Here is a 72,089-nt window from a genome sequence, read left to right as displayed (position 1 = left end):
GATGGGATCTGTCCATCAGGGAGGGAGCTGTGAAGGAGGAAAAGTTTCTATGCACTAGGAAGCCCCTTCACTGGTGGAGAGGGGGGGGGGGGGGGGGGCAGTGGGGAAGCTTCAGAGCCATGGAGGATAGCTCAGCAACAAGGGTGAAGAAGGCAAAACAGAGAGATTCCTGCACAGAGGATTGGTGCCTACCAGCACTCACTACACTGAGAGGCTTGTCTGTTCACCCACCAGGGTGGGTGGGGGCTGGGAGCTGAGGCTCAGGTATTGGAGGTCAGATCCCAAGGAGAGGACTGGAGATGGCTGTGTGAACACAGCCTGAATGGGGCTAGTATGCCACAACTAATGAGGAGGGAATCTGGGAGAAGTCTGGAACTGCCTAAGAGTCAAGAGACCATTGTTTTGGGGTGTGTGAGGAGAGGGGATTCAGAGCACCACTTAAATGAGATTCAGAGAAGGACGTGAGCTGTGGCTATCAGTGCAGACACCAGAGATGGGCATGAAATGCTAAAGCTGTTGCTACAGCCACCAAGAATCCTATGTGCAAACACAGGTCACTATCCACACCTCCCCTCCTGGAGCCTGTGCAGCCCGCCACTGCCAGGGTCCTGTGATCCAAGAACAATTTCCCCAGGAGAACACGTGTTGTGCCTCAGACTGTTGTAATATGATGCTGGTCTCTGCTGCTGCAGGCTCACCCCGCATTCCATAGCCTTTCCTCTCTCCAGCCTGAGTGAGCCAGAGTCCCCTAATCAACCACTCCTTTAACACCCTCCAGTCTGGGTGAAAAACAGACACCAGAGAATGACCTACAAGCAGAGGCAGGGCCAGATCCAATGCTTGACCAGAGAAGCTGTGGGAAAAAAGAAGAGAAAGGGAAATTATTCCATGCAGACTCAGAAGCCGTGGATTAAATCTCTGCAATCAACTTGATGTATCCTGCATCTCTGGAATACCTGAATAGACAACAAAACATCCCAAAATTGAGGCAGTGGACTTTGGGAGTAACTATCGACTTGGAGTTTGCTGTATGCGACTGAGTAGTTTCTGATTTATATGTTTATCTTAGTTTAGTTTTTAGTGCTTGTTATTATTGGTGGATTTGTTTGTTGGTTTTGTTGCTCTCTTCTTTTTTTATTTTTACTTTTTAATTTTGATAATTTTTTTATTTTAATAACTTTATTTATTATTTTCTTTCTTTTTTTCTCCCTTTTCTTCTGAGCTGGATAGCTGACAGAGTCTTGGTGCTCTGGCTGGGTGTCAGGACTGAGCCTCTGAGGTGGAAGAGCCGAGTTCAGGACAGTGGTCCACCAGAGACCTCCCAGCCCCATGTAACATCAATAGGCAATAGCTCTCTCAGAGATCTCTGTCTCAACGCCAGGACCCAGGTCCACTCAATGACCAGCAAACTACAGTGCTGGACACACCATGCCAAACAACTAACAAGAGAGGAACACAATCCCACCCATTAGCTGAGAGGCTGCCTAAAATTATAATAAGTTCACAGGCACCCCAAAACACACCACTGGATGTGGTCTTGCCAACCAGAAAGAAGGATCCAGCCTCATCCACCAGAACAGAGACACCAGTCCCCTCCACCAGGAAGCCCACACAACCCACTGAACCAACCTTAGCCACTGTGGGCAGACACCAAAAACCATGGGAACTACAAACCAGCAGCCCATGAAAAGGAGACGCAAAACACAGTGAGTTAAGCAAAATGAGAAGACAAACACACAGTAAATGAAGGAGCAAGTTAAAACCCACCAGACCTAACAAATGAAGAGGAAATAGGCAGTCTACCTGAAAAAGGATTCAGAGTAATGGTAATAAAGATGATCTAATATCTTGGAAATTGAATGGAGAAAAGACAAGAAACATTTAACAAAGACCTGCAATAACTAAAGAGCAAATAAACAATGATGAACAACACAATAAATGAAATTAAAAATTCTCTAGAAGGAGTCAATAGTAGATAACTGAGGCAGAAGAAAGGATAAGTGACCTGGAAGATAAAATAGTGGAAATAACTACTGCAGGGCAGAATAAAGAAAAAAGAATGACAAGAATTGAGGACAGTCTCAGAGACTTCTGGGACAACATTAAACACACCAACATTCAAATTATAGGGGTAAGAGAAGAAGAAAAGGAAAAGAAAGAGACCAAGAAAATATTTGAAGAGATTTTAGTTGAAAACTTCCCTAATATGGTAAAGGAAATTGTCAATCAAGTCCAGGAATTGCAGAGAGTCCCATACAGGATAAATCCAAGGAGAAACACACTAAGACACATTAATCAAACTATCAAAAATTAATACAGAGCTTCCCTGGTGGCACAATGGTTGAGAGTCAGCCTGCCGATGCAGGGGACACGGGTTCATGCCCCAGTCTGGGAAGATGCCACAGAGCGGTTAGGCCTGTGAGCCATGGCTGTTGAGCCTGCACGTCCGGAGCCTGTGCTCCACAGTGGGAGAGGCCACAAAAGTGAGAGGCCCACGCAACGCAAAAAAAAAAAAAAAAAATTAATACAAAGAAAAAATATTAAAAGCAGCAAGGGAAATACAACAAATGACATAAAAGGGAATCCCCATAAGGTTAACAGCTGACCTTTCAGCAGAATCTCTGCAAACCAGAAGGAAGTGGCAGGACATATTTAAATTGATGAAAGGGAAAAACCTACAACCAAGATTACTCTACACCACAAGAATCTCATTCAGATTTGATGGAGAAATTAAAACCTTTACAGACAAGCAAACGCTAAGAGAATTCAGCAGCACCAAATCAGCATTGCAACAAATGCTAAAGGAACTCCTCTAAGCAGGAAACACAAGAGAAGGAAAAGACCTACAAAAACAAACCCAATACAATTAAGAAAATGGTAATAGGAACACACATATCAATAACTACCTTAAATGTAAATGATTTAAATGCTCCAACCAAAAGACATAGACTGGCTGAATGCATACAAAAACAAGACTCACATATATGCTGTCTGTAAGAGACCCATTTCAGACCTAGGGACACATACAGACTGAAAGTGAAGGAATGGGAAAAAATATTCCATGCAAATGGAAATCAAAAGAAAGCTGGAGTAGCAATTCTCATATCAGACAAAATAGATTTTAAAATAAAAATTATTATAAGAGACAAAGACGGACACTATATAATGATCAAGGGATCAATCGAAGAAGAAGATATAACAACTGAAAATATTTATGCACCCAACATAGGAGCACCTCAATACATAAGGCAAATGCTAACAGCCATAAAAGGAGAAATCAACAGTAACACAATGATAGTAGGGGATTTTAACACCCCACTTTCACCAATGGACAGTTCAACCAAACTAAAAATAAATAAGGAAACACAAGCTTTAAATGATACATTAAACAAGATAGACTTAATTGATATTTATAGGACATTCCATCCAAAAACAACAGAATACAATTTCTTCTCAAGTGCCCATGGATCATTCTTCAGGATAGATCATATCTTGGGTCACAAATCAAGCCTTTCTAAATTTAAGATAATTGAAATCGTATCATGTATCTCTTCCAACCACAATGCTATGAGACTAAAGGTCAATTACAGGAAAAAAAATCATCAAAAATACAAACACATGGAGGCTAAACAATACACTACTAAATAACCAAGAGCTCTGTGAAGAAATCAAAGAGGAAACTTAAAAAATACATAGAAACAAATAACAATAAATACACAACAGCCCAAAACCTATGGGATGTAGCAAAAGCAGTTCTAAGAGGAAAGTTTAGAGCAATGCAGTCCTACCTCAGGAAACAAGAAACATCTCAAATAAACAACCTAACCTTAAACCTAAAGCAATTTGAGAAAGAAGAACCAAAAAACCCAAAAGTTAGCAGAAGGAAAGAAATCATAAAGATCATCAGAAATAAATGAAAGAGAAATGAAGGAAATGATAGCAAACATCAATAAAACTAAAAGCTGGTTCTTTGAAAAGATAAACAAACTTGATAAACCATTAACCAGGCCCATTAAGAAAAAAAGGGATTAGACTCAAATCAACAAAATTAAAAATGAAAAAGGAGATGTAACAAGTGACACTACAGAAACACAGAGGTTCATGAGAAATTACTACAAGCAACTATATGCCAATAAAATGGACAACCAGGAAGAAATGGACAAATTCTTAGAAAAGCACACATTCTGAGACTGAACCAGGAAGAAATAGAAAATATGAACAGACCAATCACAAGCATTGAAATTGAAACTGTGATAAGAAATCTTCCAACAAACAAAAGCTCAGGACCAAATGGTTTCACAGGCAAATTCTACCAAACATTTAGAGAATGGCTAACACCTATCCTTCTCAAACTCGTTCAGAACATAGCAGAGGGAGGAACACTCCAAAACTCATTCGATGAGGCCACCATCACCCTGATACCAAAAGCAGACAAAGATACTACAAAGAAAGAAAATTACAGACCAATATCACTGATAAACATGGACACAAAAATTGTCGACAAAATACTAGCAAACAGAATCCAGCAACATATTAAAAGAATCAAACACCATGATCAAGTGGGGTTAATCCAAGTAATGCAAGGATTATTCAATATAGGCAAATCAATAATGTGATACACCATATTAACAAACTGAAGGATAAAATTCATATGATAATCTCAATAGATGCAGAAAAAACTTTTGACAAAATTCAACCCCCAATTATGATAAAAACTTTCCAGAAAGTACACATAGAGAGAACCTACGTCAACATAGTAAAGGTCATATATGACAAACCCACAGCCAACATCATTCTCTATGGTGAAAAACTGAAACCATTTTCTCTAAAATCAGGAACAAGAGAAGGTTGCTAACTGTCATGACTATTATTCAACATAATTTTGGAAGTTTTAGCCACAGCAGAGATGAAAAAGAAATAAAAGGAATTCAAATAGGAAGAAAAGTAAAACTGTCACTGTTTGCAGATGACATGAAACTATACACAGAGAATCCTAAAGATGCTACCAGGAAACGACTAGAGCTAATCAATGAATTTGGTAAAGTAGCAGGATACAAAATTAATGCACAGAAATTTCTTGCATTCTTATACACCAATGATGAAAAATCTGAAAGAGAAATTAAGGAAACACTCCCATTTACCACTGCAAAAAAAAAGAATAATATACCTAGGAATAAACCTACCTAAGAAGTCAAAAGACCTGTATGCAGAAAACTATAAGAAACTGATGAAAGAAATTAAAGATGATGTAAACAGATGGAGAGATATACCATGCTCTTGGATTGGAAGAATCAGCATTGTGAAAATGACTTTACTACCCAAAGCAATCTACAGATTCAATGTAATCCCTATCAAACTACCAATGGCATTTTTCATAGAACTAGAAAAATTTTTTTACAATTTCTATGGAAACACAAAAGACCCTTAATAGCCAAAGCAATCTTGAGAAAGAAAAACGGAGCTGGAGGAATCAGCCTCCCTGACTACAAACTATGCTACAAAACTACAATAATCAAGACAGTATGGTACTGGCATAAAAACAAAAATATAGATTGATAGAATAGGAGAGAAAGCCCAGACATAAACCCACTCACATATGGTCAACTTACCTTTGATAAAGGAGTCAAGAATACACAATGGAGAAAAGACTGCCTCTTCAATAAGTAGTGCTGGGAAAACTGGACAGCTACATGTAAAAGAATAAAATTAGAACACTCCCTAACACCGTACACAAAAAAGAAACTCTAAAAGGATTAAAGACTTAAATGTAAGCCCAGACACTATCAAACTCTTAGAGGAAAACATAGGCAGAACACTCTATGACATAAATCACAGCAAGATCCTTTTGACCCACCTCCTAGAGAAATGGAAATAAAAACAAAAATAAACAACTGGGACCTAAAGAAATTTAAAAGTTTTGCACAGCAAAGGAAATCATAAACAAGGAGAATGGACAACCCTCAGAATGGGAGAAAATATTTGCAAATGAATCAGCTGACAAAGGCTTAATCTCCAAAATTTACAAGCAGCTCATTCAGCTCAATATCAACAAAACAAACAACCCAATCCAAAAATAGGGCAGAAGTCCTAAATAGACATTTCTCCACAGAAGATACACAGATTGCCAACAAACACCTGAGAGGATGCTCAACATCACTAATCATTAAAAAAATGCAAACTTGGGCTTCCTTGGTGGCGCAGTGGTTGGGAGCCCACCTGCCGATGCAGGGGATGCAGGTTTGTGCTCCAGTCCGGGAGGATCCCACATGCCATGGAGCGGCTGGGCCCGTGAGCCATGACTGATGAGCCTGCACGTCCGGAGCCTGTGCTCCGCAATGGGAGAGTCCACAACAGTGAGAGACCCATATACTGCAAAAAAAAAAAAAAAAAAAAAATGCAAACAAAAACTGCAATGAGGAATCACCTCACACATGTCAGAATGGCCATCATCAAAATATCTACAAGCAATAAATGCTGGAGAGGCTGTGGAGAAAAGGGAACCCATTTGCACTGTTTGTGGGAATGTAAATCAATACAGCCACTATGAAGAACACTCTGGAGGTTCCTTAAAAAACTAAAAATAGAACTACCATATGACCCAGCAATCCTACTACTGGACATATACCCTAAGAAGACCATAATTCAAAAAAAGTCATGTACCACAATATTCATTGCAGCACTATTTACAATAGACAGGACATGGAAGCAACATAAGTGTCCATTGACAGATGAATGGATAGAGAATATGTGGCACATATCTACAATGGAATATTACTCAGCCATAAAAAGAAACAAAATTGAGTTATTTGTAGTGAGGTGGATGAACCCAGAGTCTGTCATACAGAGTGAAGTAAGTCAGAAAGAGAAAATTGAATACTGTATGCTAACACATATATATGGAATCTAAAAAAAAAAAAAAAGTGGTTCTGAAGAACCTAGTTGCAGGACAGGAATAAAGACATGGACGTAGAGAATGGACCTGGGAACACAGGGAAGGGGAACAGTAAGCTGGGATGAAGTGAGAGAATGGCATTGACATATATACACTACCAAATGTAAAATAGCTAGCTAGTGGGAAGCAGCTGCATAGCACAGAGAGATCAGCTCCGTGCTTTGTGACCACCTAGAGATGTGGGCTAAGGAGGGTGGGAGGGAGACAGAAGAGGGAGGAGATATGGGGATATATGTATACATATAGCTGTTTCACTTTGTTATACAGCAGCAAGTAACACAACAATGTACAGTAATTATACCCCAATGAAGAGGTTACAAAAAAAATGTTGGACATATTTGTTTTCATAAAATGAAGGGCTTTTAGCAAAGTATTTCTAAGGCCTATCTATAAGGTATGAGCAGGTTTCTTTTTTTGCGGTACGTGGGCCTCTCACCACTGTGGCCCCTCCCGCTGCAGAGCACAAGCTCTGGACGCGCAGGCCCAGTGGCCACGGCTCACAGGCCCAGGCACTCTGCGGCACACGGTACCCTCCTGGACCGGAGCACGAACCCACGTCCCCTGCATCAGCAGGTGGGCACTCAATCACTGTGCCACTAGGGAAGCCTGAGCAGGTTTTTAAATTTATAAATGTAAAGATTTATGAATAAAGACCTCAAATCCTTGAAAAAAGAAACAATGGAGAAATTGTTTGGGTTTTTTGTTTTGTTTTGTAGAATTGTTTCCTTTTGGTAATGACATTAATCAGAGTAAATGATATTCAGCTAGGCAGTGGGTTTTATCTGCCTTATTTATCACACATATTTATTATGTATCTTTCTACGTATTCTTCTTGCATGGCAGATAGGTTCAAGCTTAGTATGCGATGACCATACAAAATGATTCCATGGAAATAAGAGGTTTTAACTAGGCATGGCATCCTGATGAAAATTTTTGCAAAGCTAAGAAAATCTGGATGGAAGAGTTCAGTTCCAGTTTTTTTCCTTCAGTCTCTTCTCTCTTCCTTCTTTTTTTTTTTTTTTTTTTTTTTCCTGGCCTTCAACTTCAATTCCTAACTCTATTCTCAAATCCTCTCACACATGTATGCTACCTCACATTGGTTATTTTAAAATATAACAACCCTAACATTCAACAACAACCAAGTTATTCTCCAACTAAAGCCTCATATTTATATTTTTGTTTAGGCTTCTTAAGCACATTTTTGTTCTTTCTTTTACTTTTTGCTGTTCTTGTTGTTTCCTAAATGTTTTCTTGAGAATTTGGCTTTCATTTAAACTTCCTGATAAACTCATACTGCTGATTAAGAATAATCTCTTTCCAATATTTTCTCATGTAAACACAGAGTAACAGTTCTATTTTCCAATTTGTTTTGTATTTAGTGAAATCTTATTGTTAAGATAAACTCCATTTTCTTATTTATTATTATGTGACTGAATTAGTTAACTCTTCAAACAGAAGTTTCAACTTATTTCACTTTTGTTGAAGCTGTCTAACAAGGTGACTCACACAACCACTTCTTGTAGATGAGTGAATTATTTTATTATTTTTTAATAGATCTTTATTGGAGTACAATTGCTTCACAATACTGTTAGTTTCTGTTGTACAACAAAGTGAATCAGCCATATGCATACATATATCCCCATAGCCCCTCCCTCTTGAGGCTCCGTGCCACCCTCCCTATCCCATGTCCCTAGCTCATCGCAGAGCACTGAGCTGATCTCCCTGTGCTATGCTGCTGCTTCTCACTAGCTATTTTACATTTGGTAGTGTATATATGTTGATGGTACTCTCACTTTGCCCAGCTTCCCCCTCCCTGCCCCATGTCCTCAAGTCCATTCTCTATGTCTACATCTTTATTCCTGCCCTGCCACTAGGTTCATCAGTACCTCTTTTTTTTTTTTTTAAGGTTCTAAATATACGTGTTAGCATATGGAAGGGGAAACATAGGAAAAACACTCTTTGACAAAAAGCACAGCAAGATCTTTTTTGACCCACCTCCTAGGGTAATGAAAATAAAAACAAAAAGTGGCATGGACATATATACACTACCAAACGTAAAATAGATAGCTAGTGGGAAGCAGCTGCATAGCACAGGGAGATCAGCTCAGTGCTTTGTTACCACCTAGAGGGGTGAGATAGGGAGGGTGGGAAGGAGGGAGATGCAAGAGGGAAGACATGTGGGAACATATGTATATGTATAACTGATTCACTTTGTTATAAAGCAGAAATTAACACACCATTGTAAGGCAATTATACTCCAATAAAGATGTTAAATAAATGAATAAATAAATAAATAAACAAACAAATGGGACCTAATTAAACTTCAGAGCTTTTGCACAGCAAAGGAAATCATAAACAAGACGAAAAGGCAACCCTCAGAATGGGAGAAAATATTTGCAAATGAAACAATGGGCAAAGGATCAATCTCCAGAATTATTTTTAATTTTTGTTTAGTGTACCACTTTTGTACAATTTTCTCAGGGAAAACAACAATAAAAGCAAAAGAAAAGTAAACAAAAAATTATAACTTTTTCATGAAAATATTTTCAAGTCCCACATTTTTGTCTATGGAGTAAGTCATACAAATTCAGTTTTAAAAAAGAAAAAAATCAATGGATTTAATGTCAAAAAAATAAAAATTATGTCACATAATTGCACATTGATTAACTGGGGCTATACAACTTCTTTGTCATATTTACCTTGGCAAAGCCTGCTAGATATTGATTGAAAGTGAGTATAGATTTCTTAATGGCACATGGCTAAACAGTGTTACCTATCCATCTTTGCTTTTAGGTGCAGAACTAGCTACACGATTTGCAGGGCCCAGTAAAGAATGTATGTGCAGGGCCCCTTGCCAAAAAAAATTATTAAGAATTTCAAGATTGCAAGGGCAGAATATTAAAACAAACATGGCCCCTTGTAAGCATGGGGCCCTAAGCAACTGCATAGGTCATATGATTGTGAAACAAGTTTTGGTTAAGTGTGGCTATCTGTGCCTAAATCATTAAGGGAATATAAGCCAAAGTGGTGTGTGCATTGTTTGGTTCTGGGCTTCAAAACCTCAGCACCCTAACCCTAGCCCTAACAATAAACATAACCCTAACCCACGTGCTTCATCTGACATTACAATCAAATAGTCTATCAGTTTTTTAGAAAAGAGCATTCTATTTTCTCTTTGTGCTACTTTTTCATGTAATTCCTTTTGCACTGAATGTCGGCTCCCCTTTCTTCTCATGCTGAACTTCTATTCTTACTTCAAGACCTTTTTTAAATGTCATGTCCTCTGAAAACCTCAGCTCATCAGGCAGTCTCTCACAGCTCTCTTTCTCCACAGCATGATGTACATGCCTCTAGTGTAATATTGCTCCCTTGAAATTAGAATTATACTTGTCTTCTGGACTATGAGTTCTCAATAGACTAAGTATCATTCTTATTAACCTTTGTATCCCCTTGACCTATCACATAGGTATGAAATGTTTAATGACTTTACCTTTGCTAAATTATTAAAAGTCTGTATTAATATTTAGTAAGTATAAAGTTCTTTGATATTATCTTCTGTTCTCTTAAATACTTCAAATGTAAAACATTAGAGATGAGAGATTTCCCTGGTGGTGCTGTGGTTAAGAACCCACCTGCAAATGCAAGGAACATGGGTTTGAGCCCTGGTCTGGGAAGATCCCACATGCTGTGGAGTAACTAAGCCTGTGTGCCACAACTACTGAGCCTGTGCTCTAGAGCTGCAAGCCACAACTACAGAGTCTGCTTGCCATGAATACTGAAGCCTGCACACCTAGATCCTGTGATCTGCAACAAGAGAAGCCACCGCGGTGAGAAGCCTGCACACTGCAAAGAAGAGTAGCCTTCACTCACCGCAACTAGAGAAAGCCTGCACTAGGCAACAAAAACTCAACACAGCCAAAAATAAATAAATAAATAAAATAAATTAAAAAAAAAAATCTAGACATGGGTTCTCTCTCCTCTCTCCGAAAATGTCCATTTGTTGCATTCTAGGATAATTTGCAGAAATTTAATTCTCTGAATAAGTTTAATTTATAGTGCTTTATTAAGTAGAATGCTGAGAAGACAATTATATTCTTTATGGTAAAGTTAAGGAAGAAAAATAATAACTCATTAAATAACTTTCAAGCTCAACAAATCCTGGCATAAGCTAAGTATAACAGGCAATTGTAATAGAGGAAATTAATTTAATGCACTGACATTTCATTCCACAAACAATGAGCATGAATGATTATAAAATGTTGAATTTGTGCATTCAGCATGTAAGAGTATTCAATTATACTCTGTGTAATAGGCCATACCTGTTATACTCAGTTTCTGGAAGGAATACTTTCAAATAAGTGATTAAAAGTAACTGATAAAAACATATTTATGTTGGAAAATAACTTAAATTTAACACTCGTGGGTCTTTTACATTTTATGTGCTACAGTAAATATGTTCAACTTGCTGTGTCATTTTGGCATTAACTATGGTTCAGAACAAGATAACATTCATATCATGGGATAATGTGAAGCAGTGGAAAGAACAAGACTAAGCAAGAACTCAGTAGTTGTGGCTCTCAGGCTCTAGAGTGCAGGCTCATTAGTTGTGGTGCATGGGCTTAGTTATTCTGCGGCATGTGGGATCTTCTGGGCCAGGGCTCAGACCTGTGTCCCTTGCTTTGGCAGGTGGATTCTTAACCACTGTGACCCCAGGGAAGTGGGTTATAGATACTGTGTTTGCTTTTCTCTCGCCAATGTGTAGTTGGTTTTTCATTTAAACTTCAGCCTTCTGACATATAACATAAGTAGGTTGCATCACACAATTTCTAGGAGAGAAATTTTAAACTCATATACCATCAAAATGGGAATAAATTTCAGGATAAATCTATGTATCTATTTATAAAGCCTTTTTTTTTCTTTAGGAAGAGCTTCCATAAATTTCAGAATTTCTAAAATAGAAAATTCAGTCATACAAAAAGAATCTAGTCTCTTTAACATTCTTTAGAGAGTAGATTTTTCTATAATTTCATTACTAGTTTTATTACCAAAATGGATTTGATTCTTTAAATGTGATTCAGAGAGAAAACTTCCTCCTTTTAATGTAAATTTAAATACAGTAAATCCCCTACATATGAAGGAGTCATTCTGAGAGCACGTTCATAAGTCCAATTTGTTCATAAGTCCAACAAAGTTAGCCTAGGTATCCAACTAACACAATCGGCTATATAGTACTGTAGTGTAATCGATTTATAATACTTTTCACACAAATAATACATAAAAATAAACAAAAAAAATAAAGGAAACATTTTAAATCTTACAGTACAGTACCTTGAAAAGTACAGTAGTACCAGTTACATCACCACTGCTTTTACGCTTGCTTCCAGACATCCTGGGCTTGAAATAGAAATACTTTATAACTGTACTCTATATAGTAAAGTACACAAAACACACCACTTGTAGAGGATGCACGCATGTGAAAATGTATGCTAAACACATGAACTAACTTACGTGATTGGACATGTGAACGCACGTTTGCATCTTTGAAAGTTTGCAACTTGAAGCTTTGTTTGTAGGGGACTTACTGTACTCACAAAGCCTTAGAGCCAAATTATTAACATCCATTAAAGTCATACTTATTCAAATATAACAGAAACCAGTTATCTGTTGACAAAATTCAGATCACTTTCCTTCTGAACTCAGAGCTAGGTTCCATTTCTCAATGTGCCTTGAACTTAAAGGTGGAAATGTGACAGAGACATAGCCAATGGCTGTAGGCAAAATTCATCCACCAATTTCAGGAATGACAACTAAAAGCTTCTTTTTCTCCAGTTGCTGGAGACTTGTTAATCACAAGGGAGATGTGGGCAGCACTAGATTGAAGATGACAGAATCTCTGTTAGACTAAACCCACCACTCTCACACCACCACCATTTGTATTCTACCTAAGGGATAAATAAATATTTGTTAAATTAATGAGATACCAAGTTTTATTAGGTACAGCAACCCCTTAACTAACTCAATGATGCACTTGAAAGAACAAATTGTAGATCCATGCATTTATGATGCAAAACTGTACCCTCTTTTATATTTTGCAGAAGCAGAATTATTAATATTTTTTCACTTTTATTCTTTTTGAAATTACATTATATTTTACCATCTTTTTAGGTAGATTACCATATCTGTTATTGACTAGAAAGTCATGATAATAAGCATATAATATATGATATGTACTATGTCACATGGCTTATTCATATATATATTACATATTTTACATTAACTAAAATACCATCGTTCACAAAATTTCACTGTATGTGAATTGAGCTTTAGAAAAGAAGACATTTTATTTCATTTTTATATTATTTTATATTTTCAGTTTGCTACAAATATGTTACTATGTTGTTTTAACCTTCTGATTTTATTATTGTACCTTTTTTTTTTGCAGTTTTAAAACTTATTTGTAATATATTCTTGCTTAAATATTTAGGTATAAATTTATGGTCAGAGAGCATTGCCAAACTTATATAACATAATTTACATATGTATAGAACATAAAATAAATGTTCTCTAATCACTTTTTTTACTTTTTATTGAAAGAATATGTCTTTGACAATTTGAAAAAAATTCCATATTTTTATAATAACAATACCTTGGGATGCTTATTAAACAGTCACCTTCCCAGATGAAAACTCTGATTATGTGATTCTTTGCCTGGAGCCTAGGAATTTACAAGTTAAAAGAGAAACTCCAGAGTTTTCATTATCAAAAATATTTGAGTAACTATGCTAAATCTATTTCTTTATTTTTAAAAATTGATCGTTATTACATTTAAAAAATTAAAAATCACTTAAAATAAAATGCTGCCAATTCAATGGAGGAAGGATAATATTTTCAGCAAACGGTGCTATGATTATTGGACATCAACAGGAAAAATAAAAAAGTGATACACTGGGAAACCATATACCTGACAAATGACTAGTATCTGGAAAAATGTGAAAAAAAAATCTCAAAACTTAATAGTAAAAACAATTCAACAATCTATTGAATAAAAAAGGAAAATATATGAAAATACTTTTCACCAAAGTGGATATATAGGTGACAAACAACTATATGGAAAGATGTTCAACATCATTAACCACTAGGGAAATATAAATTAAAATCACAGTGAGCTATCACTATACACCTGTAACAATGGTTAAAATAAAAATAGTGGCAACAACATATGCTGGTAAGGATGTGAAGAAGCTGGATTTCTCACACTTTCCTGGTAGGACTTTAAAATGGTACAAAGACAACCCACAGAATGGGAGAAAATATTAGCAAATGATGTGACTGACAAGGGATTAGTCTCCAAATTTACAAACATCTCACATGGCTCAATATTCAAAAAACAAACAACCCAATCAAAAAATGGGCAGAAGACCTAAATAGACATTTCTCCAAAGAAGACATATAGATGGCCAAGAGGCACATCAAAAGATACTCAACATGGCTAATTATTAGAGAAATGCAAATCAAAACTACAATGAGTTATCACCTCACACCAGTCAGAATAGCCATCATCAAAAAATCTACAGACAGTAAACACTGGAGAAGGTGTGGAGAAGAGGGAACCCTCCTACACTGTTGGTGGGAATGTAAATTGGTACAGCCACTGTGGAGAACAGTATGGAGTTTCCTGAAGAAACTAAAATAGAGCTAACATATGATCCAGCACTACTACTCCTGGGCATATATCCAGAGAAAATCATGGTTCGAAAGGATACATGCACCCAATGTTTATTGCAGCACTGTTTACAATAACCAAGACATGAGAGAAGCCTAAATGTCCATCGACAGAAAAATGGATAAAGAAGATGTGGTACATATGTGCAATGGGATATTACTCAGCCATTGAAAAGAATGAAATAATGTTATTTACAGCAACATGGATGGAAATATTTACAAAACAGACTCACAAACTCACAAACTTAGAGAATGAACTTAGAGTTACCAGGGGAAAATGGTGCAGGGGAGGATAGATTGGGAGTTTGGGATTGACATGTACTCACTGCTATATTTAAAATAGATAACCAAAAGCGACCTACTGTAAAAAAATAAATAAATAAATAACAGGTGTTTCTCAGAATATGAATACAAAAATAAAATTGTACACTGTGGAAAACAGTTTGAGAATTTGTTATAAAACTAAACATACAACAACTATAAAACCTAGAAATTGCACTCTTGGGCATTTATCTTAGAAAAATGAAAACATTTTCACATAAAAAGTCTGTACAGAAATGTTCATAACAATAACAATCTAGATGTCCTTCAATAAATAAAGATACAACTATACCACGGTATATATATCCAGGAATAACTCCTCATCAATAAAAATGAATACATTTTTGATACACAAAATGCCTTGTGAAAATTCAATTGGTGTAATCCATCACATCAACAGGTTAAAAAGGAGAAATCACAGGATCATATCAGTAGATGCAGAAAAAACATTTGATAAAATCCAAAACCCAATCATGATACAAAACTCTCAGTAAACTAGAAATAGAAGAGAACATCCTCAACTTTACAAAGAGTATCTGCATAAAATATACAGAGAACATAATACTTAATGATGAGAAACTCAGACCTTTCACACTAAGAACAGGTACAATGCCAGCCTGTCCCCTCACACTCCTTTTCAACATCATAGTGGAATTTCTAACTAATATAATAAGTCGAGAAAAGAAATTAAAGCTGCACAGATTTGGAAAGAAGAAATAAAACTGTCTTTATTTCCATTTGATATAATCATCTATGTAGAAAATCTGAAAGAATTGACAAAAAAAAAAAACCTCTTAACAATTATAGCAAGGTTTTAAGATACAAGGTTAATATACAAAAGTCTATTTCTTTCCTATCTGTCAGCAATAAACAAATGAAATCTGAAATTAAAAATAATACTATTTACATTAGCACTCCCCAAAATTAAATACTTAGGCATAAATCTAACAAAATATGTATAAGATCTATAGGAGGAAAACTAAAAATTCTTATGAATGAAATCAAAGAACTGAAGAGATAGAGATATTTCATGTTCATTGGTAAGAATGCTCAATATTGTCAAGATGTCAGTTCTTCCCAGCTTGTTCTATAGATTCAATGAATCTCAAACAAAATCTCAGGAAATTATTTTATGGATATCAAAAAACTAATTCTAAAGTTTACATGAAGAGGTAAAAGACCCAGAATAGCCAACACAATACTGGAGGAGAAGAACAAAGTTGGAAGACTGACACTACCTGACCTCAAGACATGCTATAAATCTACAGTAATCAAGACAGTGTGATATTGGTAGAGAAATGGACAAATAGCTCAGTGGAACAGAATAGAGAACCCATAACTAGACTCTCATAAATATAGTCAACGTATCTTTAACAAAAGAGCAAGGTCAGAATAATGGAGCAAAGAACCTCTTCAACAAATGGTGCAGGAACAACTGGACATACAAATGCAAAAAAGTGAATCTAGACACAGACTTTTTACTCCTCATAAAAATTAACTCAAAATAGCTAATAGGCCAAAACATAAAGTGCAAAACTATAAAAACACTTATAAGATAGCATAGGAGAAAATATAGTGGACCTTGGGTGTGGTGATGCCAATTAGGTATAATACCAAAGACATAATCCATGAATGCAAAAATTGATAAGCTAGACTTCACTAAAATTAAAAACTTCTGTGAATGACAGTATCAAGAGAATTAGAAAACAAGCCATAGACTGGGAGAAAATGTTTGCAAAAGACATATCTGATAAAGGACTCTTGTCCAAAATATACAAACAACTTTTAAAACTCAACAATAAGAAAACAAAAGAGCCATTTAAAAAATGAGCCAAAGACTTTAACAGACACTTCACCGAAGATGATATAAAGACTGTAAGTAAGCATATGAAAAGATGTTCCATATCATATGTCATCAGGGAAATTCAAATTAAAGTGACAATGAGATACCATTGTGCAACCATTAGAATGGCCAAAATCTGGAACACTGATAATACATAATTTTAGAGATAATGTGGCACAATAAGACTTCTCATTCATTGCTGGTGATATGCAGAATGGTATAGCAACTTTAGGGGACAATTTGTTAGTTTCTTACAAAACTAAACATACTCTTTTTCATAAAATCTAGCAATTGTTCTCCTTGATATTTGCACAAAGAAGCTGAAAACATATGTCCACACAAAAATCTGCACCCAGATGATTATAGCACCTTTTTTCATCATTGCAAATCTTGGAAGCAATCAAAATGTCTTTCAGTAAGTGAGTGGAGATATAAAGTGTGGTACATCCAAACAAAGGCATGCTATTCAGCTCTTAAAAAAAAGGGAAAAGAATCTAAAAAAGAGTGTATATATATGTGTATATATATATATATATATATATATATATATATATATATATATATATACACACACACACACACATATATATATGTACAAACACACACCCCATTGTAAATCAACTACACTCTCATAAAACAAATTTTTTAATTTAAAAAATTTAAAAAGCTAAGAAAAAAAAGAAATGAGCCATCAAGCCATAGAAAAACCTGGAAGAACCTTAAATGCATGTTATTAAGTGAAAGAAGCCAAGCGGAATGGCTACATACTGTATTATTCCAACTATATGACATTATGGAAAAGGCAAAACTATGAAAACAAACAAACAAACAAAAAAATGGTGTTTCCCCGAGGAGCAAGAGTGGTAGAACAAATAGGCAGAGTACAGAGGATTTTTAGAGCAGTGAAATACTCTGTATGATACCATAACGATGGATATATATCATTATACATACATTTGGTGAAACGCATTGAATAAACAAAATCAAGAGTGAACCCTAATATAAACTATGGACTTCAGGTAATTATGATATGTTAATGTAGATTCATCAGTTTTAACAAATGTACCACTCTGATGAAGGATGTTGATAATGTGTGAGGGCAGGGGTACATGAGAAATCTCTGTATCTTCCCTTCAATTTTGCTATGAACCTTAAACTCTAAATAATAAAGTCTTAATAAAAATATTTTTAATTAAAAAATAAAACACTTAGATGAATCTTTAGGAGGTTAGACTGAGTCAAAAAAAAATGCCAATCCTAAAAGGTTGCATACTATATGATTGCATTTATATATTATTGAAAAAATAATAATATACAAATGCAGAATAGATTACCAGGTGTCAGTAATGGAGGGGGTGTAAAGTAGAAGGGCTATAAAAAGGTAACACAGTAGATTTTTATGGTGCTGAAATTGTTCTGTTTGTTGACCTTATCCATGCCAATAACCTGATTGTGATATTTAACTATAGTTTTGCAAGATGCTACTGTGCTACCCAGTGGGAACTGGATAAAGATTAAATGGAATATCTGTATTTTATATATAAAATACATATATATTTTAAATGATGCATAACAATCTAAACTTCTCAAACCCTTTGTGATGTTTGCATTCAATTGATTTAAAACTTCATTTATTTAAAAAGTATCATCTAGTCTAATGAAAATATTTTATATATAAGAAAGCAAATTTATTTTATTTTTTGTCTATCATTTGTACAATAGTATAATGGTATTACATTGCATACTAAACAGCCCTTTTAATCAAAAGTAAACATTTGAGTGTGGTGGGACAGCGGTGAGAAGGAAACAATTTAACTCCAATAAAAGCCATATACGTATTAACTAATGATCCAAGGAAAGCAAAACATAAGTCAGTGAAAGTAACTACACTGTAATTATCAATATAGAATTTGAACACATTATTGGTATGTGTAGATGGAGATTTTCCAATCATTCATGTATTGTTGGGAAAAGAAGAGAGGCAACAATGGCTGAACCCTAGGAGTAGTACAAAGACTTTATCCGTATTATCTCATTTAATACTCATACAGTCCTATAATTTGGAGACTATTATCTCCATATGAATGAGGAATCTCAGAAAGAAAGAGGATGAATAAATTGTCTGAGAAAACCAGCCAATAAGTGAAAGATCCAAGATTGAAGCACAGATGAATTGATTCTAAAGTGTGTGTTCTTTCTACTACACAACCATTTAAGGCCAATGGGATCATATTTGTTAGAGATAATGAAAAGGATTTCATGTATAAAAAATTAATTTGGATGACATGATTTCTAGCTTTCATTTTGTTCTCAGATTTAGAGATATGACAGCATAGATATCATATGTGCTACAAACATACTAATTTTCTCATAATGACTACAAGTGAAGTAATATGAATATAGTCCCCCTATAATAGAAGAGAGAATATTACACAGAGTAATAAGACCTGGTGTTTAAGAAATTATATTAATTTTTAAATATTAAGAACATTGGATTGTTGAAATAAGGTTGCAAAATCACTGAAGATGATCATTAGTTCTTGCAAGGAAATTTAAACAAATTCTTTATATTACTAAAACGTTACAGATGCATTTATATACACATTTATATATAAATATAAGTATATTTATAAATACATATATTTACCTGTCCTATTGTTACATGGATTGGTTTTGAGGCAAAAGGATGATTTTGTCAGAAACCAGGATGCATGAGTTACAATAGAGTTTCAGGGATTGATAATTAATGACTAAATATATCCAAATATTTATATCTGTAATGTGTATGTCTATCAATATATCTATATCTAATTTAGTGGGCCTCAAATAGTGTATGTGGAGTTATAAATTAAACAAGTAATTTGTAAATGGATGGTCTTGTAGAGTTTACAATATGCATGTACAAACATAGCCTATGGCTGTAAAATAGCTTTTACCTTGCTTTATTTGCTACTTACCTATGTGAAATCTTCTGAGTGATAAGAATGGAGCTAAGTCACTTAATTCGAGAGGTTTTGGATAAATAATTATTTAGGAATGGTGATCATTTGTAACTGAGGATGCTAAAAGAAGGAATATTTAAAGAATGAGAGTCATGTCTTGGATAACTAATCATTTATGTATCCTGTTACCAAGATAAATATTCAGGAAAATGAGCAGTTTTAGGAACAGGGGTGTGAACGTGGACAAAGATGATAAACTCTTATTTTTCACACAGAAAATCTATACTTTAGTACTGACTTCTTGTTTTGTATAACATTTTTATGTGGAGCTGACAGCTAAATTGTGAGTCTAATTCTCAAGAAGTATTTGGATAATGGATGGACCTAGAAATTATCATACTAAATGAAATAAATCAGAAAGAGAAAGACAAATACAATATGATATCACTTCATGTGTAGAATCTAAAATATGACACACATGAACCTATCTATGAAACAAAAACAGAGTCACAGACATAGAGAACAGACTTGTGGTTGCCAAGGCGGAGGGGGGAGGGGAGGGATGGATTGGGAGTTCGGGGTTAGTAAATGCAAACTATTATATATAGAATGGATAAACAACAAGGTCCTAGTGTATAGCACAGGGAATTTTTTCAATATACTGTGATAAACCATAACGGAAAAGAATATTAAAAAGAATGTATATATATGTTTAAATGAATCACTCTGCTATACAGCAGAAATTAATGCAATATTGTAAATCAACTATACTTCTCTAAAAAAGGAAGTATTTGGATAACAAAATTTGAAGTAAATGTTTACAAAATAACTCCTACTTCTCCCAAAGTAAGAAAGAGTATAAACACAAAGTTCCAAAAGTAAAGTTAACAGGCACACAATTATTCGGTAATGAGACACTTTTACAGTCCATACCTGTAAAGAACCTTATTCAGTGACCTACCAAGCTTGTCATCCTTTAGTAACTCTTATCTTTTAATAATGTTCTCTTTTATTAACACCAACTTGGGAACCTCCATTTCAGTGATTGAATTACCTGTGAATAATTCATAGTTCTGATGCTGATGATTTTTTTCTGCTTCTGTTTTAGCTCGAATTCTTCAAAGATCCTGCTGCTTTTTAACACAAAATGGTTTTCTGGACTCCAAAGCATGTATAGTGACATTGTTGTTGTCCCTTATGCATTAGTTTTCAAAAAAGTAGAAATGAACCTTTAAAAATTATTAAAATATTTATATGTTATATCCTACTGTTGGGTAAAAAAAAATTCCCAATCATAATGCACTATATTTTAACCTTTGATTGTATGTGCCATACACACTATTCCTGGTTATGTCTAAATACTGATTTGCAATCTCAAAAAAGTAGGCATTTGGATTGTAAGTAGTTAGTGAGATAAACCATGAAAATTACAAATCACCAGAACTAAGATGGATTTTCTTTGCCTTATGTATTTATTTTAGCTAAGCAAAATAATTGCTAAATTTTCTAGCTTGTATCTCTAATTAACTTCATATTCAACAAATCAGTAATTTAGTTAAACCTTCATACAGGGTATTTTAGTTGAGCTTTATCAGATTTCCATAACACCCACATATGAAATATCTCTGTGACTAACTCTTCTGTCCCACCAATCTACCACACATCACCAGCAGCATAATCACCACAGAAATACAAACCTGTGTACATGTTATGTAACAAAGACACACTATTTCTCATAGATGGGCTATTCTAAACTAAAACTGAGAAAGGAGGGGCAAAACTTACCAGTGAGGCTTTTTGGTCTATGATCTAAGATTATATTTTCTAATAGACTGTATCTTTGATAAAGCTAATTACTTTATTTTTAATTTTCTTTACCCTATTCCAATTATTTCCAAATTCAGGTGAGGAAGAAAAAAGTCATTTTATTAAATCTTTGAAATCACAAAGTTACAAAAAGTATAGATTTATTTAAATGCTAGATTATTATGCATATACAAATATAAATATTATCCATAAGCCAAAATTTATAAATATTAAGTGAAAAATATACAATAATAATATCAATATAAGTATTCAGTAAATAATATTTGCATTACTTTTAAATTCATTGTCATTATTCTATAATAAATTGGAACCATTATACAATATTAAATATTAATATAAGTAAAACATTTTCCCTGAAACTGATTTTTATTCTAATTTTTTATATACTTATATTTTATTTCTCTCTTTACATGATCACTTTTAAACATAAAAGTTCTATACTATTACTCTTGTTTTTTACTCTAGAATGTAAAATCATTGTTCCTTTTATGAAATTATACTTTTAATTTTAATATATTTTAAATGTATCTATGAGATATTTACACATTATATACATTTATATAATATATATTACACTTATATGTATATACATACATTTTCTTCAATATTTTTACAGCAAAAAATTTGTGACTGTATCCTACTTTTTCACCAATAAAAGTAAAGGGCTAAAGACATGTATTTCAAATTATACTTTCAGCCAATATAAGGAAACAATATTTGCTACACAGTCAATTGCCTAGTGTTGAAAGAAAATTCTTGAGAGATAAAATTATTTCTTCTTTGCTACTCTCATTTTCAGACCTCTAAGTGTGGTACCTGCCCTTATATTCTTTTATATATTATACTAACAGCAAAAGTTTTATATTTGGCCAAACTGAATTTTGTCTGAAACTTGTAAGTTTCAGGATTTTGTTTCAGTAGAGAAGCAAATATTTTTTCTAACACAAATATGATCATATCACTTTTATGTTTAGTTTTATTTCCAGTTCTTTCTTATATAACTTTCTGTGTTCCCCTTATTTCATGCACTGCTTCTTTTTATCCCTGTGCCCCCATAACTTAGAATACTGAGAGAAATTTTCATACCTTGTTTTGATAAGTGGCTATTAATTTACAAAATAAAAACATGTTTACTTGTAAACCAATTTTAATTGATTGGCTCTTCTGAGAATATGTCATTACTTGTGAAATTTTAAAGCATTATTAAATTGTATCAAAAGCAAAAATATATATTTTCATAAAGTTGGAAAATTTGTAAAATACATTATTTCTGAATATTCTAGTCCCAAAGTTTCCCTCAAAGAATTTATAAAGGAGTACATGCTCAATGTAAATTCCACAGACACACAGTGAAATTACAATGTTAGGATAAAGGGTGGAGGAAGCTAATTAATTCCCCCCCAAATAGTAATCACTCTGAAAATCACAAATTTTGAATGCTGATAAAATTTTTGACACTACTAATTAACACTTTAAATTCCTAGGAGAAAAATACAGCATTTGGACTACATTTAAATTCTTTCCCTTTTTACCTTCATTTATACAGTATTGGTCAGGGCTGTATCCCAAAGCAATCTACAGATTCAATGCAATCCCTATCAAATTACCAATGTCATTTTTCACAGAATTAGAACAGAAAAATTCACAATTTTTATGGAAACAATAAAGACACTGAATAGCCAAAACAACCTTGGGAAAGAAAAATGAAACTGGAGGAATCAGGCTCCCTGACTTCAGACTATACTACAAAGCTACTGTAATCAAAACAATATGGTACTGGCACAAAAACAGAAATACATATCAATAAAACAGGATAGAAAGTCCAGAGAAAAACCCACAGACTTATGTTCACCTAATCTATGACAAAGGAGGCAAGAATATACAATGGAGAAAAGACAGTCTCTTCAATAAGTGGTGCTGGGAAAACTGAACAGCTACAGCTAAAAAATTTAAATTAGAACATTCCATAACACCATACACAAAAATAAACTCAAAATAGATTAAAGACCTAAATGTAAAGCCAGACTTTATAAAACTCTCAGAGGAAAACATAAGCAGAACACCTTTTGACATAAATTGCAGCAAGATATTTTTATCCACCTCTTAGAGTAATGAAAATAAAAGCAAAAATAAACAAATGGAATCTAATTAAACTTAAAAGCTTTTACACAGCAAAGGAAACCATAAACAAAAGGAAAGGCATCACTCAGAATGGGAGAAAATATTTGCAAATGAAGCAAAAGACAAGGGATTAATCTCCAAAATATAAAAAGAGCTCATGCAGCTCAATATCAAAGAACAAACAATCTAATCAAAAAATGGGTGGAAGACCTAAATAAACATTTGTCCAAAGAAGACATACAGATGGTTAAAAAAAAAAAAAAAAAAGATACTCAACATCACTAATTATTAGAGAAATGCAAATCAAAACTACAATGAGGTATCACCTAACACCAGTCAGAATGACCATCATAAAAAATCTGCCAATGATAAATGCTGGGAGAGGGTGTGGAGAAAAGGGAACCCACTTACACTGTTGGTGGGAGTGTAAATTGGTACAGCCACTATAGAGAGCAGTATTGAGTTTCCCTAAAAAAACTAAAAATAGAACTACCATATGACCCAGGATTCCCACTCCTAGGCATATACCCGGAGAAAACCATAATTTGAAAAGATACATGCACCCCAATGTTCATTGCAGCACTATTTACAATAGCCAGGATATGAAAGCAACCTAAAGGTCCATCAACAGATGAATGGATAAAGAAGATGTGGTACATATATACAATGGAATATTACTCAGCCATAAGAAATAATGCCATTTTCAGTGACATGGATGGACCTAGAGATTGTCTTAGTGTGTGAAGTCAGACAGAAAGACAAATATCATATGATATTACTTATATGTGGAATCTAAAACAAAAGGTACAAATGAACTTATTTACAAAACAGAAGTAGAGTCACAGATGTAGAAAACAACCTTATGGTTGCCAGGATGTAAGAGAGGGGGGAGGGATAAATTGGGAGATTGAGATTCATGAATACACAATACTATATAGAGAACAGATAATTAATAAGGACCTACTGTATAGCACAGAGAACTCTACTCAATGCTCTGTAATGGCCTATATGGGAAAAGAATCTAAAAAAAAGAGTGGCTATATGTATAACTGATTCATTTTGCTGTACACCTCAAACTAACACAACATTGTACATCAAATATACTTCAATAAAAATGTTTTAAAAGAATATTTAATACAAATTTATCCAAGAAAGCATATATGTAGACATGAATTAGGAAGTACACTTGAAATGGAAAGCTATAAATTTGAAGAGAGCATTTATTTCCACTATCATTCAAACAAATATTGTCCTCTTCCTAAAAGGACATCTAATCTATATTTTGCCTTGGTCCATTTATCTGAACATCATATTTATTGCTATATATTGAATTCGAGTATTTATGTGAATGTAATAGAATCCTGGAAGAAAATATATTTGCCATGGAAAATGGATTAGTATTGGTCATTAATTAGGTGTTAATTTTAGTATAGGAGTTGATGGATGGGTAGATAAATGAATTGATATTTAGAATGATGGGCAAAAGATTTCACTTGTGCTGTTCAAATATTTTGTGTGGGCATAGTGAGGGACAATCCCAGGACAAGAAAATTCCCTGCAAGCTCATTGGCTTTAGTAGTCACCTATACACAGTGACTTTATTAAGCAATGTAGATGGCCAGAGAGAAAGAACAGTAGCCAAGGTCTTGGAGATCCTCCTACACACCTAGTAGTCTTACTGATTCTCACTCCAACTTCCCATTTGCTATGAAGGAGATTTACAAGGGGAAGTAGAAATTAAGTAACGATCCAGTGTGGAAATTATATTAAGATTCAGCACCCTACCTGGAACAAAGGTTTAACACAACTTCTCTATAGTCTGGACAATTATCCAGAATGGTTCAACAGTGATTTTATTTTCAATATATTCTATTAAAATCAAAGACGTTTGTGTGTGTGTGTGTGTGTGTGTGTGTGAAGAGAAACAGGGAATTTAATTTCAATCTTTAGAATTTAGGCTAATTTTCAAATGAATAAAAATTTGCTGGAAAGTCCTTATTAAAATGAAGGCAGATCTCTGTTTCAAAATGTATGAAATAGAGTTCAGGGACTGAGTTTTAAAGAAACACTTAAGTGATTCTCTTATGGTTGAGAATTTGCTAACCACCTAGTCTAACTCAGGTGAATTTTTTATATACTCTTATTAAAACATGTTTTATTAAGTCAATCCACATCATTTATACTAATAAATATAATACTATGATTAATATATTATGTATTTCTATATCATAGTATTATGCAATCATACACAGAGTGCTGTCTTCTATGTAGGTATTGTCTGGAGTATAAGAGAAGAAAAATCGCAAAGACAATGGCAAGAATTTTTTCTTTGATATAATGTTTTACAAAAAAGAAGACCTGAAAATAAGCTCTTTCTTGGTTAGTACATATATCATTAGAGACTCAAAGGTCATACTTTCATCTATCATAATGTTCAAATTTAGTAAACACAGAAATGAATTTTCAAAAATTTATAACCTAGTACTAAATAAATTGTACACATGTTGTAAAAAGGAAGCATTAAATTTGAATACACTTATGAGAAAGAAATAGTTGCTAAAGAATCCTGTCATATTTAAAAAGTAATTGAGCACAAAAGTATAAGAAGATGCACAATCTGTGGTGTTTTATTTCTATTTATTCTAAAGTACCATATTTTTCAGTACTTAAATGTAATAAATATATTTTTCATTATAATATGAATCTATTTTAAAGTATTTAACATCAAAATGTCAATGTGTTTACAAAGTCTCAGTATATCTCATTTAAATAATAGTCATAAATAAATACTAAAAATATTCTGTTTCATAAACAATTGAAAGGGGTATTAACATTGTCCATAGCTAAGGAAATTCATTTGGGCAATATTAGCATAATTTATACATTATACAGAAATAAGCCTTCCTTTTATTTATTTTTTATTTTTTAAAAAATTATTTATTTTAATTTTGGCTGCATTGAGTCTTTGTTGCTGTGCGCAGGCTTTCTCTAGTTGCGGTGAATGGGGGCTACTCTTCTTGCAGTGTGTGGGCTTCTCATTGCAGTGGCTTCTCTTGTTGCAGAGCACAGACTATAGGCTCACGGGATTCAGTAGTTGTAGCATGCAGGCTCAGTAGTTGTGGTACATGGGATTAGTTGTTCCATGGTATATGGGATCTTCCTGGACCAGGGCTCAGGCTCATGTCCCCTGCATTGGCAGGCAGATTCTTAACCACTGCACCACCAAGGAAGCCCAACCCTTCCTTTTAAATTAACTACTTGATATAAAAAATTGCACAGTATTTAGTTAATAAGATATTACCTAATTTCTGATTTCTAGCTATTTTAACTCTTTTATTTCCTTTATATTGCTGGGCCCTAGAATTTTATAAAATTATTCAGAACATATAAATAAAAAAATAAAGTTTCCTGAAATCGATCAATGACCTTAATTTTCCTATCCATTTTATACACTTGCAAATATTTTTAATTTATTTTTCAGAGCAGCATCAATAGATTTACATTCATAATGTCAACAAAAGATATTCTTACTTTCTCTAGTTTTATTAAGATATAACTGAGATACAACATTGTATTAGTTTAAGGCATACAATGTAATGATTTGATAAATGTATATGTCATGAAATGAATACCACAAAATTTAGTTAATATCCGTTACTTCACGTACTTAGAAATATTTTTCTTGTGATGAGAGTTTTTAAGATTTACTCTCCTAACAACTTTCAAATATACAATAGAGTGTTAACTATAGTCACCATGCTGTTACATTACATCCCCAAAATTTATTTCTTCTATAACTGGAAGTTGGTCCCTTTGGCCACCTATACTCATTTCCCCCACTCCACACTCCTGGCCTCTGGCAAGCACCAATACATTCTCTGTTTATATGAGTTTGTTTGTTTGTTTTTAGGTTCCGCATATAGCGATATCACAAAGAATTTGCATTTCTCTCTCTCTCACTTATTTTATTACCAAAATTCCCTAAAGTCCATCCATGTTGTTGTAAAAGACAGTTTCTGTCATTTTTATAGTATGTACATATACATACACATATCTGAGGCTTTTGGCATGTATGTTCATCAGGGATATTCACCTATAATTTTCTTTTCCTGTAGTCTCCTTGTCTGGATTTGGGTTAGGGTAATGGGGTCCTTGTATTATAGAATGAGTTTGGAAGTGTTTCCTCCTCTGCTTTATTTCAGAAGAGTTTGAGAAATATTGGTATTAATTATTCTTTCAATGTTTTGTATAATTCACCAGTGAAGCCATCTGGTCCTAGACTTTTCTTTGTGGGAAAATTTTTGGTTACTGACTCAGCCTCCTTACTAGCAATTGGTCTATTCATATTTTATATTTCTTCATGATTCAGTCTGGATAGGTTGTATATTTCTAGAAATTTATCCATTTCTTCTAGGTTGTCCAATTTATTGATATGTAATTGTTCATACTAGTATATTATGATCCTTTATATTTGTGTGGTATCAGCTGTGATGTCTCCTCTTTCATTTATAAATTTATTTATTTGAAACTTCTGTTTCAAATGACAGAAGAGGCAAAAGAGTGGTAGACATACCTGAGAAGAGAGGGACCTCACATTAGCCAACAAGTTCACATTGGAAAATGCAACAGGCTAAATGCATACAGCTAACACTGGGTTACATCCAGCTACAGATGAGTGCAAGTGTCCACTAGTGACAATAAGCATTACATATCAATAATTACATTAATTTTAAGTGGATTGAATGCACTAATAAAAAGATATAGAGGAGCTTAATGGACACAAAACGAAGACCCTTATATATGCTGCATGCAAGATATTCACATGAGGTCGAAATACACACACAGATTGAATGTGAGCGGATGGAAGAAGATATTCCATGTCACTGGAAAATAAAAGATGGCTGGATAGCAATACATATATCAGAAAAAATAGCCTGATAAAACTTAAAACAATGACTGCTACAAGAGACAAAGAAGGATATTACATATGATCAAGGGATCAGTTAAAGAAGATATAACAATTGTAAATATATATGCATCCAACATAAGATGACCTAAATAAATAAAGCAAACATTAAAAGAAATAAACAGAGAAATTGACAGTAACACAGTAAAAGCAGTGGAAATTAACACCCTATTTAGACCAATTAACAAATCATTCAGACAGAAAATGAATAAGGATAACTGGCTGTAATTGACACATTACAGCAAATGTACCAGATATATGTATCCATATATATACATAAATGTACAGATAAATATATTAATATATGTTATATATTATAGTATTATATATAGTAATATATATTATATTATATAAAATATATTATGTATCATATTATATTGTTATATATAATATCATTTTATGTTATATTAATTTATAATATTATATATTATGTCATTGTATTATATATAATAATAATAAAATGACATAAATAATAATATAATAAAATAACATATACTAATTGTCAAATTATAATTATTAAATTATTATATATAACTATAATATCATAATATAATATAATTAATTATATATATTAATTATGTTATATATTATTATTATGTATATATTATTTTATATCCATATTTTATTATATATTATATATAATATAATATATAACATGTACATATATAATACATATAATATATAATATAAAACAATAAAACATGTAGTAGAATATATATACTTATATGTTATATGTAATATAATATTATAATTATACTATTTATTATATTGATATCTACTATATTAATATATATTATATTATATTTATATTATACATATAATTTATAATATATATTATATACTATAATATGTATATTATATATTATATTATGTATAATATAATTGATTTAAATATATATAATACAGTATTACATATTACAAGTATGTTCAGCAGAATGCACTTTCTTTTCAAGTGCACATAGAACATTCTCCAGGATAGATTCCATGCTAGGCCATAAAACAAGCCTCTGTCAATTTAAGAAAACTGAAATAATAACAGGCATCATTTCTGACCACAACACTATGAGACTAGAAATCAACGATAAGAAGAAAAATGTATAAAACACAAACATGTGGAGCTAAACATTATGCTACCTAACTAGCAGTGAATCACTGAAGAAGTTAAAGAAAATTCAAATAATACTTGGAGACAAATGAAAATGAAAATATAATGATCGAAAACCTTTTTGACACAGAAAAAAACAGTTCTAAGAGGGAAGTTTATAGCAATACAAACTTACCTCAAGAAACAGGAAAAATCTCAAAAATAAACAACCTAACCTTATAGCTAAAGGAGCTAGAAAAAGAAAGAACTAAACCCAAAGTTAGTAGAGGAAAAGAAATCATAAAGATCAGAGAAAAAATAAATGAAATGGAAACAAAAAATAAATAAACAGAAAAGATAATTGATATAAGAGCTGGTTCTTTGAAGAGATAAACAAAATTGATAAAACTATAGACAGATACATCAAGCAAGAGGGAGAGCCCCAAACAAAATCAGAAATGAAAATGGAGAAATTACAACTAACACCACAGAAATGCAAGGGTCATAATAGACTATTTCAAACAACTACTTGCAAATGAAATGGGCAACATAGAAGAATTGGACAAATTCCTAGAAATGTACAATTTCCTAGGACTGAACCAGGAAGAAATAGAAAATATAAGCAGATCAATTTTCAGTAATGACATTGAATCAGTAATAATGATAATAATAATGAATTACCAACAAAGAAAATTCCAGGATCTGATGGTTTTACAGGTGAATTCTACCAAACACTGAGAGAAGATTTAACAGCTATCCTCAAAGTATTCTGAAATATTGGAGAAGAAATGATTCAAAAATCCTTTGATGAGGCCAACATCATCCTGATTCCAAAACCAGAAGTAGATATTAGAAAAAAGGAATATTACAGTCCAATGTCACTGATAAACATAGATGCAAAAATCCTCAACAAAATTTTATCAAACCAAATCCAACAATACATTAAAATGTTATACACTATGATCAAGTGGGATGTATCCCAGGGATGCAAAGATGGTTCAATATACTCAAATCAATCAATGCGATACATCACAGTAGCAAGTTGAAGAATAAAAACAATTTGTTCATCTCAATAGATGCAGAAAATAAACTTTTGACAAAATTCAACATCCATTTATGATAAAAACTCTCCAGAAAGTGAGTATAGAGGGAACATGCCACAACATATTAAAGACCATATATGATAAACTCATACCTAGCATCATATTCAATGGTATAAAGCAGAAAGCATTTTCTCTAAGATCAGAAACAAGACAAAGATGCCCACTCTCATCAATTTTGTTCAATATAATATTGGAAGTCTTATCCATAGCAATCAGAAAAAATAAAGAAATAAAATGCATCCAAATTGGAAAGGAAAAACTGTTTGCAGGTGACATGATACTATACATAGAGGATTCTAAAGAAGCAACCAAAAAACTAGTAGAACACTTCAGTGATTTCAGTAAATTTGCAGGATACAAATTTTATATACAGAAACCTGTTGCATTGATATATGCTAAAAACAAACTGTCAGAAAGAGAGATTAAGGAAACAATCCTATTTACAATCACATGAAAAAGAATAAAATATCTAGGAATAAACCCACCTAAGGAGGCGAAAGACCTGTACCACAAAAACTATAAGATTAGGAGAAAACAAATTGAAGATCACACAAATGTAAAGATATGCCATGTTCACGGATTAGAAGAATTAATATTATTAAAATGAACAGCTACTCAAAGCAATCTAAACAGTCAATACAATTTCCTATCAAAATACCAAGGGCATTTTACACAGAAGTAGAACAAATAATTTTAAAATTTGTATGGAAACACAGAAGACACTGAATAGCCAAAATAATCTTGAGAAAGAACAAAGCTCAATATTCCACCCTGAATTCAGACTATACAACAAAGATACAGTATCAAAACTGTATGGCACTGGCACAGAATTAGACATATAGATCAATGGAACACAATAAAGAGCCCAGAACTAAACCCACACACTCAGGTCAATTAACCTAAAAGTGAGTAGGCAAGAACATCCACTGGAGGAAAAACAGTGTGATGCTGGTATAACAGTGTAGACATGAAAAGAATGAAATTAGAATACTTTCACATACAATATACAATAATAAACTCAAAATAGATTAAAGGCCCAAATGTAAGACCAGAAAGCATAAAACTTCTAGAAGAAAGCATAGGCAGAACACTCTATGACCTAAATTGTAGAATTATTTTTTGGATCTGGCTTCTAAGGTAAAAATAAACAAATAAACAAAAAATAAACAAATGGAACCTAATTAAACTTAAAAGATTTTGAACAGCAAATGAAATCACCAACAAAATGAAAGGACAAATTAAGTGCAAATGATATGACCAGTAAGGGGTTAATATCCAACATACATAATCAACACAAAGAACTCAATATGGAAAAAACAAACAACCCAATTAAAAAGTTGACAGAAGATCTGGAGAAACTTTTTTGTTTTTTTGCAGTATGCGGGCCTCTCACTGTTGTGGCCTCTCCCATTGCGGAGCACAGGTTCTGGACTCGCAGGCTCAGTGGCCATGGCTCACAGGTCTAGCTGCTCTGCGGCATGTGGGATCTTCCCGGACTGGGGCACGAACCAGTGTCCCCTGCATTGGCAGGTGGACTCTCAACCACTGCATCACCAGAGAAGCCCTGGAGAGACATTTTTCCAAAGTTCCTGGTCAACAGAAACATGTAAATTATTGTTAACTAATTACTGCTAATTATTTGAAACCGTAATGAGATATCACTTCATACCTGTCAGAATTGCTATTATCAAGATCACAAATAACAAATGTTGGCTTGTATGTGGAGAAAAGGGAATGCTTCTACCTGCTGGTGGAAATGGAAGTTGCTGCAGCCATTGTGGAAAACATTAGGGAGGTTCCTCAAAGGACTAAAAATAGAAGTACAATATGATCAAGCAATTCCACTTCTGTGTATATATCTGAAGGAAGCAAAAACACTAATGCAAAAAGATACATGCACTCTAATGTTCATAGCAACATTATTTACAATAGCCAAGATATAGAAACAACCTAAGTGTCCATTAACAGGTGAATGGATAAAGAAGATGTGATGTGTGTGTGTGTGTGTGTGTGTGCGTTCCACAAACACAATGGAATATTACTCAGCCATGAAAAGGAATGAAAATTTTCCATTTACAACACATGGATTGTATTTTTCTTAGCGAAATAAGTCATACAGAGAAAGACAAATGATGTATGTTATCACTTATATATGGAACATACAAAATAAAATAAACGAGTAAATATAATAAAAATGAGACTCACAGATATAGAGAACAAACCAGTGGTTAACACTGGGGAGCGGAAAAGGAGGAAGGGCAAATTAGGGGTAGGGAATTAAGAGGTACAAACACAGTACTATGAATAAAATAGATAAATTACAAGGATATATTGTTCAGGACAGGGAATCCAGCCAATATTTTATAATAACTATAAATGGAGTATAATCTATACAATTTTTGAATCAAAAAATAAGTAAAAAATAAAATAATGGCAAAACTGACATCTATGTAGTAAAAAGAATTTATATACTTACTTTTTGCTGTTAACATTTTATTACTAAAATTTTCTAATATAAAATAGTTGAAACAATTTTGCAGTGAACTCCATATATTTTCCATCTAGACTGTACAAGTAGAATTTTACTGATTACTGTATACAAAAAGTTCATCTCACTTTCTATGACTCATTTTTCCACAAATGCTTCAGCATGCCTATCAATAGTTCAATATATGATAATAACCCATACATTTGTATATGTACTATTTGATATAAAATTTATAAACTTTGGAATGCACAAGTCTTGAGAGTACCTATTCAGTGAGTGTTGACAAGTGCATACACTTTTTTTTTTAATATATCTTTATTGGAGTATAATTGCTTTACATTGTTAGTTTCTGCTGTACAACAAAGTGAATTAGCTATATGTATACATATATCCCTCTATACCCTCCCTCTTGAGCCTCCCTCCCACCCTCTCTATCCCACTCCTCTAGGTCATTATAAAGTATCTAGCTGATCTCCCTGTGTTATACAGCAGCTTCCCACTAGCCATCCATTTTACATTTGGTAGTGTACATATGTCAGTGTTACTCTCTCCCTTCATCCCAGCTTCCCCTTCCACCCCTGTGTCCTCAAGTCTGTTCTGTACATCTGCATCTTTATTCCTGAATTGACACTAGGCTGATCAGTCCTTAGTTTTTAGATTCCATATATGTGCATTAGCATATGGTATTTGTTTTCCTCTTTGACTTACTTCACTCTGTATGACAGACTCTAGGTCCAACCAACTCATTACAAATAACTCAATTTTGTTCCTTTTTATGGCTGACTAATATTCCATTGTGCATATGTGCCACATCTTCTTTATCCATTCATCTGTTGATGGACACTTAGGTTGTTTCCATGTCCTGGCTATTGTAAATAGTGCTGCAATGAACATTGCGGTACATGTACCTCTGTGAATTGTGGTTTTCTTAGTGTATATGCCAAGTAGTGGGATTACTGGGTCATATGGTAGTTCTAACAAATGCATACACTTTTATCTTAAAGCTTTATCAAGATATAAAACATTACCAGCACCTCTGACATTTCCCATATGCATCTTTAATCCTTACTCCTCAAACCTCAGAAGCAACAGTTATTTCAATCACTTTTTTCAACACAGATTATTTTTGCCAATTCCAAGTATCATGTATTATCTACTCTTTTGTGCATCTTATACCACTATATGCTATTTTCACACTTTTCCATGTTATGTGTATATGAGAATGTTACTTTTTATGGTTTAACAGTATTTTATTGAAAGAATATGTCCCAGTCTGTGAAAGCATTCTAAACAAAATTGTTTCTAGATTTTGACAATTATAAATAAGGGAAGTATGAAAATTATACAAACCTTTGTAAATATACATATTTTTTACTTCTTTTGAATAAAAATATATTGGTGGAATTAGTGGTCATAGGGTAGGTATGTGTTAAGGAAATGGCCTTTATAAGGCATGGCAGAATTTCCCAAAATTTTTGTTTTATTTTACATTTTCATTATCAATTTATGAGAGTTCCAGTTTTTCCACATCCTTGTCCATATTTAGTACCAGTAGTCTTTATTCTTAAATTTTCTGTCACACTAGTAGGTAAGTGGTGCCGTTTTATTGTGGAAAGATAGATGGATATAGATATAAAAATAGATGAATCTAAATTTTCTCTCTCTATAAAAATATCTACTATCTCTACATATAGACAAATCAATCAATATCTATCCATCTATCTACCTATCAAGAGACAGAGAAAGACAGAGTGAGAGATGTAGGTTTATATATGTATGGAGAGAGAGAGAGAGAGAGAGAGAGAGAGAGAGAGAAAGTGAGAGAGAAGAGAGATAATATTTTTCTGAAGAGAAATTCTAAATTAAGAATGCTAACATATTTTTTTGTTTCTTCAAACTTTTAAGAAAGTCTCATTCATATATTGAATTTGAATTGAATTGAATTCATTGAATTGAATTGAATTCATGTATTGAATTTGTATACCTAAATGTATCTGTAATCAGAAATTTGGAAAAGTAATTGTGATATTCTTATTTAGATTAATACCCTGATGCAAACTAGTATGTATATACAAACTCACATAATCACATAAATACTGATCACTAACATTGTGGGGGAAAACTTTGGAGTATAAAATATATTCAAATGCTTTGATTACTTAATTTGCTTTTTGTGGTTAATCACATAAACTTTTCAAAAATCTCTTTAAATAAATTTGATTACTAAAGGCAACAGTAATACAAAGACATGATGAGGGTGAATCTTTCAAAATATGTTTTAACAACAACAAAAACCTCAAAAATGTTAAATTCTGAATACAAAAGTGGAATGAATAGGTAATTAACAAGTAGTATGGAAACAAGCATTTTATAGTGCCAGTGTCCATTCCTGTTTTTATTACCATTAGTATTCCACTGTTACTTGAAATTTATAACAAAAAATATATATTTTTACCAATAAATGACTGAAGAAAAAATAGGTAATTTGATGGAGATAAAATAGAAGACAAAATGCTATTTACATCTAAATTCATGCTGACAATAATGATGACACTACATGTTTACCCCTTTTCACCTCTATTTCAGGTCCTTCCATCAAATTGTATCATTAAAACCTCAGGAATGACATTAATCTTACCATGTACAGTATAATAGGCAATTTCATCCTTAGCTTTGTGTGCCTATATTATTTCATGGAATTTTTGTGTTTAATTTACAAATGATATCTGCTAAAATACTTTATTTAAATAAAGTTGCTACTGTTGACTTTGACAGCTTGCATTGTTAATTGCAGCTGCCAGCTTTCTGCCAGTTTAAATGTTCACTGCTATGGAACATTAAATGGACCATTAGTAAAATTCCTGAGAATTTGACTTAGAGAAAATGTGTCATAATCATTTTGTCATGAATTGTGGTAGGATTAAACTGTCACAAAGATTATTTTTAACTGGGGAAATCTATGTTTGGCAGATTAAGAATAGTTTATTTCTTTATGTGGACTGCTATGCAATAAAAGAACAAATATGCAAAAAAGAAGCCTGAGAGAGCACATTAATTTTTCAAATTATGCTATCACATCTAGGTGGTTACCTGCACTAACTGAAGGGTGGTTCCTGTGACATTACCTCCATTACATCATCATGCAGGTACATTAACACTATGTAGAAAAGTACCCCACTGAGCATCACATACTTTATTTAACTGGAAAACCCAGATGAACTGAGATGATTTATAATAAATTGGGACAAGATTAATATGAAGGTATTAATAATTCAGTACAACCAATCAGTGACTGAAGAAAATGACTTTAAATTGTGAATTCAAAGAATCACCATTAAATAAAACTCATTAGTCACTTAAGTACTCTGGATTTAATATTAAATATCACAAATAAATTACTGTAGTCTCTTGAAGTTTACAAAAGTGATTCAAACATACTTCAAAGAATATGTCTTAAAAAGTGATGTCAACTTTGTGGATAAAGCATCAACAATTTTTGATGAAATTAAACTTGAGAAAGCATTATACCTAATGATCTATTCAAAGAACTTCAAATGGTTAATTTAATTGTCAATATAATATTTTGCTAGATTCTGTGTAGTATATACATTTATATTTAAATATATTAGTACAAGTTATATGTATATATAGAGTTAGGTAGAAAAGCAAAGGAAATAGTTCTTATTCTTACTCATTTCAAAAGATTCTCAAACTTTTGTAATTTTAAAAATACAAATTAAAATTATGAAAATCTAGATGTTACATTTTTGGTAAAAAAATGTATTAAAAAGGTAAGAATATTTTGTGTTGCAGCCATGTGGAAAATAATAGGCATTACCATGAATTCCAGGTGATAATAAAAAGTATTAAACATCTTTGGAGAAAAATTTGGCAACATCTACTAAAAAACATTTATTTGTACTACGTAAAATTATATTTTACCTATAAACTTGCAAATATTAGAAAAGATATATTAAGAAAAGATTAATTATAGCATTATTTGATAAAGTAATTGAAAACTGTACACTAAGATTAATTAGGTATATTAACTTCCTCCCATGTAAAGTTATAGTGGTCTACAGTTTGATTTAAATGGTTGCACTATATAGTCTGTCAGTGAATCATAATAAATTTTTTAAAAATTGTAGTTAAATAAAGCAAGGGAAAAACAGGTAATGTAGTATTTAGCACACAACCAGTTATACATTCCCTCCCCAAATAACTGGATAGATGATCTCTGGGAAACTCAGAAGGAAATATTAAGCCCCAGTTACAATGTTTATCTCTGGGGTGGGAAATTGTGTACTTAATGAATACTGGTAATGTTTCCTTTCCATTATTTTCCTTTTTTTCCCTCATTGTGTGTGTGTGTGTGTGTGTGTGTGTGTGTGTGTGTGTGTGTTTATATTTGTATTTAACCAGGGAGGAGTGATAGTTATTTCAAAAGTAGAAAATTATAACCATGTTAAACTTTTTTATATTATCTCTGTTTTTTGTGGAATGTTGTACTAATATGAATCTTTTACATTAAATATAATAGACCACTTTGATATTTTTGTGCATGTCATGAATTCTTAAAAGCAGGCATACTATTAAATATATCAGCAGAAATGACATTTTTTTGTTAAATTAAAACTGCATTTTTGTATACATGGTAAACATTTACAGAAACCAATAAGATTTTTTTAATGAAATAAATCAAAACAATTACATCAAAAGTTTACAGAGTTCTAAATTACCTTTTTAACTCAGTAGTATATAAAATGTAATATTTTATATACAATAACCATTTATTTAACATTTGATCTATATTCTAATGTTCAAATGACTTAGCTTGTCTAAATAACAGAGACAAATGATAATGTAATTAGTGAGTACTGTGAGAACATGGCCTTAATTAGAAATAAAATTAAATTGCATATGTATAATCATCAGTAAATCCATATTATTTAATAAAAGACAAAAGGAAATATCAAGTCATTCTGGCTGACATATTTCAAATGATCATGGTGGAATAACTTGATAACATGAATTTCAATAGTCAATTTGCTTTGCTTATAAAAAAGATTAATTAGTTGGTTGAAGGAAAATTGTACACTATTAGAATCAAGGATATATACATATATATTTTTTCTAACAATTTACTGATAATGTTAAAGTTGTTTTTGTAAGGCACATAGTCATTTGTCTAATCCAAGAAAGTCATATTTATTGAAATAAGTCCCATTTGTACAGAATGTTTATGATCACTTCAAATCTGAATATATTTTAGATAAGTAGTGACTTGGATATTTGAGTCCTTCATTGTAAAGGTAAATGAATGAGAACCAATACATTTCAATGAAGTTAATTAATTTTTCCTATAAATAATAAAAACAAACTACAGGTGAACAATATTTTGTTCTATTTTATCTTCAATTATGATATCATTATTCGGTTTTCTGAATCATACACTACATGATACATTGATATGTTTGTTCAGTAAATATATTTTTTCAGTGTGTAAAATAAGTCAGAAACAGTGATGAGTACTGGAGACAAAAATATAAATTAAGCAAAATTCCTGAACTCAACAAGAGATAAGAACATTTAAATTACTTGAAAAAAAAAGCCATTAAATTTAGCTTGCCAAAAACTTCATAAAAGGTAGTCTTTGAAGGATGAAGAAAGGTTGGAAAAGCAAGAAGTAGTCTTAGATTTCAAAGGGAATGGCAAATATGTAACCCAGACCCATAAAACAGAATTGAAGTGTATATATGAAAAAAAAGTGATTTCTAAGAAATGACATTGAAGAGATTGTCAGGAGTCATGTCATTGATAAATTCTCCTAGAGGCAAACATAAATAAATATACATTAAGAATGGGCAGTTACTGAAGTGAATTTGAGCAAGAAAATGAAAATTATATTTGCAATAAAAGAAGACTGGAACTTGGAAAGCTAAGGTTATTCTCATGCTTTAGGTTTGGACACTCAAATGATGGACAAAAATAAATATATCATTAATAATTTCAATATGTCTCTGAGCTCAAAGAAAGAAAGCCATAGTAAATATGGCCATGATTTAAGGAAATGTTGGTGCAATCAGATTCAAGAAAAACTAAGTTCTAAGGGCTGTGATCTAGGATTTAATAGCCAAGTGAACTTAGCTGTAATAGCATTTGAACTTCATACAGTGAAAAGTTTGATATGAGATTCCTACCTAAGAATGAGCCCTGTGCAAAAGGAAATCAAAATAACACCATCCCTGAGTTCAGGGGAGTGCCTTGTATTCACCCCAGATTTAGTAAAAAAGCAAAACCAAAAATCTATATATGTATGCATTGAATACAACTTAAACTATTCCCTTGTTATGGTTATTATCAAACCTAAAACCCCTTTCATAAAACGAAGTTTGAAGGGGATACAAGGTGAGGAAAAGCAAGGTAGAAAAAATAGATTCACAGGGGCAGAAATATCGAAAAATAAAATTTGCCTCTTTATTTCACAGTTTAAAAGGTGTGAAAGAGACAGTTAATAGAATAAAACTATGATTTAAAATAAAATAATATTTGTATGACTGATAAAATGGTGGAATGAAGACCTCTGTAATCTATTCCTCCAAGGAAGAAAAGAAAACAGGCAAAAATAACCAAAATCGGCACTTTCAGAACTCTGCAAATAAAACAAAGGTTTAAAAAAGTCTGTTTATTCAAGAATATCTGCAGAATCTTGGTAAGAATAACAGGATTTGTAGTGTCGTGAATCAATCTCCTCCCAGCACCAACCCACCACTTTACAAATACAATTGATGTGAAACCAGCAACCTTGAAACTGCCAGAGGGAACAGATAATGTATGGAGTTACTAAAAGTTCCTGTTTCTGGAGCACTGCTACTTCTTGACCTGCCTTGCAACACCATGAAAAAGATTCATTCACAGGGCATTGTTGTTATCTGTCTGGATTTGTGCTCCATTGTGGGAAATGCCTTATTTCCAAAGCTTTTGTTGGAAACTATCAGTGGCATTTGTTTAACACTGCAGATGACTGAGGCTGTGATAATTGGTGGTATAAACAGAAGCATGGATAAGAGTGAAAAAGAAGAACTGAGAAACGAGTTGTTCACTGAGAGAGTTCAAAATGCTTTCCTGGGGAATCTAGAAAGTCACACTCATTTGCAGGACTATATGCTTGCCCAGGAAATACCTGAGTGGGCTCCAGTCACTCAGTGTGGTAACACTGAGGCCTTTCACAAGCTATAAGTGAAAGCTGATGCAGAGTTGTAAACTGCCTAAGAATTGAAGCCTGCTCCAATTTGTACAAAGTCTTTCACTGAAGGGTGGAAAATTTAATGGTTCAATGAATTTAAGGAAATCTCTAGCCATCATTAGCTGAACACTTAGTTAACAAAACACTGACATCAGCGGCCACAAACTATAGAGGAAACAAACTTTAAGAATTAGCCCAAGGAGTCACTAAACAAACAAACAACTACAACTGTAGCTACAGCAGCAACAACAACAAAACAGCCATAACAATAAACCTTGAGGAGTAGGACCATATAATAGGCAGAGTTGCCATGTTATATTAAGTAAAGTGTCCAGTTTTTATCAGAAAATAAAAACCATGAAAATAAACAGGAAATTATGGTCTCAACATAGAAAGAGTCAATAGAAATTGTCCCCAGGGGAAGACAGATATTAAATTTACCAAAGAAAGATTTTAAATTAGCTATTGTAAATGCATTCAATGGACTAAAGAAAATCATGTCTAAGAATTAAATGAAAGTATGGTAACAATATCTCATCAAATAGAGAATTAAAAATAAACAAATAGAAATTTTGGAGCTTAAGAGTACAGTAAGCAAAATATAAAATTTACTAGAGGTGTTTGAGAGAAAATTTGAACTGACAGAATAAATAATCAGTGAAATTCAAAATAGGTCAATGGAGATTATACAGTCTGAGTAAGAGAAAGAAAATGATATGAAGAAAAATGAACAGAACTTATCAGATGCCATCAAGTGCAACAATATATGCCTAATGAGATTCCCAGAAAAAGTAGAGTGAAGTTGGAAGAAAAACTATTTGAAGAAATAATGTCTGAAGACTGAAAATTTCATGAACAATTTTAATATACACACACTCAAGAAACTCAAATTTTAAGTAGCATTAAATGAAACAGATCTACTGCTAATCTCATAAAAGGGACAAGACTGAAAATCTTGAAAAAAACAAGGGAAAAAGATGGCAACATATAAAACAAAACAAAACAAAAGTTGGAGGCTGGAAGTCAGTAGGGCCCCATATTCAAAGGGGTGCAGGAAAAATACTGCAAAAAAAGAAATCTTTAGCCAGAAACTATGTTTCAAAAATGGAGACATTAAGATATATCAAGATAAACAAAAAATGAGAAAATCTGTGGTTGGTAGACCTGCCCTTCAAGAGGGAGTTTTTAGGCTGAAATAAAAAGACAATTCAACTCAAATTAGCACAACGAGATGAAGAAAAATTACAAAGTTTACTACATAAGTAAATATAGATGACAGCATAAAGGTATTTTTGTAATAATTTTCTTCTCCTTTATTATTAAAATACATTATAAAACAATAATTAGAAAATCATGTTGATGGGCTAACCATGTATAAAAATGTTATTATTATAATAAAGTATCACAAATTAGGGTGCTACTTTAGAGCACTGTTTCTGTATGCTATTTAATTAAATTAATAATAATCTGATCCCTATTATTTTACATGTTGATGTAAGCCCCTTAGTGGTCACAAGGAAAATATCTCAAAAGGTTTATTAAAAGAAACAACAATGGAATTAGAAGGACACACTGAATATATCTATTTAACATGAAGGAAGGCAATAGAGGAAAAAGTAGCAAATACATAAGACAGAGCAAATAGGAAACAAATAGCAAAATGAAAAACAAATTTCTTAAATTAGTAACTACATCAAATTAAACAGATTAAACACTTTAAAAGGCGGAGATGGATGGATATAAAAATATGATCCTACTATATGCTATAAGATGGAAAGATAAATATATATCTTATTATTATGTATATAATACAAACTATAACCAAAAGAGAAATAAATGACCCCATTAATATAAGACAAAATAGACTTTCAGACAAGAAATAATTTTACTAGAGATGAAGACAGGTATTTTATAAAGATAAAATAGTAAATTCATTCTGCAGATATAATTATAACCGCATATGATCATAACAATATCACTCCAAATTACATGAGGAAATAACTGAAAAAAATTTAAAGGAGCAATAGAGAATTTAACAATAATAATTGGGGACTTCCATAACTCACTTTCAATAGTGGGTAGACAGAAGATTACCAAGGAAATAGAATCCTTGAGCAACATGATAAAACAACTAATTTTATTAGGCATTTATAAAACACTAGACTCAACAGTAACAGAATGTATGTTCTTCTCAAGCACACATGGAACATAATCTAGGATAGACCATATGCTAGACCATAAAGCAAGACTGGAAAATTTCAAAAGATTGACATCATATGAAATATATTCTCAAATCGAAATAGATTTAAGTTAGAAATCAAAAACCAAATGAAATATGGGAAATTCACAAAGAAGTAAATATTAAAAAAACACCTGTCCATATAACCAGTGAGTCAAGGAGACATCATGTGAGAAATTACAAGATACTTTGAGATAAATGGAAAAGAAAGCAAGAAATAAACACACAAACAAATAAACCAAAAAAAAAAATCCCAGTGATATTATCATTAACTAGTATCAGGATAAAAGTAGAGACAGCTGATACCTACCATAAAGAAATGAAAAGGAATATAATGGAATGCTATAAACAGCTGTGTGGCAACAAATTAGACACTTATGATACTAAGATGAGATGAATAAATTCCTAGTAAAATGCACTCTACCAGAACTTACTCAAAAAGAAATAGAAAATATGAATAGACCTTTAACAACTAAAAATAATAAATTATTAATTTAAAAATACCCCCTAAATGAAACAAAACAACCAAACAAACAAAACATAGTCTTAGATGGCTTCACTGACAAACTACCAAAAACTTAGGTAAGAATTAATACCAATCCTTCACAAACTCTTCCAAAAAATAGAAGAGGAGCAAACAATTTCCAAGTGATCTAAGAGGCTGGTTTGAGCTTGATACTAAAATTAGACACAGGTATCACAAAAAATAAAAACTACTGACTTACACACCTTATGATTATAGACAAAAAAAAAAAATCCTCAAAAAAGTACTAGCAAAACAAATCCAGTAACTTATAAAATAAAAAGACAACCCAATTTTAAAATGAGAAAATTATTTGAAGAGATATTTCTCCAAAGAAACACAAATGGCTAATAAGCCCAAGAAAAATTTGCTAATATTTGTTAATCATTAAATAAATGCAAAGCAAAACTATACTGAGAAACAACTTGAAACACATTAAAATGGCAAACAGGCAATAACAACTGTTGAAGACAGAAAGAAATTGAAATCCTCATGCACTGCAGGTGGGAATGAGAAATGGTGCAGTGACTTTAGAAAACAATTTGTTAGTTACAAAATATTAAATCCAGTTGTTATATGGCTTGGCAATTACCCTGCTAAGCTTATACCCAAGACAACTGTAAACATATCTATACAGATGTTTCTTCAGAAATGTTGATAACAGTATTATCCATAATAGCCAAAAAGTGGAAGAAATGCAAATGTCAATCAGTTGACGGATAGATAATTGAACTACAGTATATCTATTAAATAGAATATTATTCAGAAATATAAAAGAGTGGACACTGATATATTTTTCAACAAGGATGAAACTTGAAAACGTTAGCTCATTGAAATATCGGTCCCAAATAAATTTATTTTATGATGTCTTTCATATGAAATGTCCAGAATAAGCAACTCTATAAACATATACAATAGAATAGTGGTTTCAGGGGCTGGGGAAAAAGGGGAATGAGGGTGACTGCTAATAAGAATTAAATTTCTATTTGGAGAGATGAAAATGTTCTAACAATAGACCAAGGTGTGGTTGTGCAAATCTATGAGTATACTAAAAACATTGAAGTGTACATTTTAAATGGATGGATTTTATAGTTTATGATTTATATATGAATAAATTTATTTGTCAATACAGTTGTTAGTAAAACAGAATTATCTCCATCTACCTTTCCTCATAGATAAAGATCAAAGGAAATATAAGATGTAAAAGATGTAAGGTGTAAACTGCTCCTTAATGTGTACAGTTACATTAAAATTATATGATCCAAAAAAATAGACTCTTAAACAATTTACTTGTTTTGTTTTTGTTTTTTGTTTTTGTGGTACATGGGCCTCTCACTGTCACAGCCTCTCCCATTGTGGAGCACAGGCTCTGGATGCAGCAGGCTCAGTGGCCATGGCTCACGGGCCCAGACGCTCTGTGGCATGTGGGATCCTCCGGGACCGGGGCATGAACCCATGTCCCCTGCATTGGCAGGCAGACTCTCAACCACTGCGCCACCAGGGAAGACCCACAATTTACTTTTTAAAAAAGCTAATTTCACGCATACTCACAATCCGTAAACATAAACATTAAAGGCAGAACAATATTGTTTATAAAAGAGATATAAAGATAAATAAAACTAACTCAGAGGTTAAGGGGTTCAAAAAAGAATAAAATAAATGAGACTATTTGTGACAAGAGGGAATACTATGATTGTAAAAATGGCTACTATTTTAAAAAGGAGTACACTTTTTATATTAAAAAGGAGTACACAAAAACCTAAGTAAGGAGTACACAAAAACCTAAGTAAGCATTAAAATAAAAATTATGTTAATTTTTTTAACATATTAAACATATTAAAAAATTAACATATTAAAAAGGAGTACACAAAAACCTAAAAAGGAGTACACAGAAACCTAAGTAAGCATTAAAATAAAAATTATGTTAACTTAATGAATATAAAAATATATTCTAGAATGGAAAATAAGCCATAAAATAGAGTTTACATGGTGAATCATGCATAGCAAATCACTTGTGAATAGTGTCTATATAGACATTATAATGTCAAATCTAAATATTACTCCCACAAAATTTATACTGCAATTTTATTGGAAAGATAGGGGCAGAGCTGTATGCATATGTTTCAGGATTGATGTGAGGAGATCCAAAAACTTATCCCCCAACTGTAAATAATTGGAAATTGCCTAAAAATGAAAGATAAAGAAATAGAAATAGAATTATATTAGTTAGAGACATGAAGGCCCAAACCAAATTAAACAGATAAAATAATCAAAAGTGCTTGCCTCTGAATGGCAGAAAACATGGCTGAAAGGAAGAATTTGTCCTTAATAATTTTGCATGAATAATTTTGATAAAAATAAGAATATCAGATTCAATGTCAAATTTAATAGTGAGAAGGCAGTTATAATTTTGTATTCTTAGTATTTTAAATATCTCATACTTTTATAATAACTTTTCTAAAGTGAGCAAATATCCTATTTCCACTCTTTTTTATGTGTAATTAGAGATACACAAATAGATGGGCTTTCAAGTAAAATAGAACAGAGCTTTACCTTTCCTTTTTCCAAATTTGTATTTTCAAAGGCCATTTAGCCTTTAGAATATTAAAAATTCATTCATAATCTACTAACTTGTTTTGTTGCCTTGGAGTGTATAGGTAATCTTTTTAAACATGTGATGTCATGTTTGAATAACAGTTAAAACTCAAACATTTTCTGTTAAAAACTACACGTATATTCAACACGTATAAGAAACTATTTTTGTTTGTGTTTTGAGTGCACTTTTATTTTATAAAATTCATTATAAAAGTTCATTATAATGAACTCAATTTAATTTTTCACAACCCTATTAGTAGAAATGAAATCATCATGTATGTTAGTTCTTATTCACTTCCCATATATCTTCAATAACTATGAATTCTGATTATAAACTATGTGAAGGTATGATTCTGTTCAGTAGATTTAAAATAATTATAAGCAAATATGTAAATCTACTTTGGCTGCATTTTTGATGTCCATAGCAGTTGGTGGCTTAGATCTCAGCTTGCCACAAGATTATTTGTTTAGGATTTTAAAATTTTTGCCAAAATTCTGTCAAGGCAGATTGAAAAAGTGTCCTATTGTTTTTTCTTAAATTTGATTGCTACAATTAAGCTACAATACAGCTTTCATGGTGTGCTTGTTGCATTCAAGCCTCAGGGTACATTGAAAACAGTTCATTTGTACATTACCTATTTTGCAAAGTCTGTTGTAAATATTTTATTCTATTTTGCATAATTATCTCAGTAATAAAAAAGGAAAAGATGCATCTTCTCTCTTGAAAAGGGGAAAAAAATCAACCTTAAAACAAAGCAAAATGTATAGCAGGATATACTAACAATAAGTCAAGCTCTTTAATCCCATATCAATATTCATTAAAGTTTTATATTGCCTACCCACAGTCTAATTACTCCAGTATATCATATGTAACCTTTCTTTTTCTTCCTGATGATCGGTGAATATTGTTCCTTGTTCTTGTAATGAAGACAATAGAAATTCTATAACTGAGTGTTTCTCAGGCCAAAATGTAAAATAAAAAGAAAAATTGATTTTAAAAAGTTTTAAGTAAAAGCCTACTAAATGCGGACATAGTCCCCACCATTTCTGCTTCTCCTATGGCTCTGTTCCATTGAGTATAATGTCCTTGGTGATAGAGGTCACATTAATTTTATCACATCCAAGGATTCTTAGGTGAAATATGTGGCACATGTGCAGACTGCATGCTCATTTGTCTTATTATTACTTGCTGTCACTTTTGAAGGTAGGTGTCTTTTTGAAGAATGTGCCACAGCTAGAGGGTCATGTTATTTGCATAAAGCACTGAAAGCTGTCTTTCCAGAGAGAATGACTGGGATGTTGCTTCATTTTCTGTTTACAGAAAGCATATAGGGGACAGCTGTCAGGAGCGGATGCTGACTCTCTTGTACATGGATAGTAGTAAAAAAAAAGTGCTTAACAACATTATTAATGAATTGTAACTAAAAATTCCACTTACTAGTATGCATGTTAATTTTACCACTCAGAATAATGCAGTTCTGGTCTGCTGTCAGCAAATATTTTTGTTTTATAATGTCAAAAGATGCTTATAAATTGAAGTAATTTATAGAAGCTTCCATTGCTTTTGGTTGATAATCAAATAATTTCCTTCCTTTACAAAATTAGAGGGAGAAGGATAAAGCTGTATTTTTGAAGCTGTTACAATGAATGGGCTAAAGATCTTAGGAAGGTTTTCAAAATAATGCAAGGTTAAAAACTGTTATTGGAGTGAAAAATTATATGATTATGCATATATGTATAAGAATCTATTTTAAATAACTTGATACTTTTAAAAATGAAATAACATAAGGTTAATAATTTAAAATATAGTCTATGCTTTTTTTAAATGATGCAACAATGATATTATTCCAACTTACAATGACAAACAAAAAAGCTGTCTCTCTCCTGTGTAATGAGGTCTTTTAGCATAAGTAAGAAATGTTTATAATTTGATAATTAATTCTATATACATCCACATGCTTTGATTCTTCTGATTAAAAAGAAGACATATTCAATCAAAATATACAATATAAACAATATATTATTTCAAACATGTTACTCAGCTTATTATTCACTTTTAGTGGATCAAAGATGATTATAAATTATTTTCTCTCCCCGAATCTGGACTGGCACTGGGACTGCTTTTACCAATACAGTGTGGTAGATGTGTTAGTCTGTCCTCTGTTGAGTTGTCTGCTCCAGATTACGCTCTTCTAGGAAATAACAGATTAGTTTAGTAGTATGTATGTATGGTAACTTAGTGAAAGTATTTGAGCAGAAGGCATGATATAACATGATAATAATAAAATTTACTTAATTAGAATAAACATTGATGTGCTTGACAGAAAGGTTAGGTAGCAGATTTATGGCTTCATACTGAGTCCTGGAAACCTAAAGCCTGCCTTTCAGATGCAGATTTCTGCAGAAAGGAAGTTTAAAATTGACAAATATTTCAGAAGTGCAAATGGAAAAAGGGATGACTATGGGAATTACCTAAAAGCTGCTTTTGCATTTGTTTACTTAAGGTAGCAAAAATTAAATTGTTCATATCAGAGAATGGAAGATTAATGGTGGAGATATTATGAGGGTCCCCCAACCCAAATAAATAAACCCTTGCAATATCATTTAGATGGAAGAAATGAGCTAGTGAATTTTAACTTAAATCTCCAGATCTCACCATTTATAATCATGACCACTTCATAACATTTCTGACCCTACAATCAGTGTGGTCTTCATACAATTTCTAGCCACTTTCCATCCAATGTTTCAAAGCTTGTAGCTACTTAGGAAAGAAGAAGTTTCCCTCCCAAAAAATCCTATTAAATTAGGGTTCATGACAGGTTGATAATTTTAACGCATTTCTTGGTTATTTGAAAATAAGCAAGAGAAATATTTGTCAGCTCAGGTGAAAAAGGAACCCAGTAGAAAGAAAGAAAAAAGTTTCCTTGCCCATGTGATTAAAGCAAGCACTTGGAAGGTAACATATGGTGAGATTGGCTTGAAATGTTAGCACTTCTTATATTTCCTTTTGGATATTTTGACAAATATGCATATACACCTCATCATATTCAACACAATGCATGTATAGAAAGAAAGAAGTATTGATTATTTAGAGATTATTAGCCATATATACATGCAAATAAATTCTGTTATCATTTATGTTTTCCACAACTGGAATTGGCACTTTGTGACCACTCTTCCTATACATTGAATGATATTTTATTTATCAAATGTGGGTAGTAATATTTCTCTTGGAAGAAAATTGTCTATATTCTTTAACAGAATACATAACTTCAGAGTGTTTGCCTTTACAAGGATTGGCAATAATAAGAGTTCCAATGAGATTATTTTTAAGATTAAGCCACATAACAGAAGATCTACTCTCTGTATAAAGTATTAAAATCAGCATAAATTAATCCTTCAGCATTTAAAAATATTAAATTATAAATTAAAGAGTTTCAGTTCTAAATAGCTGGTGAAATTGTAGTTTATGTATGTAAAGGAATCCCAAATGAGGTTTATGAAATAACTTTATCTTTCCTACTTCAATTTCCAGTATCAGTGCACTTAAAATTCATTGGAATAAAGTAAATGTCGACAAGAGTTCATGCAAGATGACAATTATGATTTTTCTGAACAATCTCTCTTGATACCATAGTAAAATTTATAATGCTCAAAAACATTTCAAGAAAGTTTGAATATTTCTACTATAAGCAATATTGGAATATAAACATATGCTTCCTAATTTATGAGTCTAAATATTTGGTGACATAAGTAGTTTTAAAGGAGAAATGCCAATATTGGCTATCTATATTAATGTATATAATCTTATATTTTAACTAATATATTTTGGAGTAATTGTGTTGCCAAACTTTTCCATAATTATTTTTCAACTAGTAACATACCACATTGATATGGTACATATTTTGTACATAAAATTGTTCTGATTAAAATTAAGTATAATATCTTTAGTGAACAAAGTGGTTAAATTGCAGCAAATATTTCTTCAAAAGTTTTAAAGGTCTAGAATTTGTGCAGAAACCATTATTACATTTTTAAGTTTTTCTTTTAAATTTCACTTTCCAAAAATCACAAATAAAAGGGAAGGATAAATGGAATACCAATTTATTGAGAAATTTTTCTGACTCCAAATACAAATGTGGATGGCCAGTATATATTGGAAACTTTGGGGTATAAAGTCACAGGGCCATTGGACATTATATATTAAGCTTTGGTAACTGAGTTTTGCATGAGACAAAGTCCTAATACTTGCAAAGGTGTTATTATTTATATGGCTTAGTATTACCATAAATAGTCTATGGACATAGACCTGGTTGCCATAGAAATATTTTTTTTTTTTATAATTTCCAAGTCACTAAGTAGTTTTGAAATATTAGGGAGTTCAGTTAACTTTACCAGTCCTCAGATTCTTCTTCTGGCTAATGTGGAGCTGTGTGGATACACTATAAAATACAATCTAGTTCATAAAATCTTGTTATCAATAAATTTATGCAAGCAATAACTAGTTATATTATTTTCAAGGGAAATAATTACTAATAAAAATCTAAAATGTTGCAAAGTCTCAGTGTTCTAAGGTCTTGATACTGAAATTCTTTCATCTTCTTTTGGCATTATTCTCAGGAGCTGAAGAGTCTAGGTCATTAAACGTTTTGGTAAAATAAATCTTGACTACTGTTGTCAATTTCATCCCTCTGGTCTATGCTCACAATATCTAGTGTGCTCTTTCCCTTAATAGTGCAATTATTTGAAATATATATCCTAACACTAATAGTATAATGAGAAAATCCTGTATGCTAAATAAGAAAACAGAAGGAAACTGCAAAATAAATAAAATGTAAGGGAAATTAAAACACATTCTGTGTGACACAATCTCACCTCTTTAAAACTTTAATTATGTTTATTAGAAATTAAGAGCAAATTTTTAAAAATAGGCTAAGTATTAAACTTCAGAAGATTGAACAAGAGAGTAAAGCCAATAAGTAAGATGAAAGGAGGAAATGATAAAAATAAGACAGAAATCCTTGTAGAGAGGAACAAGAAAATGTGGTATAGTTTAATAAAAGAAAAATCTGATTATTGGAAAAGGAATAATAAATGAACAACTACTAAAATATGAAACAAAAATATTTAAAAAGTAAGAAAATCTATCAATAAGAGGGTAAAAGAAACTAGGAATATAGTAGGTATTTTTAAAATAAAATAAAATCTGATTAAATTAGACATTAGGCATTAAATTTGATAAAATAATCATATGCCAAAAATCTTTGGAAAACAATATGAAATGGTACATTTCTGGAAAAGTTATAAAGTAAAATTGGAGCAAGAGCAAACAAAATCTTTAAATAACCCCAAAACAATTAAAGATATTAAATTAAAATGAAATGCAAAATCTTCCACTAGTGGCCAAATTATCTTCAGGCTGTTTTTCCTTCACATCTACATTTTTAGTTACACTTGTTCTGTGCCATTTCCTTATTTATCTCCAAATTATTTATTAAAATTAGTTAATTCCCTTATTGCTTATGCAGTATTGAGAGGAATTTCTATGGTTATAGTTTTTTTTTTTAATTTATACTATAGATATGAAGTTTTCAGCAACACTTGATCTGTATCAATGTTCTGCCAACTATCTTCAACTCAATTTGTAGTGTTTACTAGCTCTTTATGAAGAAAATGTAATAGGGAAGAACAAATCTGACTCCATATTGGGTCTATTTCTTTTACTTTAACCTTTTTATTCTATTACTTTTTCTACAAATTAAGAATGTTGCCTGTAGCCTGAAATATAAAGGATAACCCATTCTCAAGGCTCTGAACTTTAAAGATATAGGACTTTTCCATTCATATAGAGATACGAAGTTGCAGAACAGAGAATAACATTTGTCTTGTTGGAGGTTTACAGGAACACTGTGACCTGATCTACAGGGACAGCTGCAAAAACAAAGGATTCCAACACCAAAAAGTTTGCAACAACCAACCACACTCCCAAATCTTTTAGGGTTGAATTCTAACTCCAGTAAAATGGTTCTTTGGTACACTAGTCCACCATCTTCTCAGTCTGCTGGCTTTCTGAATAAAGTTGCTATTCCTTGTCCCAACAACTCATTTCTCGATTTATTGGCTTGTCATGCAGCAAGCAGTATGACCTTGGACTCGGTAACAAAAATACTATAACTCTGTTAGAGGCAAAGATTTCCTGTTCTCCTTTTCTCAGATTAACTGACTTTAAAACTTTGAGCTAGTTGAGAAAATAGGTGAGAGTTAATATTTTGTGCAGAAATATGATTTAGCAAAGAGAGCAAATTAGAAGTTAAACTGTAATATACTAAAGGGCACTTGCATTAATTCCAGCAGTGTCACTTGGCTACTGTTTAGAAAAGATAAAAATAACATATGCAAATTAGATGTAACTGGAATTAAAGGAATTTAGCAAAGATAGGTTAACAAATCCAATTTGGGTTCACTTTTTGGAAGGTAAAAATGAATTTTCAGGAGGCTTTATAACACTGGAGACTTGGTTTAGATTTTCTTCTTTTCTTCTCCAAATTAATTTGGAATTGTGGAAAATGGAATCTTACAGAAATTATACAGTATCCCTTACCCTCATATTAATAACGATCAACAGATTTATAAAGTAAAGTGTATTTAAGGTATAATTTTGATGGCTTTCTGGTTGACTTTTCAAACTCTCCTGCAAAATTCTATGTCAAAGTTTTAAAATGAATTGCTCCTATAGATTATTATATTAAATTAAAAGAGAAAGGAATTCTTGACTTGTTCCTTCTTAATATTCTGATATTTTAAAATTCTTTCTAAATGCAAGTTATTTATTAAATTTCTATTGTATTAAATCATACATCCATGAACTTTTTTTTGTTGTTGTTGTTAATGTAGCATCATTAGAAGACACATAGAACATCTAAATGTTAACTATTATGTTGAGCCTAGTGACTGGAACTTAGTAAACCCCCAATAAATGTTAGCTTTTACAATTTTCATACTAACTTTTTCAGAAAGCAGAATCATCAAGGGAAAAATACCATATGATATTTTTGACAAATCTATTTCCCAAAGACAAAGCTCTGCAAAGTTTCCTTTACAAAAGAGAAGTGTTGCCTGCAACAAATTTGGACAAATTACATTTCTCATTTTCATTTGCTTCAATTTATTTACCTTTACCACTTCTAAACATGCAATATAAATCTATTTAGATACAACCGATCTTGCACTGCCCAGCCAGATAAAATTTTAGTTGGTTCTCTCAGACCAAATTAATACAGAAGCCCCCAATTCCTCTTCTGTAAGTAAGTAACACAGCACTTTGATTTACCAGGTATTATATGCCATCTAGTACTACACTTTTTGTTCACATAACTATCTCCTCTCCAGGAGAATAATGTCTTTAAAAATATGAAAACTTGTTCTCTTATACCACTTGTTGACCTTGTAATGGGCCTGGCACATAACAGGAGCTTAAAAGCTAATGAAAGGAAATAAGATTAAAAAACGTTGTAGAGAGAGAGAGAGAAAAGAGAAATACTATGAAACTAACAATAAAGCAAAATGAGGTAAATCAATTTTACATTAACTTTGGGTATATAATTACTCTTACCTTCTAATGACTTTACTAGTTACCTCAAATTAATTATTTTCATATCTTTCAAAATCAAGTTCCTTTATTTTTTTCCCTCTTGATTTTTAACAGCAACCTCAAACTTCCTGCTCCTCAGGATTGAAGAGTGGGCCTCCAGTGCTCAAATTCTCTTAGCAATACCCTTTCCCCTTTCCCATAACTCCCCCACCTCATTACTAAACAGGCTTAAGAGATTAATGCCAAGAAAGAAGACTTAATATTAACTGATTATTCATGTCCCTCCCAAAGACCATCAAGATTTACTCCATCATGCTTTATATCTCTATTTTTCTCAGCTCCCATAAGAAATTCAAGACTTGAACCATTCTCATCTCTATACAGTTTTGTATACTTCTTAATTTGACCCAAGGTCACATCCTACAAAGTTAACACCAAACCTTCCATTATCCTTCTGAACTGTCAGCAGCACAATTTCCCACATTTTCAATATGTTTTTCTATGCTCCTGTCATTTTATTTCTTTGCCCAAAAGCTGGTAATTTAACATTAGTGTGTCCTGTGCAATCTTCATATGTGGCCTCTGTTGCAGTTATTTTTCCTTGTCTCCCATCTTTCACATATGATAGAGACTGAAGATGGGATAAGAGTCCTCCTTACTCCTTATTGACATTTCAATGTTTGTTTATCCTGATTTCTAAACTTCTCATCTACTTGGCACCAAACTATTCTATCCATTAGCTCCAATTGTTTCAACCATATACCACTGCTTTTATTGGAGATTTTAAGACCTGAATCACATTTCCTGCCCTACCATTTATCCTGCCATTATTATTGAAATATCCACTCTATCAATGTTCCCATTCAATATCTTAATTTTTCTTCTTCCTTAAATGTCTTGTTCTTACAATCCATTCAGTGATCCACTCCCATGATCAAACACTAGAAAAACTTGATATCTGCAAGTTCTTCAAAATTTCAGTCTCAAGCATCTGAAATTCAGAATACTACATCTTAACTCTCCAACTCACTCTCTGTTGAATCCCAATTTAACAATGTTGAATTCTACTAAGACTTCAAATCCATTGTCCTTACCATCTCGGCCCTTTTCCCTTCCCCTGCCACACTTGACACTCCACCCTGGCAGTCCCCAACTCCTCTCATTTTCTTACTTCCTTCAATAACCACTATTCTAGTTCCCAATTTAAATATATAAGCAACTATCTTATCCCTTGCTCGCTGTAAAACATTTTGGACAAAGCACAAACAAGGATTAAAATTCAAATTCTCACCTCTTCTTTACCTGTTTCCAAGTAGCTAGACAAGTTGGTGAAACACAAAACTTTGCAGATTTTAAATTCATTTCACAAACAACCAGTGTAATCTCCATTCTGATTGTCAATTACTTTACACTTTCTTAGTTATTATTTTACTCTCCTAGACTCCAGTATTTCATACATTTTGCACTCTACTAAATGTTTAGTACCCTTCCTTGGAACACAATTTCAGCTGCTTGCTTCTCAATTTACTCCTGAAATAGAAGAAATTAAAAGAAAGTGTATATCTTCTAACAATTACTCCTAAACTACTGGATACTCCTTTCCATTTCAAAGTGAGGATTTAGTCCTCAGATTTCTCTGCTCTATCTATACCCATTTACCAGTTGATATCATCTATACTCCAGTCTTTAAATAACAACTGTATCGTGATGATTCATATCTCCAGCTTTGACCATTTTCCTAAATTCCAGGTACATATATCCAACTGCCTAGTAAACATCTCCATTTATATGTCTGACAAAATTAACATACCCAAAGACAACTTATTTACTTCCATATCTGCTCTGTCCCACCTACCTTTACTCCAATTTCTCCATATCAGTTATTTTCAATGCCATTCATTCAAATCTCAGTTCCCAAAGCATATAATTATTATTTTCTTTCTTTTTTTCACATTCATGTTTAGTCCATTAGGAGCTGTATTGCCTCTTCTGAGGATATGTCCAGAATCTGACCATCTCTCATCCCATCTTCACGACAACCACGTTAGTCCCAAGAACCATCATCTCTCCGATGGGCTATGTCATTTTATCTGCCCTCCTTGCATCAATTCTTGCCTTTCTATAGTTTCTCTTTTTCAAACAGGAACCAGAGTAGTCTTTTAATCTTTTAAGTGTATATCTTCTCAAATCTTCCTAATGTTTCTATCTCAGAATAAAATCCAGTATCCTTACCATGATTCAGAAATGGATATCTGAGCTAATCTTACTTATCTTCTGACTCAACCATTCATTCACTTTGTTCAGGCCACTCTGCCTTTTTTTTCATTCATTTTTTTTTTTCACTTCCTGGGAAAGATCAGGAGGCACCTATTTACTTTGAGACCTCAAATCCCTGTTACTTCTTGTGGAATGCTTTCACCCCAGATATCTACTTGACATAAGCTCTCACTCTGATATCTGCTCAGATCTAATTTACCTCATCAAAAATAGTAGGAAATAATATCTAAAAATATTTCAAGTCTACAGTGATAGAGTGAGCTTCACAATCTTTTAACAGATATATAGCTTAAAATTGCATATAAATTTCAAAGATATTTTATCAAGTGTATTAGTTAATTCAATGGTTGATATTTTATTTTCCTAAGAACTTTTCTCCAAATTTCCCACAATCATTGGGAAAGAGATTAAAAGTAATCATTAAAACAAAAACACACTAACCTCACTTATTTTGGAGGGATAATTAATCATGTCTACAAAATGGGTAAAATGCCAATGATATCACTAAAGGAAGGGGAAAAGGATATTCAGAGTCTTCTGTCAGAGCATTACTCAGAATAATAGTTGTCAATAGCAGTTGTGTAGAGCTGTATTTAGAGAACTGTTTAGAAGAGATTTTTTAATCTATCTTCAAAGGATTTAAATAATGAGGCTGCATATTTTTTTTAAGAAAATCCCTCTATAGTCTAATAAAGCATCTTGGCATAGAATAGTTTTCCTATAAAACCTTTTAAATTTTCTTTGACTCTATTTTCACTGGTTTATGTATAATCCTTGCTCATTAATCCAGTCAACATGTTTTATCTCCATCAATAAACATTCAATATTTTCATTTTGATGCTGTTTTGCATATCTACTAAAATTCCCACATCTACTTCTTTCTCTGATAATTGGAACATATAGGTCACTGAATTGCTGTAACTGCTTGTTTATATTTAGGACTTTACCTTTTCCAGAGGTCATTCTCTTTTATATCAAAAACCAAACCAAGTACAAAAACACACAACAAAAAACCACCCTAGGTTCCTTAATACACATAATACTTTCATTCATAAATAAGAGTTACTGATTGGAAAGTTATCATTTAGCATATTTGAGGATTGGTAGATGTTTATCTCAGGGAAAAATGTAATTATTTTATTTGTTCAGAAAATTTTAGAGTGCTTAGTTTAATGGTTGATATATAACTGGAAATTTTATTTTTCTTATGAAATAAAAAGGGAATTTGGATATATTTTTATGTTTCTTATGGCTTGATTTTAATGTTATGAGATAAGAGAAACAACAAATAAAAGAACTTGTGAAGGAATGTCAAGAGACATCTATTGATGAGGAAGAATTAAATGTAGCCCATTTTGAAAATGGCTGTTTAACTCTGTGGCTCAGGTGGAATCATTAGATTCAGTTCTGACTGTTTATCTCAAAAGATCTCAATAAAATTGTCTAGAATGATACGAGAGATACCAGTAGATTTTTCTAGTCCTTTCAATTGATTCAGAGGACACATGATATTATTAGGTAGAGAGTTTGGCTATTTGGGAGGCCAAGTATGCTGAATATGATTGATGAGGAGGAGGAGGATGTAGATTCAGAGGCCTTTTGAAACTCAAAGACTACCAGACCTAATTTTTCAGAATCTACAATTAATTTATAATTGTAACCAATATATTTTTGTTTTATTAATTAGACAGTAGTGGAGTTGGGTAATTAGTTAGAGTAATCTACTTTATTTGTTGCTATAAAAAGCCAGCCCTGGGGGCAGGGAAAGGAGAGACAAATTGGGAAATTGTGACTGACATATACACACTACTGTATATAATATAGATAACTAATAAGAACCTATTGTATAGCACAAGGAACTTCACTCAATACTCTCTAATGACCTATATAGGAAAAGAATCTAAAAAAGAGTGGATATATGTATATGCATAACTGATTCACCTTGCTGTACAACAGAAACTAACACAACATTGTAAATCAACTTAACTCCAATAAAAATTATTTTAAGAAAGAAACACTAGACAAAGCCACTTCCAAATCTGAGTGGATTAACAGTATATATATATATATATATTTTTTTTTTGTCTCACTCACATCATAATTCAGTGTTATTGAGAAACTAGTTTGGCAGATATCCTCCAAGTGTTGTCCTAAAGATTCATTCTCCATCCAACTTTTGAGACTGCAATATTAAAGAGCTGGCTGAAGAAACTTTTCAGGATAGAACAAGGTGTTTTTATGGACCAAGTCTAGAGGTGACACACATCAATTTAAAACCACATTACATTGGACTGAATTTTACAAGTTCCCAATGTAAATGTAGGTGAGGCTGTAAAAAGTATTCATGTGCTTGAAAAGAGGAAATGGGATAAGTAATCTAGCCAATATTTTCCAAAAGACAAAGAAATGGATGATGTTATTTTTATTCCATTTATTTACACTTTCATATCTAATACTTGTAAACAGATAAATGTCAAAGTATTTTTATCTGGAAAAAAACTTCTATGTTCTTATCATAGTCTAAGTGGAGGCATAGGATAGTGCACCAAAACAGTCACCTAGAACAAACACAGAAGATTAGAGAATAACAAGTGTCTTTGTGCCTGATTCACATGCAATTTTTTGGAATCATAAAGGAATGCTGAAATCATTGAATATCATTTTAAGTGTGGAACTGAACTATTGTTTCTAATTAATTTCTATTTTTTATTTTATGATGATATTTTCTGGACTATTTTGTTGAAAAGATGTTGAAAATGTTAATTCAATTACAGAATCCTGCTAGTGTAACAGATATTTAAGTGAATTGTTCCTTTGTTGCAGGTGACAGAATAATGCTCATGGATTCAGGACACATACCATAGTGATCAAATAACTCAGTCTTTGGAGCCAGGTTGTATGGGTTAAAGTCTCAGTTCCACTAGTTTTTAGCTGTATCAGACAAGGTCCCAGCAGGAAATAGAAATGGGGTAAACGTTACAAATTGAATAAAGGGGGTTAGAAGAAATCTCCATGAACATTCTTTTATAAATTGTTGTTAAAGCATGATTAAATGTAAAACATGTGTTGGAAATTATTGTACTATATATGTTAATATAGTTATCTCCCTCAAAGCCATTTGCTTACATTTTAGGGAGAATTTCAACTCTCCTCCCAAATTATTTGTTTTTATTCCAGAATAAAGATTTATCTCATGAAGGGAGATTGGACCTATGCACCAACCACCATATATAGTCTCTGAGTCTCATAATTTCAGGATCCCTCTCTTGTGATGCAACCCCACTGAAAGAACAGAAAAACATTTGGATCTTATGTCTTCCCATGAACTGTACAATGGGGAACTGAATCTAAGGTGCTTGAAGACTGATAAGCAGTATGATAGGAGATTTCATGTTTCCTGTCAGGACTATTTATAAAGATGTGAGAACTTAATAGGGCTTTAGGACACCATTAACAACCACAAGAAACTAACCCTTGGCCTATAGAGGCAGACAGAGAAGGTGGTCATCACAGAACTGGAAGAGTAGTGACTAAAAATTAGGAGTTTGGGGATTTAAAAGAGTACATTACTATTTCTACTTTTTTTTTTCTTTTTCTTTACAGTAGTCTTTTTCATGTGCCTCCCTTTGACCAAATCTAAGTGGAAGCCAGACAGGAAGTGTCCACTGATGCAGTTCATAAAGTTTAGCTTCCTGAGGCATAGAACATGGTGGATAAGGGTGAAGAGTCAATCTGGAAGAGCAAATACACTGAAGCCCAGTTTCTGCCTTTAAAGATTTCATGTTTTATGTTTAAATACTCTTTTCTTACACATACAAACTTCAACTATGAAGTATGGATGAATTTTACTGTCTGAAATTCCTTGAACTAAACATTCTTCTGTTCTAAAAACTCATTCCTATCCTGTGTACCACTGAACTGTCATATCTATCTCTTAGTTTATCTTTCTCACTATTTTAAAACCACAGTCACTTGCAACAAAGTGTCTCATAATTATTGTGCAGTACACATCCTAGTGTTATTCTCAATGGGTCACACCCTGAGTTAGGGTAGAATCTGTGAATTGCTTCTAATGAGTAGAATATGGATATTACTCCCTTGATCAGGTTACATTATTTAAGAATCAGTATTTGCAGATGGGAGTGAGAGAGTCCCTTGCTGCCATATTGTGAAAGAGGCTGTGAGAGAATGATGTGACAAGGATCCATGGGGGCACCTCTAGGAGGCGACTCCAGGCCTATAATATAACCAGCAAGAAAATCCCCCATAGCTGCAAGAGGATGAATTCTCCCAATTACTTACATGATATTGGAAATATATACTTGCCAGTCAACATCCAGATGAGAACACAGCTCAGTCACCATCTTGATTGAAGACTTCTGTGGCCCTGAGCAGAGGACCCAGTTAAGCTGTGCCTGGACTCCTGACCCAAAGATACTGAGAGAAAGTAAATATTTGTTGGTTTAAGCCTATAGGGGTGTGGTCATTTGTTACAGAGAAGAAGAAACTAATATTATTACTTTTATAATACTATTTTTAAATACTATTTTTTTCAAAGAACTCAGCTTTTCTTATATGATCATGAGTCTCTCATTACCTTCAGGCCATATCTCCTGTAATTCATTATTTTTTTATCAGAAAATCTCAACTTTAGGACATCAAGTCTTTCAAGTTAACATATGCACTAGGAAAAAAAATTATTTTATAAAAATATAAAATATGGGGCTTCCCTGGTGGCGCAGTGTTGAGAGTCCACCTGCTGATGCAGGGGACACTGGTTCGTGCCCCGGTCTGGGAAGATCCCACATGCCGTGGAGCGGCTGGGCCCGTGAGCCATGGCCGCTGAGCCTGCACATCCGGAGCCTGTGCTCTGCAACGGGAGAGGCCACAACAGTGAGAGGCCCACGTACCGCAAAAAAAAAAAATAAATAAATAATAAGAATATATATATATATATATATATATATATAAAATATGGATATAAAGTATAAAAATTACCCTATATTTTATATATATTTTCAGATAAAAATGAGTTTAAATACATTTACTTAAAAGCAGAAGGCTTTTCATATTGTCGATTTTCTGAAAATATTCCTTTTCTGATGTAGACACTAGTCAAATGGATGAAAGAATGAGAAAGAGTAGTAAAAAGTTGCCCCCTTCCTGCTCAGAAATTGTGTATTGCCAGTACACAAAAGGAAGATTTAAGCTCATTCTAATTCTTTACTTCTTATAGATTATGTAAATTATTCTACAGAAATGTTCATCACCAGAACAAAGCTGCCTTAAATGTATCAATAAATAATCTAATAATTATCAGGCTACGTTATGTGTTCTACACTGTGAACTTAAAACATGTAAAAATTCAGCAATCTTCTTTCCCTGTGTATAGCTGGACAGTGATTTGAAGTACACATTTACTAGTTTTCCTTTAAATGTAATTGTATCAGAACTAGGCCCCTACTATATATTAGGCTCTGACTGGTGTTGTGACAGCCAGTGCTGGCCCTAATCTTATTGTTAATGTCAAAGACCAAGCATGACAGCCCAGACAAGATAGGCTCCAGTGAATGACAGAGTAATCAGTCTGGAAAAGAACTGGCTCATCCATAAAGGATCAGACACTGGACAGTCACTATCAGCATGTTCACATGTTTGCTTCTTTTCTCATTCTGATGACAGCTAGATCATTTAACATCTTATCCTTATGTCAAAGATTATTTGAAATTCATGTTGTTCTCACACTGTAAACTAAAGAAATAAAAATGTTATATATGTCAGTATTATTAATATATGAAATTCAAAATATATGAGTGCATTCTGTGAAAATAGTTTTAAAATATAGGATTTTACAAACTGCTCAAAAAATGTCCCTTCATCATCTCACACGCAGTTTTCTAAAATGCAGTATCAAACAGTTCCTGCTCAGGTTATAAAGTTGTGTAACCTTCTTTATGTCTTTATGATTTCTATTCCATTTAGTCATGATGAATATTTTAAGCAATTAAGTAAATTTATATTTGATGCTTCAAAGACAGGGACACATTAGTCAACTTAGTATATTGTACCTGTCTAATAATTTTTTAAGAACATGCAGAAAATCCATGTAGTAATACTTTATTTCTGTGAAATCTCTAATCATAGATCTTTTGAAAAGGTTAACAACATATAAATCTCTTATTAAAGAAAATTTATTATATATGACACTGAAGTGTTAATATCATGTGTTATTAAGTTTCTTATATGATATTTCTTGAAAAGGGTACTGTATCTTATTTCAAGAAAATTCTCTGTATTTCTATATAGTGCAATTCTGCAAAAAAAAAAAAAAAAAAAAAAAAAAACCCTTGCAATATTTCATCTCACATTTATCTGAGCAAGGAAAACTTGATTGCTCTTCCAGTTATTGAAGAAAAAAATTAAAATCTTAGGTGATAACATAAAGATACTATTAATATCTCACCTTAGAAGGTATAGGAAAATATGTTCTTTTTTGATAAATTTATAATACATTTCCAAAATAACTGAGAAGTGTTTTCAGTATTTGGGGAATATATAGCTACTAAAAAAAAAAAAAGAAACAAAACAAAACAAACAGACAAGAAAATTACTATCATTTTAATTTTAAGATAATAGTTAAAAATTATTGTATTTTTGATAATTTGCATTATGATGTCAAATCAGAATTTTTAATAATATAAATTTCCTATGACTTCATGATGAGTCAGTGCAATAATGCAATATGCTTCTTTATCAAAATGTATTTGGATTTAATATTTTAAATATATATATACATTTATATATATTTTGAATTTTAATATTTATATAATTTTTGTTCCTCAAAATAATAATTTATCCTAGCAATGTTGCAGTTAAAGCTTGGAGTTTAAAATGTTGATTAACTTTAAATTCTATTTTATAGTTATTTGACTATAATTAGTAATGTATCTTTTAACCAATGGACCTACAACATTCAAGCTTTTGTTGACCTTGAGAGAAATGTTTCATAGGAGGAGAAGAACCTACCTATTGAATGTTAAAATCAGTAAAAGTTAAATAAAGAAATCAATAATTAAAGAATACTTTTTGAATGATATTTCTGTCAATGATAAAAGAGAAAGAAAACAAGAAATAGAAGTAGGTATAGCATCAAGGGAAACTGTGAGATTTCATTCTTTTTCTTTCCTTCAAGAAGAGACATTTTAGAACATGTTGAACATTGCTGAAAATGATTTATGTGTGAGAGAGAAATTAATAACGCAGGAAAAATAAGGGAAGAACAGTTGGAATCCAGACACTAATGAATTGATTTTTCATTTGAAAGGGCCAGGGATATGTCTCCCAGTCATATGAAGGAAACTAGGAAATAAGAATACAGACATAGGGTGGTTTATACAGTGGTCCTCAGAAGCTGAGTAAGTGTTCACTTAATTTATTCTATGTTTTCTCTAACATAAAACATAAGGACATCAGCTGAGATTACAGGGAAGAGGAGAGTCTGTTAGAGGTTTTCAGAGAAAAGAAAAAGATAAAATATTTAATCAGGAAAATGGGCAAGCTAAATTAAAATGAAAAACATAAGCTAAGGTTCAGCATCCTGATTATAAAAGGAGAAATATCAGGATTACTATGTTATTTCCCCAAATCAACCTTTAATTCCTTAGGTTCAGGAAAAGAGGATGTGGGTGCTTGAGGGCTTAATTTAGATTTATAATCACTAGGTGACTATAAAAAGGAAAGAACTGGGGTTTCCCTGGTGGTGCAGTGGTTGGGGGTCCGCCTGCCGATGCAGGGGACACGGGTTCGTGCCCCAGTCTGGGAAGATCCCACATGCCATAGAGCGTCTAGGCCCGTGAGCCATGGCCGCTGAGCCTGCACGTCCAGAGCCTGTGCTCTGCAATGGGAGAGGCCACAACAGTGAGAGACCCACGTACCGCAAAAAAAAAAAAAAAAAAAGGAAAGAACTAAGTGTGGCAAATGGGGATATTTAAAAGTGAAATCAAGTGAGCAATTAGAATAGACCGTAAAAAATTTGAGTATATAAACAGGGTGATGGACCAAGAAATAATGACGGGGTTAATGGATTAGATGAATCAATATCTTAAATAATTACTGAAATGGATTAATTGCAGGACATGAACTGGTGATGTAAGTCATGCCACCTGAGTGAAGGATTTCTGAAATTAACATGTTGGACTTGGTACAATTTTTTAATTATTCACAAAGTGTATACCATAGCAGCGATAAAACTATTACAAGAGTAATAATAATGACAGAAGTAGAGATAGAAAAGATGACAATTGCTAGATACTAGATTTGTCATTGGGAAATAGTGTTCTGGACTTGGGAAGACATTAAATATGAAGTGAGAGAGCTTGTGGTATAATTTATTGGAAATAACTGGAACAAAATTAGTCTTCTTAAAACAGTATAAATAACTAATAAACACACACATCCATAATTTTCAGTATACCAGGTATGTGCACAGTTGCAAAGTGATGACAGCGATTAATGGAAAGGTAGTGAGTGGAGCAGTCAATTTTTGCTCCCTATGCCATCTTCCCTCAGCTCACCTCTGACACCAACAATAACTATGATGGATGGTCTTGTGTATGGAAACAGAATCTAACGTCAGATATCTTTCATTAATCTTTCTGCTTTTCTTCCTTAGGGCTTTCTCTGATGTGTCTGATGTGTGGGGCCATTAACACCTCCAGGAACAACTTTCAACAAGTAGGAGATGAGAAGTGGTGCATAAGTGATGGGGAAATGAATGACAAAGCCTCTGATCCTTCAGACAGTAGGCTCTAGGCTCAGAGGGCTCAGGTGAGTTGAGCCCTAGCCTATGGCAGTAACTTCGCAAGCAAAACATCTTTCTATGGCTGTTCTATTTTCACTGTCTCATAACCCTTACTTCTATTTCTGCTTCCTCAGATCACCTCCAAATAATCTAGCTATTCCCAAGTTCTTTTTACAGACTTTGCTTTCAGGCACAGATTTATACATGTAAGGATTATATATTTCTTTAATTTGAGTAAATGGTACAAGAAATTTGTTGTGAAGAAGGCCCTTCTAAACATGAGATATATGGTAATTCTTATGTCTAGAGAACCTGGCCCACAAGTTTCCAAAACAGGGACCCACTACTTATCACCACTTGACAGGGGTGAAAAACCTTTCACCTCCTTTAAAAGCCTTGTTTTGCAGTTTCACTGTGTTTTGATATACCTTCCTTGACCTTCCTATCTTTTGGGGGAAGTATGCCTACATGGCTCCTTGCCTACAATGCTGCAAATAATCAGAGGAAACCCCAGATTCCTGAGTGTTGATATTGCTGGTGAATTGAAAACCAGTTTGCCAGGTGCACCATCTCCATTAATAGCCTTACCCTCTTTAACTCTGTTGGAAGTGATGGCTGGTGGTGTTCAGTTTCCTGGCTTCTCCTAGTCATTAGTATAGTGGATGTGGTAACTTGAGCATGTGGTTTTGTGATGGCTTCTGTGGGGTGTTTGGTCATGCCAGAATTGCACAGCAATGTGAATGCCTTCTTGGAGCAGGCTCTGGTGGTTATCTGAAGGTGGTTTGTTGTGGGTATTTAAGGTATGAGCTGTGGGTCAACAAGAGTTGAAGTTGCTGCTCTAGCTTTCTTAGGTTTCTCCCATCTGTTGATTTCAATCAGTGAAAAATTAAGTAATAAAAATAGTGCCTAGAGTGCATATTATCAACTACAGTCTGCCAATTTCAGTGGGAAAATTGGACCACAGTTATAAGATACTTTCTCCATAATATACTGGATATGTAGGAGAAATAGACATAGGAATGAAATGTGGAATGAATTTTTAAAATTTTCAAGTCAAATAAAGTCAGTGGAGACAATTTGTATAATTTAAAGTACCTTGTTCAAATGGCATAGCTAGATAAATGAGATGATGCTGAGAATTTTCCCATAATTAGGAGCTGAGATTGGCCACTTCATATTTAGGGTGTACCTGTTACAATTCTAGTGTTTGCCACCCACTGAAATATTGTAGTTTTTCAAAGAGATTCCACATTACAATCATTCTTTTTTCTGTGAACAACTGTAAGCAGCTCTTTTGCCCCTTTCTTGTTTGGCTGTTTTCTCTTCCCCTCAAAACTTAAAAACTTAATTATAAAATGAAATCACTAGGCAATATTTAACCTAACTCCTGACTTATGCTCCACTGGATGCACACAATGCCTTGCCTAACCTTTTGCTTCTTTCCCTAGATCAAAAGAAGTAAGAATAAAGAATAAGTAGTTGAAGAATGACTAGCTCTCTACTCCCAGCTTCCCCCTTAACATTTCTGCAGTCTAGACCAGTGGGAAAGATAACATCTAAAGAAAAATCAGGAGTTAGCCAGTCTGCACACAATGGAAAATGACACAACCTCACCTCCTGCCTAGATGATTCACTGAGATTCTTCCCACTTTTTCCCTTTAAAAACTATCATGGCTGAGCAGAATCTTGGGAGTTGGTTATTGGACATGAGTCTGCCTTCTCCCCAGGGTTGCCAGCCTCTCTAATAAAACAACCTTTCCTTTTCCAACCAACACTTGTCTCTTGAGTATTGGCTTTCGAGTAAGGAGCAGCTAAGCCTACATTCGGTAACATAATAATCTGTGTCGGTTCATCACATCCTCACCTTGATTTGAAGCACTGAGAGCAGATGTACATCATTTGTAACTCTACTGCTTAAGCTCTGTGGTTTGTGAGTTCTTTTTACTTGCTAGTTTTGATACCTACGTTTCATCTTCATAATTTAGGGAGAAACTTTGTCACAGTAAGTCTCTAACAGAGCAAGAGAAAGTTAAAATTGTGTTTTGACAAAGAACAACACATTCAGCCTTGGAGAAATAATAAAATAGACTGAAATAATTCCTCTCTTTTCTATAAAAAAGACTAAGTTTTTTCTTAAGACTCTTGTTTGTAAACTATGGAAAATCTCTGAAGTTTGCCTCCATCTACCAGGGAAAGAGGCATTTCTAAGATTGTATTACCATTGAACAGTAGACTCATGTATTTTTGTGTGCAAAGATATCAAATATTTAAATTAAAGGACATTATAATTTTTAGATTTTTTTCCCCCGTTTTTTGTTTGTTAGCTTCAGACCTGAGGGGGCCAGGTTTGCTAATAATTCTTTTCTGCTTATAATGCATTATCAGAAAGATTGTGTAAGAATACTGAAGCAATTCTGGTGAAATCTGCTTAATCACAGATTCCCAACAACTGGGTTTTGTTTTAGTTTGCTTAGGCTGCTCTAAAATATATCACTGATAGTATGGTTTATAAACAATAGAAATTTATTTCTCACAGTTCTGGAGAATGGAAGTCTGAGATCTGGGTGCCCACACTGCTGGTGAGGGCCCTCTTCTAGTTTGTAGACTGCCAACTTCTTGCTGTGTCCTACATGGTAGATGGGATGAGGAATCGCTCTAGGGTCTCTTTTATTAGGGTATGAATCCCATTCGTGACTTAATCACCTCTGATTAAGGTGATTTCCTAATACCATCAATTTCAGCATTAAGTTTTCAACATATGAATTTTGGGGAAACACTTTCAGCCAATAGCAATGTTTTTCTTCAATTATTGAATATGAGAATCATAATTTATTAATATTTATATTTTTAGATCATACACAAATAATTCAATGAACTTTAAGAAATACTTTAGCATGCTAAATGCATCAAAGTATAGATTTTGAATCCATTTTCTTCTGTCTCTCCATATTACAGCTTTTGTGTACTATATATTGACAGACAGAGAGATGAAAGGATTATTCAGTGAGAAATCACTCCATACTTTGTTAAAATTATAGAGCATTATTTGAGCAAGTTATGAATTGCCAGACTTAACAATGTAAATTAGTATTTCTTAATTTAATAGAAATAAAGTGCAAGAAAACAAATCAACTGGCTGAATATAAAATAGGACTTTCAATTTAAGCTACCCAGCATGTAGATTAATATTGCTACAAACAGTATCATCCTTGCCAGATTTGATGTGCTTTATTTGTTATTTTAAGTGGCAGAGCAAGGACTGGAGGGGTGGATGTTGAGAAAGGCAATCACATGCAGCCTGTTGACCCTTGGACCTGCAACATTTTCTTCATGGAGATAAGGAGGCCTGGGAGCCTATGCTGATCATATCACCTTATTTGGTAATATCTTCCCCCATTCTGGATTTGATGTGTACGTTGTTCTGCTTAAGAGTGTACATCATATAGCACCTGGCCAATACCACTGCTCTATCTCTTCTTAGAAGAGAACAAATGGGGTCCTACACCTGTAGCATGGGGTGATGCACACCACCATCTCTCCCTGTTTCAGCTGCATGGTGTGGTTGAGGAGGGAGACCACTTGGCCTTGGGGACTGTCAGTCACTATTGAAGCTGATCTTACTCCATCTCTTCTCAATGAGGAAAGCCTTATTCCATCCAGTGTCTGTGTAAAGTTGTGTTGTTGTGTTTTTCTTGGGCATTCTAACACCTGAAAACCAGACGGCAGTTGACATCTTGGGACTGCTGCCCCTGGTGACAGGCATTATTATGCTCTTTGCTGTCCTCCTTGAAGTGGGACTCCTCCCAGGAGGATGTCATTTTCCCAAAAATGTACTAATATTGCTTATTTTAAGTTATCTTTTTAAAAGTATTAAACATGAGAATTTATCTTTTGTTTAACTTTTGTTTTGCTTAAAATTGATAGCCAACATATATGCTAAAACCAATTAAATAGTACACTGATGCAAATAGCTTAGAATACTTCCCAAGAGTAAAGTCAGGTATATAACAGCTTGACACAGTTAATAATACCTTTTTTAAGTGGGTAATGACATTATTCTGATAATCAGCTCATTTATATCCCCCTTGGGGAAGAACTTTTCTTGATCTTACAATGATTTCATATATGTCCTTATTAGGAAATAACTATTTTTTTTCAGATTCCTTAGCTCCCTGTAGCTATGTGTTACCATAATTTCTGGGCAAATTTTAACTTGCAACACTTTATATACAATAACCTGAAAAATCTTTTCTTTTCTAACTCTTCTCTAGAGAAAAATTGAAAACTCTTAAGAAATTCATTTAGGTGCTTAGAAAAAGTGTTTCTTCTCTTTGATTCTTTATTTTCCTACTCTGACTCATGTATTCAAACCCTTATGCCTGTTGCAGCTTCAAGAGAGTGTTCCACCTATTTATTAGAGTGGTGGGAAGCTTTGCTCCTCATTATTCTGTTAATCAAATCTTTCTCTGGAGTCCTTGAATATCAAATCTTCTTTTATATTTTATTCATTTTAGACTTTGTCACCTTTTATTCAAATGCTCTTGGTTCTATTTTTCTCTTTATTACTTTTAACACAAAATAGGCTTTTAGAAACAATTGCATTCACAATAACACCCATATTTAGTTAAAATACGTATAATTAAAATGATTGATTTGGAAGCAAGTAATCTCAAATTGCATCTCACAAAATAAACTGAAACAAAATAAAATAAGCAGCATAAGTAAATGTAGTCATCTTTAAGAAATATAACAAATTTTTGGAAAAATGTAAGTTTGTGACAATATGTCAGCAATATTTTAAATATATATTTTTCTAATACTCTTAAACCCTAAAAAAGGCTATCTTTTGTTGATTACTCTCATTTTTAACAGAAAAAAGTTTGAATCATAAAATCTACTTTTCAATTTGCTATATAGGTAAAAATAAAAATAAATAATATATGTGTAATTAGAGATTTGGTGAGAGAATGCCAGCTGCCTAACAAAATGTGTGGTTTTCTTCCTCCTGGACTTGTTTCTCCTCCAAGTTTGTATTTAGTTTTGGTTCTGTGACTGCATCCTAGCCCATGACATTTGAGAAGAGATTCAGTGGGCCAATTCCATCTTGACCTATGAATACCACTCAAATCGCTCTTCTGTTTTCTTTCCTTCTGATGGTTACATATCTCTTCCCTGGGCAGCTTTGGTGCATTCATGACTTCCTAAATCAAACTCTCTCAGTCCTTGAGCAAGAAAGCCAATATTGGTCTATTCCCAGATTTAGAAAAAAAATTCAATTGCATTAAGCCACAGAAATGTAGGTATTAATTTATTATAGCAGATACCACAACCTTAATTAATGCACTGTTTTCAGATAGTGTTAGATAACAGGGAACTGAAAAATAGCATTTCATGTTTCTTTTTCTTGTGAATTCACCTGGATAAGAATTCTAATTTAAGACAATCAATTGAACCAATACAAAATTTGGTAATATTTTGTTACCTTATATCATTAGTATTTTTAAAATGTATTTTATTGAGACAATGTTGATTTATAACATTATATAAGTTTAATGTGTACATTATATTTTTTTCTCCTGTATACACTACAACTTGCTCATTACCAAAAATTTAGTTTCTATCTGTCACCATACAGTTGATCTCCTTTACCCATTTTGCCCTCCCCTCCCCCCTCCCACTCTGGTAACCACTACTCTGTTCTCTGTATCTATGTGTTTGTTTTGGATTGGTTTGGTTTGGTTTGTTAATTAATTTATCTTTATTTTTTTTCTTTATTAGTTTTTTTATATTTCATATATGAGTGAAATCTGATGGAAGAGTTCCTTTCAACATTTCTTGCAAGGCAGGTCTAGTGTTGATGAACTCCCTCAGCTTTTGTTTGTCTGGGAAATTATTTATACTTCATATCAGAATGATAACATTTCTAGATAGAGTATTCTTGGTAAACTGTTTTTATCTTTCAATATGTTGAGAATGTCATTCTACATCTGGACTGTAGGGTTTCTGCTGAGAAATCTGCTGATTGCCTAATGACAGTTCCTTTGTAGATTACCATTCTCTTTTCCTTGGCTGCCTTTAAAATTCTTTCTTTGTCGTTTACTTTTGACAATTTTAATGTATATTTCCTTTGGAGAAGGTCTTTTTGTATTGAGGTATTTAGACATTCTCTTAGCTTCATGGACTTTTATATCTAGTTCCTTCCCCAGGTTTGGGACGTTCTCAGCTATTATTTCTTTAGATAACCTCTCTCACACTTTTACTGCTTTTCTCTTTCTGAGATACTCATTATCCTAATATACCCTTCCAAAAAGAGTTGGATAACTCTTGTAAAATTTCTTTATTTTTTTATATCTTACTTCCCTTTCATCTTCTGTTTGTATCATTACCAGATTTTTATCTTTGAGTTTGCTAATTTTCTCTTCCATATAGTCTGCCCTATCTCCAATGCTTTCTTATGCATTCTTCACCTCATTTTTTGAGTTTCTTAGCTCCAGAATTTCTCTTTGGTTCATTTTTAGAGTTTCAATATCTTTAGTAAAGTATTCCTTCTGTTCATTAATTTTATTTCTGATCTCATTAAACTGCCTTTCTGAGTTTTCTTATAGCTCATTGGGTTTCTTCAGAACACCTATTTTGAATGTTCTATCAATTACATTACAGTATTCCATGACTTATTTAAGTTTGGCTTTTGGAGAATTGTCATTTTCTTTCTGTGGTATAGTGTTACTGTGGCTATTCATGGTGCCTGATGAATTCCCTTGCTGGTGCATTTGAAATTAAATGACAGGTTAGAAGGTGCAGTCTTGTTTTCTGGTAGGTGACACTAAAACACAAATTTTTCTTTCTCTTACCTGAGCTGCCTCTGGTTATATTTGAGAGTTGGTGCTTTCCAGCCTCCACCACCTCTGTAACAGATGGGGATTGCTGCTTTCCTTATAGCGTTTTGTGCCTCCGGGGTAGTTGTTGCCTTGTTTCTGCCAGCATCGCTGTCATCACTGGGATGGTGGGCTCTTCCCTTGCATCCAACATCCCCTGAGTCACAGGCTCTGCAACCATGGAGAAAAGGGGACTGTAGGAGGGGAGCTGGGGTCACGCATGTACTTCTGGTTTGCTGGTTCTGCATTGAAGATGAGTAAGATGGGGGCTGAGGTTGTGGGCACCACAGTGACTGGAGAGACAGTGTACCAGTCCACACTGCCATGGCTACTCAGTTAACTTTGTCCATGGGCTCTACTGCTGTAAGGAGGCTGGGGTCCTGTGTGCCACCTTCCCTGTTGCTACTGGCTTCTCTGAAGCTGTGGACTCAGCTACTGCAGTCAGAGGGACAGGGTTGCAGGCACCAATTCTTCTATTTCCCAGGCTCTGCCTCTTCCATGTGTTCCAGTCCACCCACTTTTATATGTACAGATGTGTGGAATTCTCCAGCTTCCTGCTGTATTGAGAAGAAAC

General features: G+C 32.9%; 1 long non-coding RNA gene across 1 annotated transcript; it reads left to right on the top strand.

Annotated features, from left to right (window-relative positions):
• The first annotated feature begins 47,870 nt into the window (after positions 1-47,870).
• On the top strand, positions 47,871-52,068 carry LOC113612413 (uncharacterized). Its single transcript, XR_003429849.1, has 3 exons — positions 47,871-47,882; positions 48,744-48,748; positions 51,971-52,068. It is a non-coding gene; the product is annotated as an uncharacterized LOC113612413 (long non-coding RNA).
• The last annotated feature ends 20,021 nt before the right edge of the window (positions 52,069-72,089 follow it).

The sequence above is a fragment of the Aethalodelphis obliquidens genome, unplaced genomic scaffold (genome assembly GCF_003676395.1).
Source record: "Aethalodelphis obliquidens isolate GAN/ISIS:26980383/991018 unplaced genomic scaffold, ASM367639v1 scaffold76, whole genome shotgun sequence".
Taxonomy (NCBI): Eukaryota; Metazoa; Chordata; class Mammalia; order Artiodactyla; family Delphinidae; genus Aethalodelphis; species Aethalodelphis obliquidens.
Note: the sequence above shows the minus strand (reverse complement) of the source record. Positions and strands in the feature narration are given on the sequence as shown.